The 72,089-nt window shown below is 41.3% G+C and overlaps 2 protein-coding genes across 2 annotated transcripts in view; both read left to right on the top strand.

Annotated features, from left to right (window-relative positions):
- The first annotated feature begins 15,324 nt into the window (after window positions 1-15,324).
- On the top strand, window positions 15,325-17,761 carry lepb (leptin b). Its single transcript, XM_017706396.2, has 3 exons — window positions 15,325-15,477; window positions 15,656-15,803; window positions 16,906-17,761. The coding sequence occupies exons 2-3, from the start codon at window positions 15,657-15,659 to the stop codon at window positions 17,239-17,241; spliced, it is 483 nt and encodes a 160-aa protein (XP_017561885.1). The 5' UTR covers window positions 15,325-15,477; window position 15,656; the 3' UTR covers window positions 17,242-17,761.
- Window positions 17,762-42,393: 24,632 nt separating this feature from the next.
- Window positions 42,394-72,089, top strand: part of LOC108432554 (proline rich transmembrane protein 4) — a 43,797-nt gene continuing 14,101 nt past the window's right edge. Inside the window, exons 1-3 of the mRNA XM_017706461.2 lie at window positions 42,394-42,619; window positions 49,139-50,549; window positions 70,318-70,416. Coding sequence (XP_017561950.1) covers window positions 49,214-50,549; window positions 70,318-70,416 — 1,435 coding nt within the window. The 5' untranslated portion in view covers window positions 42,394-42,619; window positions 49,139-49,213. The remainder of the gene's footprint in view (window positions 42,620-49,138; window positions 50,550-70,317; window positions 70,417-72,089) is intronic.

Raw genomic sequence — 72,089 nt, forward strand, 5'->3', positions numbered from 1 at the left:
TGATAGAATACCTTATTCCTGTTATACCCAAGCCTACTAAAGTATGCTCCTGAGCCAAAACACAAAATATAATGATAATTTTCAGATTTGAACTCTATGCAGAATATTTTTTTATTCTCATATTAAACACAAACTAGCTAAGCAGTGTTTTTCAGCTGTTTGTTGCCCATCAGTGCTACGTGGAAAAATACCGACTCTTCTTTCTGTAAAAGGTTGTCTGCTAGTTCAACATTTGAAGAGATAAAAGGGAAAAAACATCCCATACTAAGTTACTTTTTATTTCTTTATTGACTTGTTAAGACCATTAAAAGCGTCATGTTTAGTCATCTTGGGCTCGGCCCTCTTTTTTGCCCAAGAGTGTCTTCTTCTTCTTTCGGCTGCTCCCTTTAGGGGTCGCCACAGCGGCTCATCTGCCTCCATCTTGCTCTATCATCTATCAACCATCTCCATGTCCACCTTCACTACATCCATAAACCTTCTCTGAGGTCCACCTCTTCTCCTTCTACCCGGCAGCTCCATCTCCAACATTCTTTGCCCAATATATCCACTATTCCTCCTCAACACATGTCCAAACCATCTCAACCTGGCCTCTCTGGCTTTATCTCCAAACTGCTCCACCTTCACCGTTCCTCTGATCTGCTCATTTCTAATCTTGTCCAGCCTTGTCACTCCCAACGAAAATCTCAGCATCTTCATCTCCGCCACCACCCAAGAGTTCCCAAGAGTGTACAGTCTTAAAAAATAAAGACGCCAACTGGGTTCTTTAGAGAAATATTATAGAAGAACTATTTTTGGTTTCTTAAACAAACCGCCGATGGATGCCATCCTCCACGTAACGTTATCAAGACTGTACATTGAATTGTACAGGGAGGGAAACCCAACTCTGAATGTTTTGGGGATTCACAACGAAGGGAAACTCAAGCTGTCTCATACCAAGCACTCGAAACAGACTACACCTCACTAATGACATACAGTACTGCAAAAATGAGGAAAGTGCACAGAATATCATTACACAATAGCATGTTTTTCACTATTTAGGGTGTCCATTCCTTTATTACAGCTTGCGTTCTTCTTTGGGAGATTTCAGTTTTCAAAGAAATCAGCGGGGATATCTTTCCACACCTCCAATGTTCAGTCTTAGAAGTTGGTTGCACATGTGTAACCCAAACACATTCAATGATGTTCCGGACTCTGGGGCGACCAGTCCACTGCTCTTGGTTTGATTTGCAAATTTTCTTCTTTTTTATCTGCTTCCTTTCTCGATAAGAGCGTCTTGACAGCTACACATCCTTTCAGACTCATAGTGTTGAGCTGTCTGACAGAAGGAGGCAGGAGTGGAGCTTAATTTTCTCCTCTCTCTCTCTCAAAGACGAAAGTGAAGTCTGAGTACTGTTTTAAAGGATAGCGGCAGTTTTGGTGCTGTACCAGATCTTGAAAAGTTCTTAAGGAGTCCCATTCCTCCACACTTTTTAAAGTTTTTTTGAACTCTAGTTTTGAAAAATGCTGTTTTTTCCCTCATTTTCATTTCACTTTTCCTTTCCTCATGCAAGTGGATTGTCTTATATTTAATCTCCTGAGAAAAATCTCATGAAAGATAAAAACTTGTACTTTACGGACGTTTTGACCAGCAATTAAATAAATGAAAACAGGCTCTGACTTTTACACAGTATTGCATCTCCAGCCCATTAAATGCTTGTAGCTTATAAATTGGAATCAAGCAAAACAACGTGAAAGTTCACGTCATCATGTATTAGATTCAGGTTGCACTAATTACTTGTGCCTCTCATGTTTCTGTATACAGTAATGGAGAATTCAAGTGTGTAATGGATGCAAGCAGCCGGTATTTCCATGAGAAGCACATTGCTTGTAGTTTTGCCTTGTTTAATTCCCCTGGGAACCCAAATACACATTAAGTAGGTTAATCGATTTCTTGCAACACACAATATACAAGAACAAAGCATGGCCTGTGAATAACTACCCAATGCCCAATAAATGGCTGATGTATTTTGCCAACAGTGTTGGTTGTCCCACCATTTAAAAAACGTGTTCCAACTGTCTCCTTGTCTCTATTCAAGTAAGAGGAACCTACTGGAAAAAGATAATGAAAATCAAAAGCTAACCTAGCAAGCATAACTGAGTTTGATCGGTCAGCTGGCCATGGCAGCATTCCCTGGCTGTACATTCCACTGAACAGTGAATAAGAACTGTATAGTATTCTTTAAAACTTTGCCATATACACCCACCGGCCACTTTATTAGGTACACCTTTCTAGTAAAACGCTGGACCCCCTTTTGCCTTCAGAACTGTCTTAATTCTTTGTGGCAGACTTTCAACAAGGTGTTGGAAACGTTCCTCAGAGATTCTGGTTGGTTATTTGAGTTCCTGTTGTCTTTCTATCATCTGGAACCAGTCTGCCCATTCTCCTCTGACCTCTCACATCAACAAGGCATTTCCGTCCACACAACTGACCGCTCACTGGATGTTTCCTCTTTTTCGGACCGTTCTCTGTAAACCCTAGAGATGCTTGAGCGTGAAAATCCCAGCAGATCAGCAGTTTCTGAAATACTCAGACCAGCCCGTCTGGCACCAACAACCACGCCACGTTCAAAGCCCCTTAAATCCCCTTTCTTCCCCGTTCTGATGCTCGGTCTGCACTTCAGCAAGTTGTCTTGACCACCTCTACATGCCTAAATGCACTGAGCTGCGGCCGTGAGATTGGCTGATCAGCTATTTGTGTTAATAAGCAACTGAACAGGTGTACCTAATAAAGTGGCTGGTGAGTGTAAAAGCTGGATAATGTTCTCAGAAAGCCACGGACACAGAGGGACTAGTCTACAAGACAACCTGCATATCATCGCTGTTGATAGAAAAGCAAGTATCTGTGAAATGCTTCTGTAACTTTAAAGGATAAGGCAAAACATTTTCTTCATGAGTCAGTAAGTGATTTTGAAGCACTTCTACTGGATCGCACATCATGACATTTTAACAATGTTGTGTTAAAGTTGTAGCTCCTGGGCTCAAATTATGTCAAAAAATTAAATTCCAAAAAGTGACAATATGTACAGTCCATTTCACTCATTTCTCCAGACTCAAGCATATGTATCTACTTCTACTTCGGTGACGTAGCAGCCTGGGAGCCATGGAATGAAGGTTGTCAGAATATTAGGACCACGCCAAAAACAGTTTTCAGACAGGTCTGACTTTTAAGCCACGTTTTATTATATTTGCCTTGATTTTACATTCAAATTTTGCTTAACATAATTTTTTAGTATCATACAAACTAGAGTTTAACAGTAACCCCTCGAAATGTTTAGGACAAATTCTCAGAAAGCGCTGCTGAATCTTTTTTAAACTCGTCTCTATAAATCAACACATATAACACTCAAGCTTGAAATCAAACACATTGCACTTTCAACAGCACAGTCAGTTCACACCTGTAACACTGTTGATAACATTAGCAATATAACATCAGATCATGTGCGAACCCTGGGTTTCAAAACTTTGAATCAGATCAGATTGATCAGCAACTGATCAATTTTGGTTGAACGTTTCGAATGAGTTGGAATGACCATCACTACTTGTAACCATTTCAGATTAAATGTGTGTTTCCGTCCGATTTTCTTACAATATTGAACGACTTAAGAGATTAATTAACCTCTGTTTGTTACATTTGTCAAGTATGTCAATTGATTCTACATCAGCGGAAGTATAGAGAAAAACAGACAGCAAGTTCAGTGTTTAATATAAATGAGAGGTGCAACAGTTCATTACTTTGAGGTGAAGATTTGATTCAATCTTTGATATTCATGATTCTATAGAGCTTTAACTGTATACCGCACAGACTGTTCTCAAACAGGGCTTGTTCAATGCCTGCTGCAACGTCTTCTTACACAAGCCTCAACAATCACAACCCAATGGATTTATAAGCTCTTCAACGAAAAACTCCAGTCTTGCACAGCTTAAGTCGCTCCATCTTCCCTTCCACGTTACCCTGATCCACACCTCTGACCTCAATAGGGCCCTAAGTAAAAGATTTGGGGCCCTCCTACCTGACCCGTCCTGACCCGTGAGCCATGTAAACAATATGCAACTGCCACACGGTCACACCTGACAGCCCAGTGCTCCCACTACAGTCCTCCCTCCCTTAAAACAGTTCGCTCCATCTGTCGGTCTAATCATAAGGGGACCTATAACACTATCACTCATTTCATCAGCTGCTTCAGGCCCTCAAAAACTGGGTCTCCCAGATTTTCTTTCCTACATTTTCAAATATAAAGTATTATTTATGATATGGCTTGGCTGAAAACTTGATGGTTATTATTTATTTAGAGATGTTCATCCATATTGCCCAGGATGCACAGTTAATTAACAATTTAAATAAAAGATTTAATCAATAGTCCATGTAAATCTATTGTTATCCGTTTTACATTAGTCCAGAGTTGTAGCTACACCTTGACTGAGCGTAAGTAAGTAAGTCATACTTTATTAATCTGACAAACAGGGAAATTCCACCTCCGCATTTAACCCAACCGTGAAGTGAAACACCACATACACACTAGTGAATAGACACACACACACACACACACACACACTAGGGGTCAGTGAGCACACTTGCCCAGAGCGGAGGGCAGCACAATCCACGGTGCCCGGGGAGCAGTTGGGGTTAGGTGTCTTGCTCAAGGACACCTCAGTCTGGAGATTGAACCAGCAACCTTCCGGTCACAGGGCCAGTGCCCTAACCTTCAGCCCACGACTGCCCCCCAAATAGAGAACATCAGCTTCTTTTCCACTGTCGACCCAAAATGGTACTGTGCTGCTCCGTGCTGGTCTGGACTCGTGAGACTGGTTGTGGTTTCTTTTTCCATCTGTTGCGTCGCTGAATCAGAATCAGAATCAGAATCAGAATCAGAATCAGAATCAGAATTAGGAAATACTGAAGCAAAATACACAAGCGAGTGGCTAACCGCTAACAGACTAATCACTACTCACACCACCTACCACAAAACACTTCTGATTCCCTCTATCACTCCAAAGCCAGTCTCTCGGCATGCCCTCGGATTCTTTATCCATTTGAGCCTGTTACTGAAACTGAGCCTGTATTCCGGTGGGTTTCACCTACAATGCTACATTAGCATTAGCGTTGCCCAGCATGGTACCGCTTAAACAAACACAGAACAACGCTAATGGTTTATCTTTGCCATGCTGTTATAAGTTTTTATCTTCTATACTTGTGACAGCAGAGCACCAGTTAGTCGAATCAAACCCTTACTGGGATGTATGGCTCTCTTTATCTTCAGCTTAGAGGCTCCAGCTCCAGACACCACAGAACTGGTTTTATTTAGTTTTTTGCCCTGCTAACATGAGCCGCTCAACGTGCTTCCTCATATTAAGTCATTATCATCTACGTTTGTGTCAGTAAAGCTTAGTCTGTACTTAGTCATACCTGTTGACAGGTAAGCAGAGCTGGTAACATGCCAGCTCAGCTAATGTTATCCAGTTACTCTCTCCTGGTTAAAATTAAAACATTTTGAAATTGGTGTTAGATTGAAGCTCAGATTTAAATACATGCATCGCTTTTATTTATGTGGCGTCCATGTGAGCGAAGTGAACTGAACATTTGCTGGTTTTAAATAATGTAGCAGGACGAGGTGGAACAATACCAACATAAACATAAAACCAGTCGCCAAATAACTACGTTGTTATATAATAAGATAAGATAAGATAAGATAAGATAAGATAAGATAAGGCTTTATTGTCATTCGCATCACATGTGGTACAACCCCAATTCCAATGAAGTTGGGACGTTGTGTAAAACATAAATAAAAACAGAAAACGATGATTTGCAAATCCTTTTCAACCGATATTCAACTGAATACACTACAAAGACGAGATATTTAATGTTCAAACAGATAAACTTTATTGTTTTTTGCAAATATTCACTCATTTTGAATTTGATGCCTGCAACACGTTCCAAAGAAGTTGGGACAGGGGCAACAAAAGACTGGGAAAGTTGAGGAATGCTCAAAAAACACCTGTTTGGAACATTCCACAGGTGAACAGGTTAACTGGAAACAGATGAGTGTCATGATTGGGTATAAAGGGAGCAGCCCTGAAAGGCTCAGTCGTTCACAAGCAGGGACGGGCGAGGTTCACCACCTTGTGAACAACTGCGTGAGCAAATAGTCCAACAGTTTAAGAACAACGTTTCTCAATGTCTAATTGCGAGGAATATAGGGATTTCATCATCTACTGTCCATAATATCATCAAAAGATTCAGAGAATCTGGAGAAATCTCTGCAGGTAAGCGGCAAGGCAGAAAACCAACACTGAATGCCCGTGACCTTCGATCCCTCAGGCGGCACTGCATTAAAAACCCACATCATTCTGTAACGGATATTCCCACATGGGCTCAGGAACACTTCGGAAAACCACTGTCAGTGAACTCAGTTCGTCGCTCCGTCTACAAGTGCAAGTTAAAAGTCTGCCATGCAAAGCGAAGCCACATATCAACACCACCCAGAAACGCCGCCGGCTTCTCTGGGCCGAGCTCATCTGAGATGGACTGACGCAGAGATTGTTTTCAGCGCAAAGTTCAAAAGCCAGCATCTCTGATGGTGTGGGGGGCTGTTAGTGCCCATGGCAGGGGTAACTTGCACATCTGTGAAGGCACCATTAATGCTGGAAGGTACATACAGGTTTTGGAGCAACATCTGCTGCCATCCAAGCAGCGTCTTTTTCAGGGACGTCCTGCTTATTTCAGCAAGACGATGCCGAGCCACATTCTGCACGTGTTACAACAGCGTGGCGTCGTAGTAAAAGAGTGCGGGTACTAGACTGACCTGCCTGCAGTCCAGACCGGTCTCCTGTGTGGCGCATTATGAAGCTCAAAATACGACGACGGAGACCCCGGACTGCTGAGCAACTGAAGCTGTACATCAAGCAGGAATGGGAAAGAATTCCACCTACAAAGCTTCAACAATCAGTGTCCTCAGTTCCCAAACGCTTATTGAGTGTTAAAGGAAAGGTGATGTAACACAGTGGTAAACACGCCCCTGTCCCAACTTCTTTGGAACGTGTTGCAGGCATCAAATTCAAAATGAGTGAATATTTGCAAATCTGTTTGAACATTAGATATCTTGTCTTTGTACTGTGTTCAATTGAATATAGGTTGAAAAGGATTTGCAAATCATCGCGGGCGGCATGGTGGTGTGGTGGGTGGCGCTGTCGCCTCACAGCGAGGAGGGCCTGTGTTCGATTCCCCAGCCGGGCGACCAGGGTCCTCTCTGTGTGGAGCTTGCATGTTCTCCCCATTTCTGCGTGGGTTTCCTCCAGGTTCCTCCCACAGTCCAAAGACATGCAGTCAGGCCAATTGGGTGTGCTAAATTGCCCCTGGGTGTGAGTGACTGTCTGTGTGTGTCTTTCTGCCCTGCGATGGACTGGCGACCTCTCCAGGGTGTATCCTGCCTTCTGCCCAAAGACTGCTGGGATAGGCTCCAGCAGCCCCCGCCCCCCCCCCCCTCCCTGACGGAGAAGCGGCTTAGAAAATGGATGGATGCAAATCATTGCATTCTGTTTTTATTTATGTTTTACACAACGTCCCAACTTCATTGGAATCGGGGTTGTACATAAGGTGGAACGAAACATTGTACTCACGGTCCAGTTAACTAAGTAACCGAGCTCAGTTTTTATTATCCCATGTCAAACCGTGTCCGTGTGGAAAAGCCACTGAAACTGTTGTCCTCCACGTTCAGAAATGTTTAGCCCTGCAGTAGAAAAGAAGCCACTGTCCTGTTTTAAAGTGATGTGCACCTACAAGGTGCAGTCTTTTCGTAGGCGCTTGCACATAATTAACATGTTGTTTTTTACTTTTTTCACGATTGGCAGTTTCTCTTCATCCTCTCATCGAAGTCGTAAACAATAAGTAGCTTTGGCACAAGGTGGAGAAAGGGCCCTTGTGTAATTTGAGGGGTCCTATTCAACATGCGTGGTAAGCATATAGGGCCAATCGGCTCTTGTCTTGATCACAGACAGCGGTTTCCACAAAAGACAAAAAACAAAGACCCTTGGAAGAAAACGTTCTCACAGCCGAAGTTCGTATAAAAAGATTTTGGGTCATTTCAATGAGCCCATTGATAATTTTCACACAAAATACAAGGGCTGCTGGTGTTTACAAGTTATGCCAGAAAACAACAATAACAAAAACGAAGATGTGAGATTTTGTCCCAGCTGCAACAATATGAGTGTAATCTACTGACTACTGCTGTCCATGACAGACGTCCACATGAACTCTGACAAATGATTTTTTTTTTTAGGAAGACTTTAATAATAAACAGTGATTTTCACTTTGTTAAAACTAAATATCACCCCATTTAGGAGGGTTACAGTGTAGACCTGAGGAGAAACGTCATTATCAAAAGAATGGATAAAGAATGAAGAAAATGACCTCAAAAAAAATGAGAAAAGTCTAGAACCGTTCTAAAAGGAAAAAAAATATGTCCAAAAGTCTTTCACGTGGTTTGAACACTAGGCAACCATAATGCTAACATGCATAATTACTTTTCCTTCAGTGATGCCGAACCATGTGCTGTGCAGACACACATGCCTTCCCCACCCGTAACCTGGGCCCTATTGGAATGCCTATTTAACATTAAAGCAGGTCAAATGTCAGGCTGAAAGTTTAGAGATCACAGGCAGCTGTAGCTACAGGCTTTGGTGGAAATCTACTGGCAGCCTGTTGTTCCTGTCTACTGCTTAACCATTCCCAGATGAGGAGTAATACCTTTATGAATGTCCAACTCATAAAACAGCTCCTCGTCCGAGCTGACTGTGCAGAATTAGAATGCCATGGCAACTTTCACTTTTCCAAAAGTGAAAGCCAGTGAGAACGAAGCCCAACAGCTGGACAAAGTAAAGTCATACGAATGATATGATGTTCGTTTTGTGTGAGCTGTTAAATTTGAGTAGGAACAGTGGTGTGAAAATGCTACACAGTAAAAAAGTGAGATATCGACCATGGCGGCTTTTACGTGAACTCTTCACACTCTTCCCATAACATCTCCAGTGGGGGATTTACATTTCTTAGCTATGATGTGAGCGTCTCTCCAAAATCATCCAATAAACACACGTCTAATAGGCTGTTAAAAACAGGAAATTGCTGCTACTCTCTTCATTTTTTTTGGCAAATACACTAGCTGGTTAAAAGTCAGGTAATGATGGCCAACGGCATCCTTGAGAAATGAATAACATATTTGATCTCTTGTGAATGACCACACTAATCCCTGTAGATTCCACGTTTGGTAGTCATCCCGATTGAGGCGGTTTAAGCTGGACTTTGAAAATGGAAGCTGGGCAGGAAGCGAGTGTGTACAGCACTGAAGAAAAAAAAAATATTAAAGCTGGGGCTCTATGAAGTATCAGCTTACGAGAAAAGCTTGAGACATGATTACCATCAGTGATGTAGCGCGTCAGCAGTCAGCCAGCCAGGCGTGTGCACGTGCTTGTGCACACACACACACACAACTATGCGTATATGTGTGAATGTGAGCTGTACGGACCCATATGTTTTGGTCTGAATTCAGATTTGGACAATTGCGACATGCGCATGCTAAATTTTGACCATGCACAATCACAGACTCACTCCTTTATTGGCCCTCTGTACTGAGTACAAAACAAGTGACTAAAGCTGAGACAGCTGCCTCGTGTGAATGTCATGTTGGCCAACGATTCTTACACGTAACTAGGTCTCAACGAGGCATGAATCCATGCGAGGAAACACCATGCCAGCTCGACTTACGGTAAGAGGACGTGAAGGGTCAGCGCTGACTCCCTCATTAACACGGAGAATAATATTAACAGTCCTAAAAACATCACCCAGAGAACGGAAAACGGAATGGGCATGTGGGCTGGCATCAGTTAGATAAATAACTCATCCAGCTCATCCATTTAGTGCTGTCTGTGTGCACACGTACGTTCACATGCACATGGCTCAGCAGAACCCCACAACTAAGGGATATAATGTCCCCATCCAGGCCAAAACAAACAAATCCCAAGGCCCCAAAAAATCTCTCTAGCTTATAGTTAGTCTGATGCCTGACTGAACTTTGACAAAAGCAGTGCTGACGTAAGAGATTGCTCCTTCCAGTAAGTGTCCTGGTGACTAAACATTTTTCTGGCCTAAAAAGTACAGAGTCATTGTTCTTTATTAGGGACAACAGTGAATGACACTCATTTCTAATAACTGAACCCTTCATTTGGTCAAGGACAATCAGTCCCAGGATGGTAATGGCTAATGGCTGTTGACACAATAGGCTGTTTTGTTTAATGTACGTACACCATCAAAAGTCTACAACGTAATTTGCATTTGATGAGCGATTTGTCTGGCATAATAATATTTTTTATAATGCAGGTATTAAGAAATTGGGTTGAAAAAAGTAAACCCTGGTCTTCGTTCATTTATTCATTTATTCAGTCTTCACTAACTGTAGGGAGGCTTTTTATGGCAGGATTTCAATGACCTAATTCTTCCTGGACTAAACCACAAAAATGCAGCTATAATTGGTGTAATTGGGTCTGATGTAGTCCCACAGTGCGCAACACGTTTTATGTTTTACATCATCCAAATTGCTGAATGTAGATGCTGTGAAAGCTCCACAGAACCTGACCGCAACATTTCAGACTTTTTAGAAGTCTACAAATCTTATATCTTATAATCTTATAGCAGAGCAAACTTTTTTTTGTCGTTTTGCTTTCTCCCTATGATGCACTCTGGACTGTCTATGGGGTGAATTTCACATGTAATTATGCTATCACTATCATCATCACAATTACTACTCTGTTGGAATAACAAACTAAATATTATTCGGTTAGTATTCAATATTTGATTGGAAATTCATATATCTGATCAAAAACACTTGCATAGTTAACACCAATTTTACAAAATGTCTGCATAATTAAATCTTTTCGGTAAAAACAAACATTGTAGAGAAACTTACTCCCAATGTCTTTACAATGCTGGTGATAAGATCCAAGGGTCACAATATCTACAACATGAACACTTTCGGGCAGAAGACACTGAAATAGTACTGATGGGAGAATGCTGAATACACTGTCCTGACATAGCATAACATATTCAGTATACATTTAAAATACATACTGATACGGCTCATGGGGAGAAACTCTATAGCTGTCATTTTTATTTAGCTCACACTGCTGCTTGCTGTTACCGCTCTTCTTTGTGTTATTTTCGTGTTAATATTTTTCATGAAAAATTCACTTATTTAAACAGAGTTACAAAATGTTCTTTTGCTCTATCGCCTGCTTCAGTCCACGATTGCTCTCACAATTCCTCTGACATTTTGTAAGCTAAGCAGGAAATTTGCCATATTCCAACAACAAAGCTGACTATAAATTGGGCAAATAAATTAATTTGACTATAAAATGGGCAGCTATGTTCTTCTTTAGAGTATGGGTTTAAACACTGGATGCTAATTTTTGCTACCATTTCTTTTATATATATATATATATATATATATAAAAATATTCAGTCACCCGTCGCTCTCAGGAGCTCAGTGAATTCCAGTATGGTACTTTGATGGGATGCCACAAGTCCACTCATGAAATTTCCTCACTACTAAATATTCCACTGTCAACTTTCAGTGGTGTAAAGCGCCGCCACTGGACTCTAGAGCAGTGGAGACGTGTTCTCTGGAGTGACGAATCACGCTTCTCCGTCTGGCCATCTGATGGACGAGTCTGGGTTTGGTGGTTGCCAGGAGACGGTACTTGTCTGACTGTATTGTGCCGAGTGTAAAGTTTGGTGGAGGGGGGATCATGGTGTGGGGCTGTTTTTCAGGAGTTGGGATCGGCCCCTTAGTTCCAGTGAAAGGAATTCTTAAAGCTTCAGCACCAAGAGATTTTGGACAATTTCATGCTCCCAACTTTGTGGGAACAGTTTGGGGACGGCCCCTTCCTGTTCCAACATGACTGACCACCAGTGCACAAAGCAGGTCCATAAAGACGTGGATGAGCCAGTTTGGTGTGGAAGAACTTGACTGGCCTGCACAGAGTCCTGACCTCAACCTGATAGAACACCTTTGGGATGAATTAGAGCGGAGACTGTGATCCAGGCCTTCTCATCCAACATCAGTGCCTGACCTCACAAATGTGCTTCTGGAAGAATGGTCAGAAATTCCCATAAACACTCCTAACCCTTGTGGAAAGCCTTCCCAGAAGAGCTGAAGCTGTTATAGCTGCAAAGGGTGGGCCGACATAATTAAACCCTATGGATTAAGAATGGGATGTCACTCAAGTTCGTATGTGTGTGAAGGCAGATGAGTGAATACTTTTGGCAATATAGTGTGTGTGTATATATATATATATATATATATATATATATAATTTTGGGGCATTTCATCGGTCCAATCATCATGAAATTTTCATACAGTGTAAAGGGCAGCTGCTGGGCTTCAATTATGCAGAAAAGTCTAATTAAAACACACACACACACACACACACACACACACACACACACACACACACACACACACACATACACATGTTGACAATGGTGCTAAATCTGAAACTTGAAGATATTAAATAAAACATTTTGCCCTACCACACCCCACATGCACCATTTTACCCATTTAAAAATGTAGATATTTTAGGCCAAAATCTTCTCAGAACTATTGAACACAATGTAAATCATCTGTGTCTGTATCATAATCAACGTCTTACACATCGAGCTACACGTTTCATGTAATACATTTACGCGAGGTAGCTTTAAGAGGTGTTAAACCCTTCAGATGTCTGGTTCACCACTGTGAGCTATTCTGACTTGGCAAGATTTTCTAGAGTTGAACATTTGACGAGGAAACACCCGGAAGGATTTTGTTTACATCTTAACCATTTAATTATGCAGATTTTTTAATCATTGGAATTCCCATTTAACAGTTTAACAACATAAAGGATGCTTATAAACAGCTAGTCAGCATTAGTCACAACAGCGCTCTCCCAACACCATCTAATCACACAGGCACAAAAATTAGAGCCAAGAAACTTCATGTACTCCGTGCGCGTCTGCTTTCTTCATCAGCGCTAGAGCGTCATTCTGTGCTCCATCAGCACAAAGAGTTACCTTTCAGACGCAGTCAGAGGAAACCCAACACATCTTACACAGGAAACTAATGTCACATGTACGCTTTGTCATACAGCAATGGGCAACCAAGTACTCAGCCTGACCCTAAACATGGAAAATGTGAGCGACACCAAATGTAAAAATCACCTATTTATTAAAAACACATCTGAGCAATATTCCAAAGAATTTAAGTCACGCAAAACCTTTCAATAATTTCAAAGACGAATTCTTTCAAGAGCTGCTCTAACCCCCCCCCCACACCCCCCATACATCAAAGCCGCTCTGTTCCAGTTTCTGCCTGCTGCTGCCTTCACATTCATATTTCTCCACAAAACCCTTTTCTATGCTAAACTTGTCTCACTTTCCTACCGAAATACGCAGAACCGTCGCTCTAAATCACAGTCTTAAAAGAAAAAACTCACGTTGCGCAAATCCAGTGAATCACTAAACACTACATCATCTGTATCGCGTACAACGATGAGGAATCACATAGCACACATTCGACGAAGAGGAGGAAAAGAGAAAAGAGCGACACGGTCAAGCACAACGCTGAGGGATCGCACCGGCCATGAACAACAAGTATGAGCTAAAAAAATGAATAATAGTGTGTTAGGAATGTATACAGCATTACACACAGCTAAAACATTCTTTTACAGTGCTTTACAGCATTTATGATTTTATTCAATGTGCACTAGAGCAGCTGGGACAAGGCCCCATATGAAAACTAATACTTACAAGGATGGTGCTATTTTTTTTGCTTTCCATGTCCATTTGCACCAGGTTATCACACTTTACATTACATGGCAAAGGAGGCTGAAATTAATTCACAGCAACAATAAAACAAATAAAACAATTAAACTATTTAAACTATCCTACAGTTAAAAAAAATCAAAGTATGCGATTATCTTGCATGTCAGCCACCATCTCTACTGCACATATACCAAAAACCATATAACCATACATTTTCCCTGTAGATTTAGATTAATCTCTATACACCTCTATAACAACTCTATAAATTATACTAATGACTAATGATCGTTTGTGTTCTAACCTCAGTCACGACTAAACTGGAAAGCATAAATAAAGTGAACATAACTGCAAAGTATATCAATCACAGTAAATCACAGTGATGAAATCATTTCGATTGAATTTCCTTCATCATTAAATGTGTTTCAGGACTGATACACATGATGAAGACTGCACTGTCTTTGATGCATTTCAAACCTAATTCCTTCATGGAGACAAAGGAGAAAATAAAAGAGTAAAATAAGCATTTTGTGCATATCGTCTTCATTATGAACTGAACATGAAAACACGTATTCGTTTCAAACGGTACTCTTTAAATCCTGCACATAGGCCTACATTTCTTCATGCATACCTACTAGACACCATAGTCGTTTCATAGTGCGTAGTACTGGGCTTACTTTTGCCATTTGAATTTTCTCAATGGTGTTTTTCAGTGAAGCAAGAGTAAAGCAAAGGTTCTGATAAAGTTTTCAAGTGTTAAACTAGCATTAGAAGTACATTTTGAAACGCTCTAGGCACAACGGTGATTTAAACGGCTGATAGGTTTGAGTGCTGATTAGTGCGGACATCATAACAAGGGGAAAAATGTGTGGGATTCGGCATTTTCCCTACAGAATACCGTCATACGTACTGTCTCAAATATTGGCGTCTTTCACTGAAATAAAATGATCAGTCTTAAAATAATACATAAGTGAACCAAACATGATTTGTCTCTATTACAACAAGCTAACAAAGAAAAGAGGCACACTTGAAGACTTTTTGAATGAGCAGTGTAAATGAAGTGAATGTACAGAGAAGGTTGATTCACTCTTTATCTTACTAGTGTAAACCCTTTAAACTGTAGAGTGTAATCAGGCTGGTGTGATTCCTACGCTGCAAATGCGCAGTAAATATCAAAAAGCAAAAAAAACAAAGGAAATTCAGAAATGTATAAATTCATTCAAGACATCATTTATGGTTCAAAAAGATACCCCGAAAAAAAAAAGCCAAAAAATGTCAAACAACTTTTTTTTTTAGTGTAAATAAAACTATTTTACCTCTTCTCCATCCTAGTTCGGGTGGGAGTTTACCTGTACATTCAAGGAATGGCTTTGGAGGAGTGTATGTGTTGGAGAGGGTTTGGGGGGTGGGCATCATGGTGATTCCAAAAGGCCTCTCTTGGTGCAGGGGGTGATTCACTCGGGCGATGAGTCAATCACGGGGCTATAAAAGAAAGCAAGCCTGAAGTTTAGTTTCTCAATGTCCTGCTCCACACAGGGGTAAGCCACCTCTCACTTACAAGACTGTCAGACCACACAGACCTGAGCGCCGAAATTTCTGTAAGTTGAATGTTTTTTTCAGTGTTTTTTTCCCCTCATGCTGCTTTTGATTTGCTTTGTTTTATGAATTTTTAAAAAAAGGTCTCAAATTTTTCAATTTGTTGACATTTTAGAAATTTAATACAGGCACAACGGCAGAGTAAAACATGCATTCTCAGTGATATTTACTTCATTGCAGAATGCAGGTGTATTCTTCTCTGGCTCTTCTCTGTACCTTAATGGCAGCTGGAGTGGCACTAGCAGCCTGCTATCCTGCAATCACCGCCGACACGGTCCGGATCATGGCCAGAACTGCTGTGGGCAGAATCAAAAAGATCAAAGATGAGGTAAACCGGAAAAACATGAAGAGTTCTACTGATTCGAGAGCCACACATTTTATTATAGCATATCATATCTCCAGTTTAACTTTACTCCGTTAATATTTTAACACTGATATTTGACCTTCAGGAGTTTCTGCTTAATTTGTTTTTTTTTGCTGTTGTTGTTGTTTATGTCACTTCATCAGTGGTACTTTATGTCTTATGTGTGCAATCTTGGTAAGCATTCCTTTGCTCTCCTTTTCCGATCTATGCGTGCTGGTTGCCAGTCAATCGGCATAAAGGATGGAAGTTGATTCTTAATAAACAATGACTAACAGCTGAGTCAGAACTTTCAAAGTGGTTGAACACGGTTGAGAACTTGTGTCTGCAGGCTTTAGCTGAGGTATCGATTGTCCGGCACTGCTTTAAGCTACTAATGAGCTTTTCTGTCAAGCTCAAATGAAGAAAATTCGACATCAAGCTCTAAACCGTACAGAATTACATTTATAGATTGTGTGACTGGATCCGGGAAAATCCTGGAAGGTTTGTAAAGCAAAAGCCATACTTTATCTTTATGTACCCTTTTCTGAATAAGCATGTAATTAAGCCTATAGTCTAAGTGGTTGCTTCATATGTCTAAGCAGATGTACATGCAGTATAAAAAAGATTATAAAAGTTTCGATTTAGTACCTAAATTATGCAATAGGTTCGGTATATACCTGACATCTGGTCAGCAAGCTGCCCAGTCAGTATGTAAAAGAGCGAATGGACTAAAACAGTTTCACACAACACCCAACATGCTGCAGTCATCTAATAAAACAACTGAGAACAATAAAACCCCCTCATTAGCTTTATCACAGCTGTTTAGAAGTTTGAGGAAATTTGCGTGGCTGAGATGAGTGTTTCTGGGGTAGTCTTAGCGACTTTTAAGTGATTCATACGAGCAGATTATCTGAGATGTACAATTAAAACCATATGTGCACATAATGCCCCATGGTGATTAATGAATTCACTATCCATTAATAGGGCTGTTCCTAATTTCTGCCCTATTCAGGCAATTATACCTGGAGGAAAAGGGCATTTTACATTATAGCATGGATTTTTTACATTGTGTTTCTCGGCTTCTCAGCACTTCCAGATGTCACCTGAAATTGACTTTGGCCCTGAAACTGACACACCAATCGAGGGATTGACCTCCATTTTGACGCATCTCGGCTACCTGCAGATGAGGCTCCAAGTGCCCCCGGCCCACCACCTGAGGCAGCTCCAGGCAGACCTCGAGACTTTGCTGAATAATCTGGAGAGAATGGCCGTCTCTCAGGGCTGCCCACTGCCCAAGCCTGGAAGTAACCTACACAAAGACGAGACTGCGTTCCCCATTACATCCAACTACTTGTGCCTGCTGGAGCTGCAGCGGTACTTGGAGAAGCTCTGCCTGAACCTGGACAAGTTAAAATCTTGCTGAAAGCCAAAAAGTAGCAGCACACATGTTAAGCTTTGGAAATGCTCAAGGTATGCATAGATACTTGCACACAGCATGAATTCACAAATACACACATGCATACATTTACACACTGTAAACACACACACACACACACACACACACACACACAGACACATACGTACATATACACATGCACACATGCTACAGGATCAGTTCTCTAAATAGTGAGGTTAAAGCGCTTCCATTATACTTCGTTTTTAAATCAAATAAGAATTTGTTTTGCATTGCAAGCCACTTGCCTTATAGATTACTTTCTGAACTGCAGTTTGATATTTTGGCACTGAGTTATGATGTGTATGACTATGTTTACAGATAAACTATTGCTTTATTTTGTAATTTAAGATGTTTTTCGAAGGGGCTTTGAAGGTTTTCTACATCCGTTGAAACTATGGCATAAAATATTTGGTGATTGTTGTAAAGTATTTAATTTTAAAAATGGATTAATATTTTCTAAATATTTGTTGGAACACTTTTCACTGAAGTTTTGTAGTGCTTGATCTCTTATGAATAAAACGTTTATTTCTGACAAAACAAAAAAAAACCTGGAATTGAAAATGATTTATTACGCACCTTGTGTTCAGGGATTTGTGGCGGAATACTGTACCACAGCTGAAACTGTTTACCGTGGCTTCTGGAGAATCTGGCTGAATACTTATATAATTATATACTTATATAATGTCTAATGGGATAATGTCTAATGCAGGACACAGAAGAATAGCAGGGATCAAAAAGAATTCAGCTTTTATTCATCCATACTGGATTTTATCATCATTTATTTCATACTGTTTTCCTACCATTTACTATCACTAATTAATATTGAGTCAATTTTTGCAACAGTTGCGTTCCATTAATGAAAGACATGATAACGATGTTACACTTCTTTCTTTATTACAAACTATTATACCAACTATTATACTATCTCTCTCTCGCGCACTCTGGATCTCTCTTATACACACACACACACACACACACACACACACACACACACACACACACACATATATATATATATATATATATATATATATGTGTGTGTGTGTGTGTGTGTGTGTGTGTGTGTGTATGTATAGACACACGCACAGACACACACACACACACACACCTATATAAATATATATATATATATATATATATATGTGTGTGTGTGTGTGTATATATGTATAGACACATGCACAGACACACACACACACACCTATATATATATATATATATATATATATATATATATATATATATATATATAGATAGATAGATAGATAGATAGATAGATAGATAGATAGATATATAACACAATTTAAACAATATAAATGAATTCTATCTGCCGTAACTTGCCTCATTTTGTAATATTATACAATCACACTATTTTCATATTCATTCAATGCGGCCGTTTCAGAGCTGTGAAAGCGTTGTCCTCTACCCATACGAGGGCAAGTCCCGCCCCTTACCTAAGACTGACCAATAAGAACATTCCTCCTTTTGCGAAACGCCGCTGAGTATGAACTCCTAGCCAATCCCAGCGCAGAAGGCGGGGCTTGTCGGAAATGAGGTGGGGAAAAACGTTACTGAAAGTCCTGTGAACATTATACACACACAGCTGCGTCTCTTTACGGCGTCTCAGCCGAGGCCTGTCCCAGCGTTCACCGCTGTTTAACCGAGCGCAGCAGCCCTGTGCTCCTGAACCGGGAGCGTGAACAGTCCACTGTAACCTGCATGAACACAGACAGTGTTGTGCACGTCCAGCAGACAGACGTTCACCTGCAGACGCGCGCATTACAGTTTCAACTACATTTCGCTGCTGAGTCGCCCTCAGAGGCGAAACGATACTCTTGTGTTGAAGGGCGGCCCGGCTCTCTCGCCTGTCTACAGAGTTTTGCGGCGGTGACGAATGATCAGAGGTGGACGAAGTACACAAACCATGTACTTGAGTTAAAGTAGAGACACCCAAGGTAAAATATCACTCCAGTAAAAGTAGAAGTTCCTCCCTTTAGACCTCCACTGGAGTAAAAGTACAAAAGTATTTACCTTCAAATGTACTTAAGTATAAAGTAAAAGTACTAAAAGAGTAATTCTGGCTCTGATGTCCTGTTATCATTTTTATAACCAGACTGGCTTCATGAACTCATTTCAGGTGAAAGTCCTCCAGCGTCTCTCTTGGTAAACCAGTCTTTTAATAGAACGTCATTAATTAGTGACGCTGACGTCTATTAAAATGATCAGAAGCACAAAACACTGAAGGTAAACAGTTTCCATCAGGGAGAACCGAGTGGCTCTGAAATCACTTTTTACACACAAGCAAAGTTTCAGTTTCAGATTTATTTACAACTTAGTTCCAAGTTTAAGTTGAATAAAAACTGGCTTTAAACTCAGGATCACAGATGAGCTCCTTTACTATGTTGATCTGTAGGCGTCTGTTCATAAACATAAACCAGCCCAAACTCATTTACTATAAAATGAAATGGTGTTTGTAGAAATTCAGAAAAAAGCCGCGTCAGTCTCGACTGCATATGTGGACATATTTCTATATTGAGCTCTATTTACACAAAGTTAGGTTAGTTCATCATTTATGTTGAACAGACTCTCCCAAAGTTTTACGCTGCTGCGCTGACGTTGAACCACGTGCTGCACTGGGTCGGTATGACCAACAGGTCAAAACCAGCTCTAAACAAAGTGACCGCTGGGCCCTGATTGGTGCTCTGGCTTTGCGCTTCTTTCGTTTTGACATGTTACGTTTTTATACACACAGAAACCAAAAGGAACGACAGATTTCTCAAAATGTAGGAGGAAAAAGTCGGATATTAGACTCTGAAATGTAGTGGAGTGAAAGGAGAAAGTCGCCCAGAACGGAGAAACTTCAGTACAGATACACAAAACCTACTTAAGTACAGAAACTAATTACATTTACAGAGTTACTGTCCACCACTGCAAATGAAGAGGCTTTTGAAACTTTTCAGATGGAGGCTGCTCAGTTCCTAACCTGAGCTATAGGCATCAGATATTGTCCGGTGTATACTGCTCATAAAAACACATGATTTCGCTCATAATAATAATCATTCTTCAAAACAGCAGTTCTGAAGCTCTCTCAGTCTAAGGCCCCTATAGTATGGTACACCAAACCAGAGTGGATGGTTTTGTTTACTGCTGGGTGATAAACGTGGTGGGGAGGAAGATATTCAGATGTGACTAAAATCCATCCGTTTATTATTGTCAGTAGGCTGCATTATGCTTGTGAATCTGAACCCAGATACTGTAGAAAAGCAAAGTAGCTCATTAACTCCTTTGTGCCCATTCTGGAGCAGCGCTTAGAGTGAACGTTACCATGACAGCGAACATCACGTGAGGTCCAGTCAGCGTGAGATGAGCAGCAGTGAGCAGTGCTTGTGTTTTTAATTGCTTTAAAATGATGTCAGGCTCAGGAAAACATCGTTCAAGTTACTGAAGCAATAAAACAATTAAATCTTAAGAAATGTCCAGGTAAAGACGGCCTTCCAGCAGAATTTTATAGTAAAAATATGTGTGATTTGAGCAATTTATTAACACGGGTGTATAATGAGGGAATTGAACAGGGTTTTATGTACAACAGTTTTTATGAAGGTGTGCTCTCACTGCTGTATAAAACAGGGGATAAAAGGGACATTAATAACTGGAGGCATCTGACTCTGATGAACTTGGACTATAAAATCTTTGCTAAAATCATTATGAACAGACTACATGAGGTTCTGGATGACGTCATCACAGAAGAACAGACGTGCTCCGTTAAAGGAAGACGGATGTGGGACAATTTGAGCACTTTAAGAGAACTTGTGTGTGATAAAAACAAACAGTCCTTTTATGTTGTAGCTCTGGATCAAAGAAAAGCTTTTGATTATGTGTCGAGAGAATATTTATGGGCAGTTCTGGAAATGTATGGTTTCCCTTTAAATTTTATTAATATGATCAAATGTTTATACTCCGACTCGAAGGTGCAGGTTAATGTCAATGGGAGTTTGACAGACCAGTTTAAAATCTGTAGAGGAGTAAAACAGGGATGTCCTCTTAGTGCAGCTCTTTACATCTTAGCCATTAACCCTTTGATTCTAAAAATAAAACAAGACTTGAGATTAAAAGGAGTTAATATTGGAGATAAAAACATAATTATAACAGCGTACGCAGATGATGTTACTGTATTTATTAAATCACAAATTGAACTTGACATAATAAGAAATCATTTTAAAGAATATGAACAAGTGTCTGGAGCACAATTAAATATAGAGAAATCAGAGTGTGTATGGATTGGAGATGAAAGTAAAAAATTCCCAATTAATGTTTTAGAAAAAGAAAATATGAAAGTCTTAGGAATATTTTTGAATAATAAAGGATGTGTCGATTTTAACTGGGAACAAAAAGAAAAAGAAATAAAAGATGAAATAGGTAAGTTTAAAAATCATAATTTTAGCTACCAAACCCGAATAAATGTTATTAAAACGTATATAATATCTAAAATAATGTTCTTAGCTTCTATATTTCCTCCTACAGATAAATGGACCAAAAAACTAAATAAAATCTGTTGTAATTTTATATGGAACACCACAAGAGAAGTGACCAAAAGAAATATTTTATTTAAAAGCACTGAGTTCGGAGGTCTAGGAGCAATAGACCTAGCAATCAAAACTAAAATTGCAGCCTGCAAAGTTATTGCTGGGGGCATTCACAGACAAGCAGCCTGGGTAGGAAAATTAACAAACTGGAAAGAAAAAAGAGGAGGCCAAAGATCCAAGTTCCCATATTTTAAATTACTGTATTCAGATTTTATTGCAAAACATAAACATCTCAATATAAACTGGATAAATGATCATAGTAAAGAAATATATAAACTAATATGTAACTTTATTTATAGGGATATGATTATTTACAAAGATTTACAACCAAATGAATATAAAGACGCATGTGATAATATTAACAATAAACTTCTATCAGGAAATCTGAGAGATGTATCGTGGCTAATCTCTGTTAGGAGACTACCTGTAAGAACTGTAGTCAGGTGGAGCTGCTATGTAAAGACTATAAAATGTCCCATGCCAAACTGCGACGCTGAAGAAACTTTAGAACACTTTTTATTTGATTGTTATAGATCTAAAGAAACATGGAATAAATTACAAAGCTTAAATATAAATATACAAATGAATATGAAGACAATAGCATATGGATTATTTGGAAACTCTCTCCCAAAACAACAAAAGGAATTATTATGGCTAATCATTTGCATTGTAAAAAGTCAACTGTGGAAAACAAGAACGAGAATGACGATAGATCAAGCTTTTGTGTCCAGTGATGTTGTTTTTAGTCAAATTATACGGGAACTGAAAAGAAGAAGGACTATCGATACAAAAAAACAGGAAGGTAAGAAATGGGATTTTCTGACCTTTTAAAATATAAAGTCTGTAACTGTTTTGATGTTTTGTATGTAATGATGATGTTTGTTTGTTAATTGTAAACTGTTATATTTTTGTTAAAATAAAGTTTCTTTAAAAAAAAAAAAAAGAAAACATCGTTCACTAGCACTTAAAAAGGAAGACGTCGTGCTCTGAGACACATAAGCTGGCCATCTGTCTCCCCGCCGTCTTTTAAAGCTCAGAGTTTCTGCTCCGCCGTGTTGAACGGTACAAACCTTTCACTATGACGTGCCGCGCATGCGTAGAATGTTCTTACACCTTCTGATTGGAGTGTAATCGGATTCAGGCGTTAACACGGCTATTATTCTTCTATTTAACAGATTATTTAGAGGTTTACCCACCTCGTTCAATCGGATAGAAATTGTATTCCGAATTAGTCTATTCCGATTGAGATGTTTACATGGACGTATTCTATTCCGATTGAGCTATTAGTCGGATTATTAACGGATTATCAGGCTGCCTCTAAACGTGGCATTCCACACTAATTTTCCCTAAATCTGTAAATTTCCTCCTCACATTTGTATTCTTTCACATGTGAATGTGTAAATGGTTTGTGACACTTCACTGTTAAAAACACTCACAGGGGGACCGCCTGGAAGCGTGTTCCCTCCTCTTAAAAAGAGCTGCAAGTGTGTGTGTGTGGTGTGTGTCTGTGTGTGTGTGTGTATGTGTGTGTCTGTGTGTGTGTGTGTGTGTCTGTGTGGTGTGTGTGTCTGTGTGTGTGTCTGTGTGGTGTGTGTGTCTGTGTGTGTGTGGTGTGTGTGTGTGTGTGTGTGTGAGGGAGAGATGTGTGTGTTGGGGGGGTCATTTAAATGAACTGTCACTCTGTTATTATGCAGCTCTTAGTGGAGAAGCCTTGTTTGAGTCCAATTTGCACCCTCTGAACAAACAGTCATAACTCGGGAAATGTTTACTCTATCGCTTAACCGGATACATGGTGTGAGAGAAGACTCCTTGAGGATTATTTTGGCGTAGTGTTGTGTGTATTGAGAAGAAAATGTCTGAGTTATGACGAGTTAAACACAGCGAAAATCCTGAAATAAGCAGATTCTGATTTTGAGAAATTTACATGGGAGTGAATGGGGCAGTTTTCTGGGCCTAGTGCCAAACAAACGCTCATAACTCTGAAGCTAATTGATAAAATGATGAGATATTCTGAGGTTTCAGAAAGGACAAGTTTCTCTACCTTTTAAAACTGAAACTGAGTTTCTGGGTGAAAGTTCAAGGATTTTAAAGCAGATCAGTTGTGTTAGATGTGTGATCGGCTGTGAGACTGAGTGGCCTGCTGTGACGTCATTGATGTCAGTTAGAATCTGAAGTTCTGAACATCCTGCCGTTCATTCTTATGGGAGGTTTTTCATTTTTATACTTAATTTTATTAAAAACTATCAATCCAATCGACTCCAACAATACAGAGCATAAGTCACAGCGTCGAGACCTTCGAAACGCAGTTTGAACGGAGTCTGTACGTTAAGCGGTTCGGGCTGTATTAATCGCAGAAAAGTGTGGAAGAAGAAGAATAAGAAGAAGTATGAGATAACAATAGCGATAACAGTAGAGATAACAATAGAGATAACAATAGAGCACTTCTTCAAGCTCCTCTAATAATTCCAGTTAGTGAACATTACACTTGCGGTTCGGTTTAGTCTCTCTCTCTCTCTCTCTCTCTCTCTCTCTCTCTCGTACTTACGTGGAAGTGGGGTGATTCTGCTAGCTGAGATTCCGTCTGAATACTGTTTTTAACAATCTCTCGTTTCCCTAACGAAGAAAAAACAAATCTTTGGGGACTCACAACGTCCTCTCAGTATTTATCTGCTCTGAATGCATTTCAAAAATGTATACATTTTAGGCCAAAAGCCTAATACTGAATTATAATAAAACAATGTCTCTCACATCAGGCAGTCTATTTCTAACAATTTTATGCAATAACTTTTTGTAAGGGAGCTTTTAGAGGCATCAGATGCTTCAGACTACGACCAGTTCTTTAGGTGGATTTCCTGCGGAGCCAGGGGGCAAAACTGCTTTGGTAACAAGATATTCAACGTAGGTTTCGCTTTGTTTGTAAATTCTTGTCAACTCAAATATAAAATGCAGTTTCTGAGTTGAATCTATTTGTTTGTCTTATTATTTATATTATTTAGTTTAGCGATCATTGATATGAATCACACAGAGGGCTAACTTACTCATCAGCTATCTAACTAGTTAATGTTGTCAAATAGAAACATACAGGTGTTCTGACGAATTGTGAGACCTTGTTGAAATATCTGACTTTAACACATATTAACAGGTAGACATAAAACTGTAGGTAGGATATGTTGATAGGATAATCCACACAAAGCTGAAGTCAGCTTCTTGCTCACCAGCTTCTTCTTTGAATTTTCCCCTTCAGCAGTTGCATTATGATGCCTCAGTCCGCTGCCCAGCCAGGCACCATTTAAGGTGGAAAGGGAAAATTCAAACAAGAAGCTGATGAACAGGATGTTGACTTCAGGCTTCTTTAATTCACCATGTCAGAAAATGCTACCGGTAATAAAACTACAGTTCAGATGTGTTGATAGCCAGTCACCCCATCAAAAAAAGGTCCATAATGTTCTACAGGGATGTGATCCTATGAGGATATTAAACATTCTCCAACCACCTTCTCTGTGGTTGGTGGAGTTCACTGCGCAGCAACTCCTTGTCGTGGGAGCTGTACGCCATGTAGGGGGCTTTCTACCCCACAGTTGCGCTTATCTCTGTGACAGCGTTACACGGAAACCCATCTATGGCTCTATAGTTGTCTAGCAGAGCTGTCCTACATAGCCTGTAGGCTACTGTCCCTGAGTCGTAAACTATTGATCAGTTCTTTATGGAGCAAGGTAAACATGAAACAGTTCAGTGAGGTACAGCACTAAAATTTGGACATATGTTCTAGCTTTCTCCCTCCCGACCTTGGAACTCTTGTTCTTCTGATGACAAAAACACATGTGGTACAGGTTTTCTTACACAACATTTATGGCCTGTCTTTATTGCATAGCAAGATGAACTACATTCTGTAGTCAGCAGAGGGTGCAGTAGCCCATTGTAACATTCACAGAAAGCAGAGGACCTTCTTGGAAAGCAGACTTGATTTTCTGGTTGGCAAGCTTTCTCTATTAAATATGAATTTAAGGACTTTGCATGCAGTTTACGTAGCCACTAAGCCAAAATAGTGGTTCACTGTTACATTCGTAAATGTGTCATTTATAATTATGCCAAGGTTAAGCGTGACAATAACAGTTAGATAAAAAGGAGCTTGTCTACACTGCAGGCAATAAGGGAAAACCACACACTAGACTACATGTTTTTTGTAATTCCTGCTCTTCACACATGTTTTCAGTTCTTGTACATTGGATGGGAGAAAAACACACTCCATTACGCAATATTTCAGCAATGCAGCATTTGAAGCAACAACAGTCATGTGACACATCTTCACTTTTTCCATAATAATTCAATACCAGAAATGTTGTTTTCTTTTCTCAGCTCTGTTTATGATTAATGATAGTTTGCTGGAAGACTGAGAGAATGTCTGGCCAGTGGAACCGTAGACAGCTCGGGGGGAGGTAGTGGTGGGGAGGGATCTGCCTCAGTGGTCTGACAGGGACTGTATCAGATGGTAACACTGGGACGGCACATAGTATGAAGAACAGTAAAAGATGTTCTGAGGTGATTTAAAAAGTTAGTTTAGAGGTTTAAAGAGATTCATAAACTGATGCCTTTTCCTGGCAGATTGAGTTAGTGATGTGATTGATTGAAGGGCTATTTTTATTAGAACGTTAACATTTTAATGATCAAATTCAACTTTAAAGTTTAAAATGATTATTATTATTATTATTATTATCCATCCATCCATCCATCCATCCATCCATCCATCCATCCATCATCTTCCGCTTCTCCGGGGTTCAGGTCACGGGGGCAGCATTTTAAGCAATGAGGCCCAGACCTCCCTTTCCCAAGCCACTTCCACTAGCTCTCGGGGGGCAAATTCTGAGGCGCTCTCAGGCCAGCTGGGCAATATAGTCAAGCCAGCGTGTCCTGGGTCTTCCCTGGGGTCTCCTCCCTGGTGGACTTGCCTGTGACACCTCACGAGGGAGGCATCCAGGAGGCATCCTAACCAGATGCCCGAACCACCTCAGCTGGCTCCTCTCAACTTGAAGAAGCAGCGGCTCTACTCCAAGTCCCGCCCGGATGACTGAACTTCTCACCCTATCTCTAAGGGAGAGTCCAGACATCCAACCCTAACCCAGACATCTATCCATAAAAATTATGAATAGAATCAGTGACAAAGGGCAGCCCTAATGGAGTCCAACTCTCACTGGGAACGAGTCTGACTTACTGCCGGCCATGCAAACCAAACTCCTGCTTTGTTTGTACAGGGCCTGAATGGCTCGTAGCAAAGAGCCATGTACCCCGTACTCCCGAAGCACTTCCCACAGAATACCCCGGGGAACACAGTCGAATGCCTTCTCCAGATCCACAAAGCACATGTGGACTGGTTGGGCAAACTCCCATGAGCACTCTAGGATCCTGGAGAGGGTGAAGAGTTGGTCTAGTGTTCCACAACCCGGGTGGAACCCGCACTGCTCCTCCTGAATCCAAGATTCGACTATAAGCCGGACTCTCCCCGATGTCCATGCAATGTTGAAAAGGCGTGTCAGCCAAAACAGCCCCACAACATCTAGATCCTTGAGGGACTCGGGACGGATCTCATCCAATCCTGGAGCCTTGCCACCAAGGAGCTTTTTAACTACCTTAATGACTTCGGCCTCAGTAATGGATGAGCCTATTCCCGTGTCCCCAGACTCAGCCTCCTCACTGAAGAACGTGTCGGTGGGATTGAGAAGGTCCTCAAAGTATTCCTTCCACCGCCCAATGACGTCTTCAGTCGAAGTCAGCAGCACACCATCTCCACTATATACAGTGCTAGTAGCACACTGCTTTCCCCTCCTGAGTCGCCTGACAGTTTGCCAGAATTTTTTTTTGGAGCCGACTTAAAGTCACTTTCCAAGGCCTCACCAAACTCCTCCTACACCCGGGGTTTTGCCTTGGCGACGACTGAAGTCGCAGATCGCTTGGCCTGTCAATACCTGCCAGCTGCCTCTGGTGTCCCACAGGCCAACCATGGTAGGACTCCTTCTTCAGCTTGACGGCGTCTCTCACCTGGGGTGTCCACCTCCGGGTTCGAGGATTACCGCCCCGACAGGCACCAACTACCTTGCGGCCACAACTACAGTCAGCCGCTTCAACAATGGAGGAGCGGAACATGATCAAATTCTGAGTCGATGTCCCCCACCTCCCCCGATATCTGGTCAAAGTTCTGATGGAGGAGTTGAAGATCAATCTGACAGGTACTTCTGCCAGACATTCCCAGCAAATACTCACTATACGTTTGGGTTTGCCCGGTCTGACCGGCATCTTCCCCCACCACCTGATCCAACTCACCACCAGATGGTGATCAGTTGACAGGTCAGCTCCTCTCTTTACCCGAGTGTCCAAAACACATGGCCACAAGTCAGATGACATGACTACAAAGTCAATCATTGAACTGCGGCCTAGGGTGTCCTGGCGCCATGTGCACTTATGGACATCCTTGTGTTCAAACATGGTGTTCGTGATGGACAAACTGTGGTTTGCAGTCCAAAAATTGAACACCACTCGGGTTCAGATCAGAGAGGCCATTCCTCCCAATCACACCCCTCCAGGTCTCACTGTCATTACCCACGTGAGCGTTGAAGTCCCCCAGTAGGACAATAGAGTCTCCAGGAGGAGCACTTTCAAGCATCCTTCCCAAGGACTCTAAGAAGGCTGGGTACTCTGAACTGCTGTTCGGTGCATAAGCACAGACAACAGTCAGGACCCGTTCCCCAACCCGAAGGCATAGGGAAGCTACCCTCTCGTCCACCGGAGAAAACCCCAACATACAGGCTCCGAGTCGAGGGGCTATGAGAAAGCCCACACCTGCCCGCCACCTCTCACCATGGGCAACCCCAGAAAAGAAAAAAGTCCAGCCCCTCTCAAGGAGATTGGGCACCAACCTCGTGCACCAACTCAGGCTCCTTCCCCGCCAGTGAGGTAACATTCCAAGTTCTAAAAGCCAGTTTCAGCAACTGAGGATCAGAACGCCAAGGCCCATTATTATTAATATTATTATTATTATTATTATTATTATTATTTTATCTTAACATTTCATTTCTGTACATTCTGCCTTTTAGTTCTTTTGTGATGGTGCCAGTACACTAGACATACACAAACACTTTGCCAAGGCTGAGGAACACAATGTCCTGTCATATTTGTATCAACATGTTTGCCACTAATAAAGTAGGGCAGTTCAAGGTTGATCATTGTGAATGCAACCATTCTTTAAACACATGCTCGTATCTGAAACAGCATCTGTTCCCAACAAAATAAACTTTAAGGTTTTAAAGGCCAAAACTGAATACATGTTTCAAGTGTTTTACCTTCTTGATCTTGAGATTGATTTCTTTGTCACGCATACACCCTGCCCACCCTGCTAATGCCATACAGTCCGACCGACATTGTATGTTAGCAGGAACAGCGAGAACTTGGTGGGAATGTAATGCATACTGGACCCGAAGGGGAAAGTGCCAACACACTTATTATGTCATCATATATTATAATCATCATAGTCTGCAATTACCCTGCATTGGAGGGTGAAAACCAAGAGTAAGAATGCATTAGTGACAACTTCATTCTCTTAAAGTCAACCTGAAATCAAATTTATAACTTTTGCCTGCCTTTAAAATTTCCTTTCATTTTTGACTGCATCATCATGCACCAGCAGGCAGGGAAAAGGTAATATTAAAGCTGCACTATGTCAGATTTGTTTTGTTCAAAATGAAAGAAGTAGCATTATTGTCGCGGTTTCCCCTTGTTCTTGGGTCTGTTTCTTGCTCTGTGTTGTAGCCATGTTGTCACGATTGGCCGCTCCCAGTCCTGCCCATGTGTTCTTGTTGTGATTTGATCTTCCATGTGCATTTGTTTTGGTTTCCTAGTCCGGCCCCTTGTTTTGGTGACTCCTCCCCTGATTATTCGCACCTGTGTTTCCACCTGTGTCTTGTGAACCCTCGTTAGCCCTCTTGTATTTAAACCCTGTGTTTTCATTAATCTAGTGCTGGTTTTTGTTTGTGTGAACTGTTATCTGCTGTGTTGGATGTTCTGTTTGGTCTGGTTTGTCTGTCATATCTGCCCCCCAATCTATCCGCGTTGGCCATCTGACTTTGGACCGTTATGACCCTGATTTTGGATTTGCCCTTAATAAATCTCGCTTATCTCAGCACATGCGTCCACCTCCTCGCTCCATGTTGCACATATGCTTTCTGCCATGTGCTTGTTTGTTTTTGGTTCTTTTGCCCCCCCACATCTTTAGTGTCTTCATGTTGTCTGCTCTATTCGTCACTCATCACCTTCTCTTTTTTTTGTTTAAGCCCTGTAGTTTGTTACTTTTGTTTTTTAAGATTAAGTGACCCTTATTAGTCCCACAACAGGGAAATTTCACCTCTGCATTTAACCCATCCGTGAAGTGAAACACCACTTACTAGTGAGTGCACACACACACACACACACACACACACACACACACACACACACACACACACACACACACACACACACCATGGGGCAGTGAGCACACTTGCCCGGAGCGGTGGGCAGCCCAATCCGCAGCGCCCAGGGAGCAGTTGGGGGTTAGTTGTCTTGCGCAAGGACACCTCAGTCATGTGCTGTCGGCTCTGGGGATTGAACCGGCAACCTTCCAGTCACAAGACTGGTTCCCCAACCTCCACCCCACATCTGCCCCATCACTGTTTTTGTTATTAAAGTCTGCTTGCACTTAAATTCAGCCTCCCTGCGCATACCATCCATGACAATTATGTTGTCAGAGGGGAAAAAAACATGCATGATGCTGGACAGAAGTTGTTGGCTAAGACCTCAGAGCTGTCAGTTAGCACCCTCCTCCAAGCGTGCCTAGCTGTCCAGTGATGCTGTGCTAGCAGAAGTTGAAAATATGTGGTGGCTGGCTTTTTGTGTGCTAGCCTTTACCCTCCAGGCACTGGTTGTATTGTGCATTGTGATGGGAGAGCTAGCAAGTGGTATTGGGACAAGACTAAATTACATAAAAATACACTAAAATATGGTTTGTGCTGCCTGTAAAGCTTGAAACAGTGATTTAAAAGTCAGAGGTGTTGGGTTAGAATTTAGAGTTTTTCAGACCACATCTTGCGCCGTTACATATTAGCATCACACACGCAGACTCAAAAAGAAGGCATGGCTTGATGTTTAGGTCCCAAATGCGAAATCAATATTATGTGGCTGCAGATGTGATTACAGTAGGAGCAGTGAGCACACAGAGTGAGTTAGTTATGCTATGCACCTTGTCGCCCCCTACAGTTCTAGAAATGAATTACACACGAAAAAAAAACAAGTGATCATGCATTCAAGAGTAACAACTACTAGTAAACATAAGATGCAGAACTCACAGTAAAGAGTCAACCAAATAAGACAAAATTGTCAATTAATTGTGCTCTTATAGCAATGAAGTACACACACAGCTCTGATCATACTCTCAGGTGTAACTAGCAGTAAGTGCCACAGGGTGTCAGTAAAGGTTTACTCCTGCTCCTCCATTACTCTACCGTGACGGAAATGCTGCTGTGGCTGTCCACTGATTGGATTCATGTGCAGCTGTCAGCAAAAGCCACTGTGCTGTCCTCTTCTGATGTATGTATGTTTGTATTTGTGAATGTGGGCACAAGAATCCATTTAGGTGAATTAATGCAGTTCTGCCAGATTCAATGCAGCTTTTGCAGAGGTGCTGCTCCAGCACGGCCCAGCTTTGAGTGGAATCATGTGTGTGTGTGTGTGTGTGTGTGTGTGTGTGTGTGTGTGTGTGTGTGTGTGTGTGTGTGCTGGTTTATGTTGATGTGTATGTGTGTGTGTGTGTGGGGGAGACGTTCTTTAAGAACCACAGCTTTGCTCAGCAGGTTCACTTTGAGAGTTGGTGAGGCAGATTAACAGGCATTTCAGAAACGCAGAGCCCCTCGCTCACATTGTTGACCCTGGGTACCATCGAGCACCCCATGTCAGTTCCTCTGTGCAAAAAACGGCCCACCCTGTGGTCATTGTTCTTCTTTGAGCCTCCATTGTCCAACACTGGGGCCAGAAAATGAGAGTGGGGTCAACCTTCCTTCACAGCTTCCTGCTCTCTCTCTCTCTCTCTCTCACACACACACACACACACACACACACACACATCCCACATAATTTAGTTAATCCATAATAGATAACCTACAAATACTTTAACTGTGATACAAAGTTGTTTTTCAACAAAAGTAGAGGGATTGGTTTATGACTGGTTCCACTGTTGGTGTTGGGTTGATGGTTAAAGGGGCATTTTGACCTAAACCTTGAATTGAATATGTAATTTGTTGTGTTATCCAGTGTTATGCTGCCTTATATCTCTGCCTCATCAGCTTGAGACAATTCATAATTTTGCAATTTTGCAGTGTTCTCTCACTAAAACACCCAGCTTGCATTATATGTAAATACATCATATAGCTATTGCGAATCTCTGTGGTATCAACCAATGCTGACTGCTAGCCTATCCACTGATCTATAGGGTAATAAATACAACCAAGCTGGGATTAGTGTAACTCTTAGCCAGTCATCAGTGAAGAAGACAGTGATTCTATCCTAAGCACAAAAAGTGCACCGGAGAAAAGCAGCCAGGAACCCTGAAAAGCTTTTAGCTTGTTGATTTTCTCATCCATTCCTTTCTTTGTAATGATTTGAAGACAGTTACAGCAGTTATGCAGCTACATAACTGTATTCAGCTTCGTAGCTGTAACCACAATCTTTCTGCATTCACCAGCTTATAGAAAAAGAAAACAAATCAAAACAGCCCGGCTGAAAAAATCCACTTCAAAGCAAGTTTTTCAAAAGTTCTTCTCACTTTTGAGACACATCATCAAAAAAGGCTTTTGCTAGTCTTTAAACTGGAAATTCTCGCTATCGGACGCGAGTAAGCATGTTGACAATAGATTTAACAATGGGTGCATTTTTCATTTTACCATTTCTTCATTTAACATTTTAGGTTCGGCTTAAATTGAGTGTTACATTCAGGAATAGAAAAACTTCATAAGTCAAAAGACAAGCTGAACATGTACACTGCCTCTACAGTAGACGATACAAATGAAGCGAGACCCTCTGTTTGGTAAAGGAGAGGTTCCGCCAAATATGCCACATGTCTAATGAGGAATGGAAGCTAGTGGCTGCTAATTAGCACGATCATCATGGTGCTTATTCCTGGCCATACACTTTCATTCACTATTAGCAACGATAGTATTTTCGACTAAACCGATTCTTTCTCCAATAAAGCTTTTACACACCACAAGGTAAGGTACATATCACAAGTGTGTAGTATGTGAGTGAGTGTGTGTCCAATAATACTTAAAAATAGGTTTACCAAGACAGCACTATTGATAGTCTTTACAGTTTTCAATCTAGGCAAATCAAAAATGAGGGGGGATACTCGAAGTATCTAGTATGTACATTTACAGCGTTTAGCAGATGCTCTTATCCAGAGCGACTTACAAGAAGAGCTGTGTCTATCTAGAGAAAGTATCTTTGCTAGTTACCAGTAGCTTAGAGAAAAAGACAGTCCTGAGCTCATTTACATTTAAGGCATTTGGTTGACGCTCTTATCCAGAGTTTAATCATTTTACACAGGTAGGCGAAGGTGGTGTTAGGAGTCTTGCCCAAGGACTCTTATTGGTGTAGTGTAGGGTGTTTACCCAGGTGGGGGATTGAACCCCAGTCTACAGTATAGAAGGCATAGGGGTGTTAACCACTACACTAACCAACCACACACTCAGATACTGCTAGAAACAAAAGTCAGTGTAGATGCCCAGAGAAAAGGACTAGAGTTGAGCACGGAACTCTGTGCCATGCAGTGCAATACAATAAACTACAATACACAATGCATTCAACAATAAAGTAAACTACAAAACTCAGTGCAATACAATAAAATATGATATTCAAGTGCAGCACAATATATTGCAATCAATACTTAATTCAATGCCCATTTAAGTGCTGTGTAAAGAGACGGTCTTCAGTCTGTGTTTGAAGACAGTGAGAGACTCTGCTGTTCGGACAGCCAGTGGGAGTTCATTCCACCACCTGGGCTCCAGTACAGAGAACATTCTCCACGCTTGTCTTCCATGCATCTTGAAGGATGGCGGGTCAAGCCGAGCCGTACTCGAAGCTCGAAGGGCTCGTGGTCCATTTCGAGATTTCACCATTGCCATCAAGTCAGTAGGGGCTGGTCCATTTCTGGCTTTGTAGGCCAGCATTAGGGTTTAAATCTGATGCAGCTACAGGGAGCCAGTGAAGGGAGCGCAGCAGTGAGGTGACGTGGCTGAACTTGGGCAGATTGAAGACGAGCCGTGCTGCTGCATTCTGGATGAGTTACAGAGGCTTGATGGCCTGCATGGGAAGACCAGCCAAGAGCAAGTTGCAGTAGTCAAGCCTTGAGATGACAAGAGACTGTACGAGCACCCGGGCGGCCTCTCGGGTGAGGAAGGGTCGGATCCTTCGGATGTTGTACAGGATGTATCTGTTCATTGAGAAATATGAAAAATACTGTGTCTACACAGCATTGAATCTGCAAATGTAAAGCCTGACTACAGCTTTAACTAGTGCTCTGCCCTAGTTTGTGCATGTTTCTAATATTGTTTATTGTACAGGAGCCTTGAATGAATTCTAGTGATGCACAAATGGGGCTCGGATTTGCCAATTCAGAACTAAATATCTCTTTATATTCTTAATGCCATTTTAAAATGCCAGCTGCCCTTTACATTGTGAGAGCATTTCATGATAAAGGATAAGTGCAATTTCATGGTCAATTGCAATGGCCCAAACTTACTTAGAATAATTTGTTCAATTAAAGCATAAAACTGCCTTGTTTACCATTTCAGAGATGCGATGATAAGGCTCCCCTGAAATGCTGCTCATCACAAGCTTCCAGTATCTTTATGTTGACCAAATGAAACCAGATTATCCCCTTTTTCACTCCAATCTGGCTCCCAGTTCACCTGCGCTGGGTATTCAGTGTGTTTCTTGGCTTGGTTCAGGTGTTTGGGGAACTTTGTTAGAGACCATCCAATGGGCTCTGAGAACTAGACTGAGAAAATGGGTATAAGTACTGATCTTCTTAAAGAACTGTTCATAACTGCTTAATGTGCCACTGATATGTCCAGACGGCTACAACTTAAAGGGAAGGTGGAAGCTCCGTTGTTTTGCCATGTGTCTAAGGACAGCATTCCAACATGTGTACAGCAAATAGGATGTGAAGGATGAAGCCTTTGCTCTCTACCTAGTGTAAACAAAAGTTCCTCTACAGAGAACACAGTTTTGCTCATTGTACTGCACAATTACTGTTACTGTTCCCAAACCCCAATCCTTAAATTTGAACTTGGTTCGATCCCCAGTGCTGACAGCACATGACTGAGGTGTCCTTGAGCAAGACACCTAACCCCTTAACTGCTCCCTGGGCGCTGCAGATTGGGCTGCTCACTGCCCCCTAGTGTGTGTGTGTGTGTGTGTGTGTGTGTGTGTGTGTGTGTGTGTGTGTGTGTGAGTGTGCTCACTAGTGAGTATGTGGTGTTTCAGTGCACAGATGGGTTAAATGCAGAGGTGAAATTTCCCTGTTGTGGGACTAATAAGGGTCACTTAATCTTATTTTAGCCACACCCCTGCATTTTAGAGCAGGAAGGGAGACTGCATCTTTGTTCTTAGGTAAAAACACTCAAAGAGTACAAAGGTGTGAGCAATTCTGTGGTTTGAGAGCACATCAAGAACAAATTAAAGAAAAACGAAGATAAGGTTGGTAAATGTGTCACGACGTCTGAAACTTAAGAGTTGTCACTATTGAAACATATACTTACATACATACATATACTCCTTGTGTTTTAATACATGTGAATATTATGACTATTGAAACCTGTGTTTGCTAGTCCTGCACTGGCCAGTGTTTTTGAGTATAATGCTCTGATCACCAAAATGTTAACTTCGCAAGAGAAGGAAACATTTTAACTTCAACACATACCTTGTTATGGAAATTAACATAACTCGATTTTTTAAAAGTGAATGGGCCATTTCTATCGGTTATTCTTTCATTCATCATGAAATTTTGACACAAAGCGAAAGGTAAGCGGACTTGGTGGACTTTTTTGAAAATAAAATTGAGATACAGGTTTTCGAGTGACAGCAGCGATCCTTTTTATGATTGAGTTTTCTTTAGGCAGTTTATTGGAATATATTTTGATCACTGCCTTCTCTAAGCATCTTCTTCAACTGCTTTCTTCAAAGAAGTGACATTGTGATATAAATTCAACTTCTTCCTCCTGTCAAATTTACTGCTATTAGGCCAATTCGTCATTCATGTAGGCTTCATTTTAGTGTCGTTCTTTGCGGATTTTGATGCTTTTTCAGTTCATTTTAGTGCTGTTTACAGCAAGTGCAAGACTCCTCTTCATATGCGTCTGTTGTGAGACTGTGAATAGTTTTTCCCCACTAGGACTGCTTGGAGGTGGGCCTCTGTTTTCCAGTCATGCCTCCAGCTAAGAGTGATGATGTGACAATGTATCTGAGAATCACTGGAGAAGCCGGTTATGACCAAAGCTTTGAAGAAACGCTGGTCGTGCTGTGTTCTGACAATCCAGCCCCTGATCACTAAAACTGCATATTGTCTTCGATCTAGTGTGCAATCCTAGCAGATAGCTGCTATACAGCTCTCTGGGGGGTTTCACTTGCATTAATACAACGCTTCTACACGCCTACTCACGGAAAATATACACGCAATCACATGTGAGATCACACAGGTTTTACACTCACCAGCTGGTCGCCCACGTGCACGCTAGTGGATACATATATAATCTCCGGTGACATTCACATGCTGGGGGTAAAGGTCCTCTCACACAAGCAATGCACAACCATCCCTAGAAAAGCTCCCACACATACTTGTACACTCAGCCTCTGCTTCAAAGTGAGCAGGGACCATGCAGAGCCATGGTGGTTATATTTAATATCTCAGCTGAAGTTGGAGGCTTTTCCTCATACTCCATCTGCCGTGAGTGTGCAGAGAGAGAGGGAGAGAGAAAAGAGAGGGTGATGAAAGTGAGAGAAAGAGAACTTGCTCCTAGCTACTGGCTGATGTCCTGTGAGCGCCTTGTTCTTATATCATCAGCTTTCAAAAGCAAAGGAAGAAGCGACGGCGCGTAAATCAGTTGATCTGATCAACACTGATATTGATTCTTACCACAGAACATCATGTTTGTACTATGACAATTTACTGTATGTGAGCATTTCTATTTTTAGCTCTCTCCGAAGTCCTGTAATATTCATCTAAACGGAGATTAGTACAGGCTACACAGCATATTTGTGCGCTTTACTTTACATGATTGCTTCTGTGCTTGTACAGTAATGCGCAAAAGTCAGACACCCCCCCCCCCCCCCTTCATATATTTCATTTCCAGTCAAAATAGCTATTACATAAGGGTTATTCATTTTCAGGAGATATTTCTGAGGAGTTTAGCTCTAAAGTAATCCATTTGTGTAAGGAAGAGGAAGGTCGTAGAGAAGGAAAAGGAGTTCTAAAGATTTTTATGAGATGTTTCCAAAATGGGACCCATTACAACTGTGCAAGATCTGGAAGAACAGCAATACTGTTACCATCAGATAAACGGTCCTTAAAGCTTTTATCCTCGAGACAAAATCAAGCTCCACTCTTGATTAAGATCTGAAAAATCCACAGAAGCTTCTGTCCGTCCTTCCACTGTGAGAAGAACGACTCAACACTATGAGTCTGAAAGGATGTGTAGGTGCCAAGAATCAGTTACTGAGAAAAGGAAATAGACGAAAATGAAAGACTAATAGATATTAAAAGAATACTTCAACTGACAGGCAAGTTTTCAGGCATCTCAGAGGCTTTCAAGTAACATTAGAAGATCATATCCAGTGAAACGAACAGAATGCTGACTAGGCTCTTTTAATATCAGAGCTAGCAGTTTTGGCAATTTCTTAATTAAATATCAGGAGGGAGGCCACCAGGTGCCATTGGAAGGGGCAAGAGGCACAATGACTTTACACTACCATGGGTAAAACGGCATCCACCGCACCCCAAATGCTCCACTAGAACAACAAAAACAGCTGTAAATTCTTCAAGCGCACTTCAGAGCCAATTAATGATCTCAGAATTGTTTAAAGCCCTATAAAAATGACTCAGGCCTTTTTCTTGGTTCTTAAAAATGAAATACTTGTACTTATTGGTCATTTTGAAACAGATACTAACATTGAGCTTCAACAAAGTTCATTTTGAAAATGATATTACATTTACGTGATCATTGGTTGAAGCAACCGAGAACTTGACTGACCACCCCAGAGTCCAGATCCCAACATCCTAACAATGAGTGTGTTTGGGATTACTTGGATTGTGTGAAGCAGAAAATGCAACAAACGTCTAAGACTGAACTGGAAAAACATCCCTGCAGATTTTTTTTTCAAAACACTGACAGCAAGGCTCCTGAAACGTGCGGAAGATGTAATGGATGCAAAGAGTGGACACACTAAATGCACATAAACAATTAGTTATTGAGGCTTCTGTGTAATTTGCGTAAAACAAATGTTTCTGGTCTTTTATTCCTGACACTGAAATATCGAATAACTCGTATATTACGGCATATTAGCATTTTGACTGAAGATTAAATAAGAGAAGAGTGGTCTCTTATATTTGCACAACACTGTAGGCACTTATGCCTACATTGCTTTCCACAATTAGAGTTTTAAGATTTATGCACATGCCCTTTCATTTCATTTCACGCATTAAAGAACAGCCTTTCTGATATCCGTGCTTATGTAAACCGTCAGAGGCCATTGTTCCCTACAAACTATGCCACATAACTTGCCATTGTGCTTTTTCTGAATACAAGAGGCAGATTGGCTTGGTTGGGTAATGAGGACAGAGGCAGCTATGTGTGACCATAATAACTTGCCTTTTACCCAACTGCCTCATGTGATATGCATATTATTTTCAATGCACGTAAATGACAAAACATGCTTCCCACTACTACAGAAGACATGAAAGGTCTGTTGTGAAAAGACAATGCCTGCTTGAAAAAGCTTTTCTCTGTGGAATACGTTCTCAAGCTGTGGACAGTCAAACATCAGGAGTATTACTTAACAATCTGTGACACTGTTAGAAAGACTGTCGGAAATCTCGATGCTGTGGCCCAGTCAGATCAACTACAAATATAAGCGATAATCAAAGCAGCTTCATTGGTACGTTCATGTACGAGCCTCGGTTTGATGTCAGAAAAATGAGGTAAAGCAGGCTTTGTGCTTTCTGATGGGCGTAGGAACAGAACACACTGAAAGGAGCTGGAGATCACGCAGACAGAAAGTAGGCCCCCGTGGGAAATATTCGCATATTCGTCAGAAACAGCAGGGTTTGTGCTGAGCCTCCATTTGCCGAGCTGAGCTTAATGATAAACAATTTTCATCGGCACAGGCGGTCCCTGAGGCGCCATGTGATGTTCCTCAGTAGAGGTTTGTGGAACATGGAGATGTCTGCTCTGGCAGAAAGAGCCTATTGCAGTGGTGTTACCTTTAAATAAAAAATTGAAAGCACTATCAAAAGCAGCGTTTGTCAAAACTGCAGTCCAGGGTACAGCTGGTGTTGTTCTCAGTGAAGAATGATGCAACGTACATCAAAGGGATACTCTGTCCAGGCTCGCAAACCCAGCTCTGATGATGTATCTTGAAGGTGGAGGAACCTTAAAAGTTTTTTTTTCTGCTAGAAAGCTAGAAAACACACTATGTAACTGCTATTTGTGACATGCACGTTACACGTGATACACGTACATGACTTAAGGCATCTCCCACTACTACGAAAGATGTGAAAGTCCAGTTGTGAAAAGATGACACCTGCTTCTCAAGCTGTGGAGAGTCAAACATCATTAGCATTACTCAAAGATCTCGAAGCTAGAGAGCACATTTCAAACAGCCTGCCCCCAAATATCAACCCTAGAGCAGCTGTAGCTTTCAAAAGTTTCTCCCACTTACAAGTAATGTAATCAGAAGGAGGTTTTCCTAGCTGAAGTGTTCCTTTAATAGCCAGTGGACCTGGTAGCTATACTGGTGGCTGTATGGTCTGTGCTTAGCATTCTTCTCTTGAGTCACTATAGTGAGTTCATTTGGGTTAAGGCGGCTCATGTTTGTCTTTCTTGATGCCATGTGATGGCAGGAGCTTTGCGCTGGACACTGCTGACAGCTTTGGAGATTTTAGGTGAATAACTGAAAAATAAATTCAGTACATTAGTTTTAATTTGTGTACCAGTGTGCAATAAAAATAAAGTTAACTCATATTCTCAGACTCAAAAACATACCAGCCACTTCAAAACTCTCTCACACAACGGTCTTATCCTTTCCTGGCATCTAGTCATCCTAGATGAAGATGAAGAGGTAAAAACAGGTGTGTGTGTGTGTGTGTGTGTGTGTGTGTGTGTGTGTGTGTGTGTGTGTGTGTGTGTGTGTGTGTGTGTGTGTGTCAGAGGTCAAACTGACTTTAAGACTCTCAAGCCTCATCCAGTTGGATAGATTTGGTAGGAATTTGTCATGGACGCGACACAGCCAATCAGGAAATTACACTTCCTTGGGCAAGGGTGCTTTGGATTGTTTCTAAATGTGGAGAATTCCGGGGATCACATATTTATGATCCAGAGCCCATTTCTGTGGGAACACAATGGGGAGCTAAATTAGAATGCCTTGAGATGTGGGGGATAGTGTTATTGATGGGGAACTGAAATGTGGCAAAAGTCATGCTAAGAGCACGGCATGTTAGTGTTTGTGGGTAAAAGTGTGTTGCCCATGAGCTATTCAGCTTCGCTGCCTTGAGTCTGCAAATGAGCAATCTGCTCACTGCGGTGTGACCCCGGCTATTGCGAGGGTGAAGCCAACACTAGACTACAGATGCAGGAGCTAACAGGGAAACAGACATACAGAGAGAGGAATAAAGACTGGCTCAAACACATGATAAAAAAATTAGAAAAAATACAAAAACACACACACAATTTACAGCGTGTTAGCTTAAACATAGCAAAACTCTCCTTGAGGAAGTCCAGTTTCTATCCAATGAATCCTGAGGAGTTGATTTTACAGCATTTATGTATATTTGTATTTATTCTAATGCCATATATATTTTCTATACAGGCAAACCCACAGTCCGTGTTGAGATAAACAGCTCTAAACAGTACATTTGCACAGTACTTTACATACAATGATAAGCCAAACATACCTAATACCCGACCTGACTACCCGACTTGTTTTACAAGCACATCTCACAGATGCTCAACTGCATTGAGAGCTGGAGATTTTAGAAGCCAGGACAACACCCTTAACTCTTCATTATGTTCCTCAAACTGTTTATGAACAAGCGTGCCGTGTGGCAGGGCACATGATTCTGCTGAAAGAGGAATATTAGGGAAATATAGTAAAGTAGGTAACGTCCACATGAAGGCCTGGACCCAGGTTTTCCCAGAAGACCATTGCCTAGAGCATCACACTCCCCTCACCAACTTGCCTTCTTCCTACACTGCATCCTGGTTCCATCAATGCACCCAGCCGTCCACATGATGAGAAAGAAAAAGGGACTCACTGGACCAAACAACCTTCTGCAGTTGCTCCAACATCCAACATGTCGACTATGAAAATCAACTGTTCTCTTACTATCTGATATATCCCAGACCTTGGTATGCGCATTTGTTAAATGCTAATCAACATTATTCGCTTCATCTGTGAGTGGTCATAATGCCCCCCCCCCCCTCCCACCCCCCCCATCCTTATATATAGATACATATAGTGTCTCCCATATTCCACTGCAAATGGCATGTAAAACCATTTTACATCGAGTCAGTGATGTCTAATGCTTCTCTTTATAGGATTCTTAAAAGGAAGGAGGGAAAAATAGCTAAAGGAAAAAGATTTAAAAGGATAATTCCATGCATTTCAGGTTGTTTATAGTTGTTTTAGGAAATTTTATCAAATGAAATGAATTCATTCCTTCAGTGAATTTGTGAAATTAACTCCTAGTGGAATAAGACAATTACCCTACATAAAATGACTCAAAACAAAACAGTCTTATTGTATATGTATATATATATATATATATATATATATATATATATATATATATATACTGCCTTTCCCATATTAATGTGCATTAAAAACAAAGAATGTTTTTTTCCTAATTCTATGAACTTACCATTTCATAAAAGTATGTGTGTGTGGGTATGACATACATAGGGAGAAAATTAGAGAGGCACAGTCAGTGTATATATATGTGTGTGTGTGTGTGTGTGGCGGGGAGAGAGAGAGAGAGAGAGAGAGAGAGAGAGAGAGAGAGAGAGAGAGAGAGAGAGAGAGAGACAGAGAGAGAGAGAGAGAGAGAGAGAGAGAGAGAGAGACAGAGAGACAGAGAGAGAGAGAGAGAGAGAGGGGCACAGTCAGTGAGAGTGAGGGAGGGTAGGAGGGAGGGAGAGAGAGGCATGGCTTTTAAGAGAGAGGGAGAGAGAGAGGCACGGCTTTTGCGAAAGAGAGAGTGAGGAAGGCATAGTCAGTGAGAGTGAGGGAGGGAGGAATAGAGAGAGGGGGAGCGAGAGAGAGCGAGCCGGACTGAAGCTCAGTTTCTCTCCCACAGGCACAGGAAGACTGATCTCTCCTGCAGCTGAGCGCCACTGCTGCTACTGCTGCTACTGCTGCTACTGCTGCTTCTAGTGCAGGACTCCATATTTCCTCCTCTATTACTCCTCTCCAGCTTGGAAAGGGTGAGTGACCCACACTGTATCTCTGCTTGTACACTACTAGAGAAGATCTGGCCACTGGGGAGGGCTACACACACAGGGGGGAGTTAAAGGGAGAGAAGAGAAAGACTCAGCACAGCCAGCTAATGTGTATAATGACCAGGTAGGGTTAAATCTGCAGACATGAACATGTACAGTCAGCTGTGAGTAAGCGTGTGTTTGTGCATCTTAACTGCTGCTCAATGACATCTCTTTCAATGTGATGCAGGCTGTAACTCTTGAGACAGAAAAACAGATAAAGATGTTTGTACAGCAGTAAAGGACTCTTTAAGAAGCCATATATATATTTGTATGTGCATTAAGAGCCCCTGTCGGATTCTTTAGCCAGACATACTCAGCCAGTAACCATGGTGAATGCGGCCAGCGGAGCAGGCTGGCTTTGGAAGAGAGCGTTTGAAATAATCAGGTGGTCCAGATGCATCGAGTGAACGCCCAATAAAAACATTAACGTGACAGTTCATCAATCACACTTTCACAGCCAGGCATAATTGAGTCGCTTGCTGTGGTGTGGCGCTGCATGCTTGTGTGTGTGTGTGTGTGTGTGTGTGTGTGTGTGTGTGTGTGTGTGTGTGTGTGTGTTTCAGGATAGAAAACACAACATGTGTGTAGAGGATAGAGGCTCAGCTAAAGGCTGCAAGGATGCGGAATATAAACACAGTCAACCAATCAACAGGTTATACCGTACCACTAATGTATTGATGCTTTAAAGTCAATGGTGGATGTTTGGTATCAGTCTAGCTGTGACCTTCGGGGTCCATCTATGCACTGTGACACTGCAGAGCCCAGCGTGAGATAAACAAGGACAGCCAGCATCAGTCGATGGCTGAGGGCAGTTTGGCACAGTACAATATGTTGCCATCAACAGCATGCATGCAGAAATAGATCTGATATAGACACAATTCATTAAACCCCTTTTCACAGTAGCCATAAAATGCAATGCCTGTTTTTGGACGTCCTTCTGTTTTTGCTTTGTTTTTTTCACTAAGGTTGACGGCATGTGTTCAGACGGAAATGTGTTTGATTTACAAAACCAGATACTATATTTTCATTTTTTTAGGTGAGCAAGCAAGTCAACATGTATAAAAGTGTTGTATTGTGTTTGTTTTATTGTAAACAGGCTTATGAAGGAAGCTTCGTTTGTGCTGTTCAGTTATCTCAGCACAGCTGTCTTTGAGTAGACATATGAATTCTTGTCATAGCAGGGGGTTCTCACCCCTTCCCTGTCGCACCTAGTTGCTCACTAGCAGCTCAACACCGTCACATTTCACACAGAGAGCCAACACTGTCCTAGTTAATCTGATATATATATATTTCATTATTTTAATCCAAAATATTTGAGTCAGTGTCATTTCCAGAATGGCCACTAGGGGGGGCTGAAGAAAGAGGCTTCTAAATAGCATGACTGTTGAGAACTAAAGGGTGCCAAAGTGATGTTGTTAGCAGTATTCAGTCTAATGTTACAATGAAAGAAGTCCTATTGGTAATCTGTTAAATAGGAATTAAACAGGCATGCAGTCGTATGCTAAAGTTTTGGTGCCCCATTCAAATGACATGCTTTCTTGATTTGTTGACAATTAGTTAACACGTCATCTGCAGAGAACATGATTTAGTCACACTTTATTTGAATGGTGTCCTATAGATGATCTACAGATACTTAAATCATTAACAAACTTTCTGGTGATACTCAGTTGATTATCAGTAACATTATGGTTAGATTTAGGAGTAGGTGTAGGTTTTACCTTGCGGTTAGGGTTAGGCTTAGGCTTATGATTATATTTAATAGAATCTTCCATTCTCATAGCTACTAAAGTGGACCATCCAAATAAATGTGTTACCACAGTTCATATTTTGTTTATTTTTTCCAATATATTAAATTATTAAGGCTAGAGCTGTTGCAATATTTTAAGAGACCTTCCCTGTAAAATCATCTCAAAAGATCACCTTCCACTTTCATTGTTTAGGGTCACAAATGCACTCCTGTGTCTGTATTTATGAGCCAGAACCCACACAAGGAGAAAAACTCACAGTCCATAAATCAACGTATTACTGAGAGGAGTAAGCTATTGATTCCAAACGTCTCCATGCACTTATAGGGACGTGTTAGAAGTAAGCGGTGTCATGACAAGTCAATCCATCAACATTTACGACACCCCTCAGTGATAGAAATTCATCGGAAACCCTCCACATAGTGAAGGCCCACGCTCGGATTCTTACCCAATCCTCTATTCCTCTCCTCTAATGATCCTATATCGTATACCTTCCCTTTTTTCTTACTCTAATCATCACTGATTGCCCTAAGCCCATTAACCATTCCCTCAAACCCAATAATCACTGACTGGCCCTCATTGTTGGGCATTTAAAAGGCAATTCAACAAAGATGGTGAAGGGCTGAATATAGCAGCATAGCACTGTAAACTAATACATTATAGTCTATGGCTCTTGCAAAGGGGGAATGAGGGAAACATTACAGAACTGAAAAGAGCTGCTAATCCATATTATAAGGAGATTAGAAGAGAGAAAAGGGAATCCAAGAGATAAAAGAAGAAGAAAATCAAAGGATGCAGACTTTACAGAGCAAGACCCTACTGTCCAATAGAAAGAGGTAGAGAGAGGGATTTACATCAGAGTTCATGAAATTAATTTCAGCAGTCTCTCTCTTTACTTCTCTTTATTCTTTCCCTCCACAGCTGTTAGATTCTTACTTTTCTCTGGCCTCTTCTCCTTCTCCATCACGCTCTTCCACTCAGTCTGTCTTTTTCCACTTGAGTGAACACATCTCATTATGATAGGGCCTGTCTCAGGGCAAGTAAATCACAGTGAAAGAATGAAAAGGCAAAGAGAGAGAGAGAGAGAGAGAGAGAGAGAGAGAGAGAGAGAGAGAGAGAGAAAGAGAGAGAGCTTCAGTAGTAAATATTACTCATTTAGCCTCCATTTCCTCTTCTCCACAGGCAATATCATGTCGCATTCTGACATGTTCTGAAGTGTCCCAGATATTATTCTCACTTTTCCTGAAGTGCATTCCATAAATACTGCACTTTCATAGCTACAGTCGTGGGCTGGAGGTTAGGGAACTGGCCCTGTGACTGGAAGGTTACCGGTTTGATCCCCAGCGCCGACAGTCCATGACTGAGGTGTCCTTGAGCAAGACACCTAACCCCCAACTGCTCCCTGGGTGCCGCGGATAGGGCTGCCCACCGCTCCGGGCAAGTGTGCTCACTGCCCCCTAGTGTGTGTGTATTCACTAGTGTGTATGTAGTGTTTCACTTCATGGATGGGTTAAATGAGGAGGTGGAATTTCCCCGTTTGTGGGATTAAAAAAGTATCACTCAACTTTTTACAGTGAGGAAACGCTCCCAACTGTCCAGCTCCCTGCTATACCGTATGCTTCTGCTTTGAGTATCGATGAGAATCAAACTCTGACTCATTCAGTCTAGCAATGGAGGACTCACACACAGTTTCCCTGCAGACTGCACAATCTTCCAGTAGCCTACAGTTCAGCAGCGCTACATTGGGAGCTCCAAACATACAGCCCAACTAAGAACAGAAAATAACAAGCCACTACATAACCAGTTGAATCTTGTCTTGTTCTTTCACATATAAAAAATTCTTCAAATAAACCTACGCAGAGCAAAAAAATGCAGTTAGGCTTCAGGGCAGCATCACGCATATTGAACCATCCATCCATCCATCCATCCATCCATCCATCCTCAACCAATTATCTGAGTCCAGGCCGCGGGGGCAGCAGCCTAAGCAAAGAGGCCCAGGCCTCCCTCTCCCCCGCCACCTCCTCCAGCTCTTCCGGGAGGGATTCCGAGGCATTCCCAAGACAGTCGAGAGATATAATCCCCCCAAAGTGTCCTGGGTCTTCCCCTGGGGTCTCCTCCCCATTGGACATGTCTGGAACACCTCCCTAGGGAGGCATCCATAGGCCATCCTTACCAGATGCCTGGACCACCTCAACTGGCTTCTCTCAACGTGGAGGAGCAGCGGCTCTACTCCGAGCCTCTCCCTTCTCACCCTTGCATATAGAACCTTAATAATTAATTCAGTCCATAACAAAAAAAAAGCTGACTTATGAAAATCTCATCAAAAATCCAAAAACCTTGAACTGTTCGGTTGAAAAACCCCACGGGAGGCCTAAGTTATGTTCACAATGAAAGCAATTTAGTACGTTCATCTAAATGTGTGCCCACCAGGCTAAAGCTCCTTAGCTTTTTAACCTGTACTGACACCGATATTTCTTCTTTAAAAAACCTCTCATCTTTAACATTAGCTGGTTTTAATTCAAGCACTTTACCTAAAATGAGCATCTAAGAGTGGGCCATCATGCTTTCTGCCCCACAGGAGGAAATGCGCAGCTAACACAACACAGGGTTAATCTGTTGCAGGACTAGGGCTGGATACCAAATTATATACCGACCAAATGAGTTCAATACAGACAAGTATGGAAAAATTTCAATTTAGTACCATGTTTCAGTACCTAAATGCTGGTCTTAGCCTCAGTGACCCAATAGACATGCGTGTTTCGAAATCTAGACTGTCTGACTTACTTTCTGTATGCATGTTATTAATGTCCGACTTCCTTCATGACTCTATGGTCTGTTGTGGTCAGAATATATACCCACCACACACTCATGTCTGGTTTAAACCAGACCCTCTTTGGGGGGGTATCAGGGAAAAGTTTTATTTGGGAATCAGAATCAAAATGACATTAAAACATTAGTATTTATATCAGTATTGGCAGATTGTAACAGTACCCAACCTTATACAGGACTAGATTAGACTGTATTGGCTACATTCTTGTCTCCCCTCCCATCTCGGATCCTGCACAGTCTGCAAATATTGGCCCAAGACTGATATGCCAGCACTTATAACTGCATTTTGTTACTATACATAAATATGATCATTGAAGTTTTGTATTTTATTGGAAATACAATACTTTTCTCCTTTTTTTTAGCCAATCATTTTAGCTCCTGTGCATTTGACATTATTGTGTTTTATGATAACATCCCACCAAATTCATGTCACTGTGAAATAAAGCTGCCTACAACTCTGCTAATTGGTCTTTTTAAAGGGTCAGTATTGATCTTTACGCTGTTAATAAATAAAGACAAACTGTACAAACACTACACAATAAATTCTTCTATTCAATTCTGATCAATTGTAATAAATTCTCATATACAATAACTACAACTAATAAGCACAAAATAGTCCAGCCGTTGGTCCACAGCACCAATAATAGGTGCTTGTATTGTTTATCAATGCACTGATAATTAACAATATCAGTAATGCAGCTTTATGTGCACGAGTATGTGGATAAATAAACATGGATACTTTTTACTTTCAGTATACTTTCACTTAGGATTTTGATACAATACTCATACTTTCACAAGTATAATTTCTCCGCTCTCTTTTCACCCTGAGGCTTTCTATGGTCAACTGAAGGACAGTGGTCAGAAAGTTGAATCTTTAGCCAGACCTTTGAGGAAGGTCATCTCTGAGATGAGGGTGATGAGGAGAGCTACATTATCCATCTACGCCGTAAAGACACTGGAATTAAGCCCAACGGTGCAGGCTGAATTTCTATTAGTGAGGCCACCAAGAGAGTTGGAGAGAGAAAGAGGCAGAAGAAGAGAGGGAATGGGGTGGAGGATAAGTGAGATATAAAATGGCTGCTCCTCTGTTGGCAGACTGAGCACAAACTGATGTTGTTCCCAGCAGGAGGGTTCAGGCAGTTTATCCTGGATTAAAGAAGAAATCAATCTTGTGTGTTGAAGAAAGAGGGAGAAAAGATGAGGGAGAGAGAGGAGAGCGGACGGAAGAGGTCATTTTGGAGAGTTGGAAGCCCAGTTATAGCACCCAGGTTTCTCTCTAGGTTCTGAGAGAAATTCCAGGGGTGCTCCACTCACTTCACTGAGGCAACAGCCCATTGGCTTTGAACCCCTAAATTACCCTGTCACTCCAAAAAGCCCCCAACCCAACCCAACCCCCAAATGCACATAGGAGCCCCCACTCCCCCATTCATACTCTCAAAGAGCTCCCTATAAGTAGAGCTTCAATAGACCACTGAAGCTGCTCTTTTGTAAATAAGAAGTAGTAAAGACGATATGGGGCCAGAAACCTCTAACTGGAAAGCTTAAGATTGTTGATTATAACCTAAAACGAACCCACAGTGAACTGGGCTCTTCATAACATCAACATGAAAGGAGGTATAACTTTCAAATGACAGACCAAATGGTAAATAAACAAGGATAAAAATTTAAATCACATCACTATTCACTCAGCACAGGGAGGCTGGTGGAGCAGTCGGTTTATAACCCAGAGGTAGACCAACTTTCCCTAGACTGTTTAATATGGTGAACAAGTATCAAATTATATTATGTAATTATAAAGGTGACAATCTCAAATTTCAATCTAAGTGACAGTCTTAAAGATCAGGTTGCTGAAAACTGAAGACTTATATTTTCTGAATCTGTCTTTTAGGTCACTTTGAGTCTAGTGGGCTGTTGGACAGAGGACACCATGTGACCTGCAGGACAACAGAAAAAGGCAGGCAGCATGCTTCTTCTGCGGAGGATACTAGTGGTTTGCTTCTTGTTCTTCAGCTCCGCCAGTGGCGGGCTATTTGAAAAAAGCTGGCAGAAGCCCAATACACAGTCAAAAGGTGCCTCAGGCACATGGGGAATACCAGACTTGGGCAAATGGATTCCGGATATGCCTATTCCATCTTTGAAGCTGCCCTTTCCCTTCTTGGCACAGAATGTGAAGGCACCACCTGCCACAACCATGCAAAATCCAACAACAGAAAGTCCACCAAAAAGTTCAGAGATCATCACCACAAGAGATGATACAGTGTCCGTGGAGGCACAGGTTGCCACAACCATACAAAATCCAGCAACGGAAAGTTCAGACATTATCACCACACAAGATCACACACTATCTGTGGAGGCACAGGCTGCCACAACCATACAAAATCCAGTAAATGAAAGTTCAAACATCATCACCAAACAAGATTACACAGTGTCTGTGGAAACACACGTTACCACAACTCTGCAAAGTCCAACAAGTGAAAGGCCAACAACAAGTTCAAATATTATCTCCCAAGGTTACGCAGTGTTGGTGGAAGCTCCAACTAGTCCAACCTACCAGATAATCACACTCCACCCAGAGGAAACTCCAACCAGCCCAGCACAGATAGGCACTCTGCTTCCACACAGGGGAACCAAACCTCCCAAAAATAATCTGCTCAGGGGAAGTCAGCAAACAGACAAGCCTAAGCCCTTGTCCGAGCCTGACCCCAACTTTGACCTTGAGTTCTGGCCTCCCAACAGAGGCAGATACTCAGAAAAAACTCCACAGACAGCACCTCCTCCAGTTTCTACACGAGAAACCAATGGATATGTCACTGGAACATGGCAGGAACCATCAACCTCTTCTACACAGGAAACATCTACCTCCTCTGCACAAGTTATCCAGAGGACCAAGCAGACCACAAAATCTGCTGAATTTCAAAATGCTAAGACAAAAAGCCCTGAAAATGACCAAATTACAAACACTGATTTCCAGTCATTTACAACATTAGAGCCCTGGCTGATGACCTCTCTAACAAAAGTGATTAAGTCAACAACTGCACAGCAACAGCCAGCTGTTTCAACATCACTGCCCACTGAACCCACCACGAAGCTGCAGCTTAGTCTGACCACTGCTCTGGACAGAACACAAATTGTGGAGGAGACTCCTGTGGCCCACCAGACTCCTGAAGTTGAAGCTACTAACGAGCATCCTGATAGACGTCCATGGTTGGTGCTGAGTACAAGCGTGCCACAGGAGGGACACTTGGGCAGCATCCCGAATTTTACTCACACTGCCTTAACCACAGCCTCATCAGCAGGAGGTAAGCCAACATATTGAGATAGAGCCCAAGTGACCGTAAAGTCAATACAGTAATGACCCATGAAATTGTCTCTGGGAGTCTGATGTGAGAATTTATTGAGAATTTATTGATTGCTGATGGCACTGCAAAATGACACTGCTTGGTTATTGTTTGTTAGCAGTGGCTACTTTAAAGAAATACTTGGGTTTTCTTTCAGCCAACATGCATTTTTCCACCTCTTTGAACATCTGTTGAATTGTTTTGACATTAGGGGCTGTTTCATATAGATAAAATAGCAGCATTGCGATTATTTTTACACATGAATATTAGAAATGCATCACTAATGTAACACTTGTGGCATGTCCTCCTTATATCATTCTACCAGATTTCCCTGTCATGTAAGCCAACATTAAGTTCTTCCATGCTATTTCATGATTTGGTCAGGTAGCCTAGAGTACTTGCTGTTATTTATCCTGTTAAACCTAGACTGTATGTCTCAAGTATCCAGAAGCTTGGTCTAATTAGTTAAGTCAACTACTTTAAAGTGCATCTATTGCTGATACTGACTTTCAACTAGTGTGCGCACACATCTTCTATAACCTCCATTGAAAAGCAATGTGTCAATAGTGTTAATAGATTGAATGAGTGAAATTGGTTAGCTATATTAGGTAGGAAATTTGGGTTTACAGTAGAAGCATGTTTCCAAATCTGATTGGATGGCATGTGACACTTGCCTTTAAGCCGTTAATACTACACACATTAAACAATATTGTTCCCACATAGTTGACATCAATGGAAAAAACAGAGTTTGCACACCTACAAGATTCTAATTTAACATCTGGTTAGAGGGCTCATTCCTCTTGTGATATCACTTTCACAAAAGGCAATATCATGATAGCAATTAATGAATGATATATCATGCAGCCCTATTTGATAGGAGTTTTAGTTGTAGCTATCCATCCATTTTCCAAGCCGCTTCTGTCAGGGTCGCGTGGGGGGGTGCTGGAACCTTTCCCAGCAGTCATCGGGCAGAAGGCAGGATACACCCTGGACAGGTCGCCAGTCCATCACAGGGCAGACAGACAGTCACTTACACACAGGGGCAAAGTAGCATATCCAATCAGCCTGACTGCATGTCTTTGGACTGTGGGAGGAAACCGGAGAACCCGGAGGAAACCCAGGCAGACACGGAACATGCAAACTCCAGTATTGTACAGTAAAGTAAAATAGTACAGAGCGTCCTATACACTGTATCGGTTTAATTAGAGAGTGCCACCTCAGTGAAATTATCTGCATTTTAAATTTAAATGAAAAATGTATTTGAAGTAAAAAAAAAAAACAGACACATTTCTTCTATAATTTTGGATGTTAACATATTAAATGTAATTTAACACACAGACAGAACATGCAAACTCCACACAGAGAGGACCCCGGTCACCCGGCCGGGGAATCGAACCCAGGCCCTCCTCGCTGTGAGGCGACAGCGCTACGCACCGCGCTTCTGTGCCGCCCCTGGTTGTAGCTAATTAAACTAAATTTCCATCTAACGTTCCAGCTGAATGGCTGCACTGGCTAGAATTCCACAATCGCTATAGCCTGAGATCATTCGATCAACAGATTTTAAAGTCAATGCATCAAGTATGAATGAAGCAATCCATACAAAATGCATAATTTATGTGATGTTATCTCCCCCACCCGGCTTTGTATATTTATCTGATGTGTGTGTGTGTGTTTAATGAGTGTGAGAGTGCCCCTCCCCCTAAAGGAGGAGAAACAAGCATCACAACATGTTGAAGCAGTTTGTCAGTTATACCTGAGACAGCCTTTCCCGCGGGAGAGGATCACAATGTCCTCAGTGTCTAGCCGACTGTGGCTGAGCATTAAGTGAATAATTTGGCAAAAAAAGGCAAATTTAAACTTTCTTACTCCAAATGCAGTTACATTTACAGCATTTTTGCTGACGCTCTTATCCAGCACGACTTACAATTTGATCGATTTACACAGGGAGGTGAAGGTAGTGTTAGGAGTCTTGCCCAAGGACTCTTATTGGTATAGTGTAGGGTGCTTACCCAGGCAGGGGATTGAACCCCAGTCTACAGTGTAGAAGGCAGAGGTGTTAACAACTACACTATCCAACCAAGCTAATCAGCCAAGACGTTTGCTGTTCAGCATTTGCTTCTTTAGTTCTGCACTGGAAGCACAAGTACCCAACAAGTAGGCTAATAGAAGCTCATATAGTTATATTTGTTTGCTAAGTTTAACATAAAACAGATCATATAAAAAAACTTTTGCACAGGCCACATTTTATGTTGACTTTCCCTCCCCAGGTTGTCAAATTTAACAAATAAACAGCAACAGTCTTAAACTGTGCAGACGTGTGTTCTCTGTAGAGACTGTGTTATTTATTTTCGTGTGTGAATGTGCTTATTCTCACTTAGAAAATCAGCAAACACATATCATCTGACTAGGGGCGCCCAAACTTTTGCATACGACTGTATCTCATCATTAGCATTGCCTCACATCACACACTTTCTTCAAATCATGTTAAAGGAATAAAGGGATTACTCAACATTTCTGATGTAAACAAAGTCATTCAGAGTGGTGTGATGTGAAATACTCCGTTCTAGAGAAACCAAATAAAGACTTTATTTATTTACCACCAGTTTACCGTTATAAACATTACATATAACACAGTAAGTGAGCCAGTCTCTCTACCATTAACCATTTCACATCAAACCACTCTGAATGACTTTGTTTACATCTTAATGATTGATGTTTGCACACATTTAGAAAAAAAAACAGTGGAACTGTCAGTTTAAGTGTTCCCACACAGACTTGTTTCTGATGCTGAATGGTATACTGATGCATACAATAATTGATAAAGATACATTGCATAGCTAAAAACAGCAGGTGCAGTCACACTGAAGCCTAGAATTCATCTGTACTTTTGCCAGTTTTATTAGAGAACATTATGTCACACCAAACATTCGCATGGCATAGGGAGAAAATTTACCAATCTAATCCTGTAATGCTGCTTGATACATAAATTAAGTGATACTTTTTTTTAACCCCACAAACAGGGAATTCCACCTCTGCATTTAACCCGTCCGTGAAGTGAAACACCACATACACACTAGTGGGCATTTTACATTTACAGCATTTGGCTGACGCTCTTATCCAGAGCGACTTACAGTTTGATCATTTTACACAGGTAGGCCAAAGTGGTGTTAGGAGTCTTGCCCAAGGACTCTTATTGGTGTAGTGTAGGGTGTTTGCCCAGGTGGGGATTGAACCCCAGTCTACAGTGTAGAAGGCAGAGGTGTTACCCACTACACTAAGCAACCACTGGCAGTGAGCATACTTGCCCGGAGCGGTGGGCAGCCCTATCCACAGCGCCCGGGGAGCAATTGGGGGTTAGGTGTCTTGCTCAAGGACACCTCAGTCATGGACTGTCTGTGCTGGGGATCGAACCGGCAACCTTCCGGTCACAGGGCCAGCTCCCACAACTGCCCCTAAAAAAAAATATGGAGCGCTTCACAGATTGATCCAATTTTTAGTATATGTGCTGCCGTAGTGAGAACATAGCTTCTAGATGTCTGATTTTCAGTGGCGAACAGGGACTACTAGAGCTAGGTCTTCAATCTGGACCATAAATGTCAGAGCTTGGTCAAAGCATGAGCAAAGACCCCTCTACGATAATGCTACCTTCTGCTAGCACCCCTATGGGATTGTAGTAGCTTCTTAGTGCTCATTTGCCTGAACAGTTTTTGGCCGTAGTCGATTAAGCACAGCCAGTCCAAGCTTCTAAAAGACATGACTTGTCTTAGAGCTTGTGCTGCGCATGTAAGCATATATTGTTGACTTGGGACAGTTTCATAGTGGCTCTTTCAATAGTGAGCTGCTGCTGTTTTCCATTTCTGACAACCCACCAATTAGACTGACCCACATATTCCGTCAGTGACTGGAATGTTTTTTTAACTCATAAAATTAGTCTCAACCACTGGACATCAAAACATGATTAGTTGATTCACCTAAAAATAACCTAATTATGCTGTTAATCTAACACGTTAGGACTTCTACGTAGCTCTGGAAGTCCTATTCCACAAAGAAAAACCATTCCTGATCTGTCAGTTTTCCACTGAAGAATTTAACCATTTTGTTTCCATCCTAAATATAACAGTGGAGCACTGTGGTACGTGCAGGTTTTCAAATGCAAGCATGGCGTTTAGGCTGCAGCACATACATTTTTGTGCGATTGTGCTTGTCTGTCTCTGTGAGTGTATACACTATATGTAGTAATGAGAATGCGCACTGTAAGTGTCGGGTTTGAGCTGAGACTGTGGCAGCTGGCAGCTGAGCTGAAGCTCAGTTGTCCTCTTTTTTTGTGTGCGTATCTGCGCTTTCGAGTGTGGATCTATGGATAGCTCAGCAAAAGGCCTGTTATCAGTATTCAGATGGCAGAGTCAGCCGTACAACAATGAATCCTGGGGGACGATCTGTTTCCCCCCCAGCCTGTTCACACATGCTGAACATGCCGCTCTCGCCATTTAGTCTCTCTCTCTCTCTCCCTCTGATGCTCTCTCGTCCTCGCTCTCTCTCAGTAATATACCCTTCTTGTGATTTAGTTAGTTTCCTTCTTTCCTCGCTGTCTGCTGCCACTCCTGTGCTGTTATTTCCCTTCAAGCTTTGCTAAGCTCCCTTTGAGTTTACAGCCTGTTCTGTTCTTTCTTCAATTTATTTCTTCTGCTCTTTATCACTTCAGTCCTCTCTCTCTCTCTCTCTCTCTCTCTCTCTCTCCAATTCCATTCAATTCTCCGCAAACAATGCACAGGATAAGATTTGTCGGTATGTGTATGTTTAAGATACTGCACTTGGCTGAAGGGGAAAGATTGAAACAGAAGAGCTGCTCTTATCAATGCAATGCACAAACACAGAAAGCAGGCATTCTCATGTTTATGAAGCAAGCCTACCACAGTCATGAAACTCAGCTCCCAATAATTGCCATATAAATGATCATAATTGAAGTTTTAATTGTCTTTTTTGTTCATTGCATGCAACTAGTTCAAGCCTACAGTGGCCAGATTGGCTGATTCTGTCCTGCTTCTCAGCTTAGGTCACTTAGTAGCTAACTTAGGCTGTACTGACATTAAATGACACACTACACTGCTGTGTGTGCACCTAAGTTATTTGGCCTCAAGCAAAGCTACTTTTTTTTTCATGAGAGTAAAAATACAAGCAAAATATTATCATACATGCCAAAACACCGGCCTTTGCTGCATCTACATAGCTCATAACTACACAAATCTTACTCCCACTGTGCTGTAAAATATACACCCCCAAGTTCAAATTTGTCTCAGAATTGTGTTTTCACTAGACAAACGCTGTGTCATAATAAAGTTACATTAATATGTCTTAACCCAAACCAACAAAACTGCTTAAATGCAGAGGTGGACGAAGTACACAAACCATGTACTTGAGTTAAAGTAGAGACCCCCAAGGTAAAATATTCCTCCAGTAAAAGTAGAAGTTCCTCCCTTTAGACCTCAACTTGAGCAAAAGTACTAAAGTATTTGCCTTCAAATGTACTTAAGTATAAAGTAAAAGTACTAAAAGAGTAATTCTGGCTCTGATGTCCTGTTATCATTTTTATAACCAGACTGGCTTCATGAACTCATTTCAGGTGAAAGTCCTCCAGCGTCTCTCTTGGTAAACCAGTCTTTTAATAGAACGTCATTAATTAGTGACGCTGACGTCTATTAAAATGATCAGAAGCACAAAACACTGAAGGTAAACAGTTTCCATCAGGGAGAACCGAGTGGCTCTGAAATCACTTTTTACACACAAGCAAAGTTTCAGTTTCAGATTACTTTATAAATTAGTTACAAGTTTAAGTTGAATAAAAACTGGCTTTAAACTCAGGATCACAGATGAGCTCCTTTACTATGTTGATCTGTAGGCGTCTGTTCATAAACATAAACCAGCCCAAACTCATTTACTATAAAATGAAATGGTGTTTGTAGAAATTCAGAAAAAAGCCGCGTCAGTCTCGACTGCATATGTGGACATATTTCTATATTGAGCTCTATTTACACAAAGTTAGGTTAGTTCATCATTTATGTTGAACAGACTCTCCCAAAGTTTTACGCTGCTGCGCTGACGTTGAACCGCGTGCTGCACTGGGTCGGTATGACCAACAGGTCAAAACCAGCTCTAAACAAAGTGACCGCTGGGCCCTGATTGGTGCTCTGGCTTTGCGCTTCTTTCGTTTTGACATGTTACGTTTTTATACACACAGAAACCAAAAGGAACGACAGATTTCTCAAAATGTAGGAGGAAAAAGTCGGATATTAGACTCTGAAATGTAGTGGAGTGAAAGGAAAAAGTCGCCCAATAATGGAAAAACTTAAGTAAAGTACAGATACACGAATAAACTACTTAAGTACAGAAACTAATTACATTTACTCAGTTACTGTCCACCAATGCTTAAATGACTGCAGTTAGGTGGTTATGTAATAATTGTGACAGGCTGAACTATACGTTCATAAGTTTGTAGACACCTGCTCGTCCAGTGTTTCTTCTGAATTCAAAGTATTAATAGGGAGTTTGTCCCTCTTTACTGCCGTTACAGCCTCTGCTTTTCTGAGACTTTACACCAGATGTTGAAACATTGCTGTGAGGATTGTACTGCTTTCTGACAGAAGAGCATTAGTGAAGTAAGCTACTGATGTTAGGTGATTAGTTCTGGGCCTAAGTCTGAGATCATATCTGCTTTGTTGTCATGGCAACTTCAGGTAAGACTGAAGTTAGGACAGACGCCTTTACAGAACACCAGTTCTTAAGTCTATAATCTTATCTTAGTTAAAACAGTATTACAGAAACATCCTATGTTGCCAAAATGTCCTAGAAGTTAAGTTGTCTTAACTTCTGTTTTAAACGCCTGTGAATGTTGATGAAATCTCATCAGATGAACTATTAGAGACGGTGGGGAATAACGAGGAGACAGAGCTGGACGTGTGTCTGTCTATTAGGAGGAATAACGTCAGCGCGCTTGGCTAAAGCGTTTGATAAACGCTGGATCACAAACTCCACTCCAACTCGTCCCAAAGGCATTAAATGCAGCCCAATTTCTGCTGATTTCTGCATAACGTCTAATGCATGTGTAAGATATTGTTTTATGATAGTTTTGAGATAAGATTTAATGCTGAAATGTGTTTTTATGTATATGCAAGGTGTTGTAAGGCAAAATAGTCCACAAAGAATATATATATATATATATCAAAGACTGAATTATGTAGAAATTTTGAAAAATTGGTGGTTTTTCCTTTTAAGTCTGGTCATTGATTTTACATGGATTCATGCATCTAAATGCTGCTAACCCCAACTTTCACCTCAGGAACCGACAGTAATTTCCTTCACATTTTACATTTTCAACTAAAGCCAAAAACATCAGAAATCAGTCGGGGAACTGAGTTAAACACAGAACTCTGTGCCATGCAATACAATACAATAAACTACAATACACAGTGCAATACAATAAATTATAATGTATAAGTGCAGCACAATATATTGCAATCAATACTTAATTCAATGCCCATTTAAGTGCTGTGTAAAGAGACGGTCTTCAGTCTGTGTTTGAAGACAGTGAGAGACTCTGCTGTTCGGACAGCCAGTGGGAGTTCATTCCACCACCTGGGCTCCAGTACAGAGAACATTCTCCACGCTTGTCTTCCACGCGCCTTGAAGGATGGCGGGTCAAGCCGAGCCGTACTCGAAGCTCGAAGGGCTCGTGGTCCATTTCGAGATTTCACCAAGATTGTGTTCCCCACAAAGAGCTGCATATATGGCTGTGCACAGACACACCTGACCGAGACCATGAACAATAGACAGTATTCGACTGACACCACACTTGTCACCGATGCCATATTGTTGACATCCCACCAATCAACATGGCAATGATAGAGGCACTCATAGAGCCACCGTTTGTACGTGATCGGTTAATAAAGCAGACAAAATACAGCCCTGGTGTGCTGCCATGGTTCATGGTTGTAGTGACAGCATCAAAAAAACAAAACAGTGTAAGCTTTCATCCTGGCTGTTTGACGGCCCAAAGAGCTGAACCAGCGGAGAAAACTTTGGACAGGACACCCAGAAGAAGGTCGGCAGTTGATAAACGATGAATTTTGTAGCTTTGATCATTTTTCAAGTAACATTAAATGACAATTGGACTTATGCAGCCTAGCTACTAATGCATTGTTCTCAAGTCTCACGCTTTGAGCGTGTGACACACGCACCTCAGCGAGTTCACACGCTCACACGCCACACTTTTTTTTTTCTAAAAAAAAAAAAAAATCCAATCAAAAATGAATTCGCCCTGTCTACAAACCAGTCACAGCCACTGGTCACAGCGCTTCTGTGCTCAGAGAAGTTACCCAGTTACCACACCCTATTCAGCCAATCCATCGGTTGCATATTATAAGGTGCTCTCGTTGAGCCAATCAGAATATAGATCGCTCTGTTGTTTGGCAGATCTAGTCAAAGAGGGTGGAGTTTCAGCCAGAGTGTCAGGCGCGAAGAACCGTCCCATTCGATTCTGACTAACACACGTCGGTGAACAAATGAAGGAGAACGGCACCACTGGAGCCTGACGAGGTTTTAAATGTTCGTTTAGTCAGAGATTTTCTGGGGTATTTATAGGGTCTTTCTGGGTATTATAGGGTAGAAGAACTCTTTTTTAGTCACCTTAGAGCTGTCATGAACATGGACACGTTTTAACTGTTTGTTGTTTATTTAGAATGTCAGGGAAGAAACAGAAGAGCCTTATTTCCTTCTGGGAAAAGGCTCAGAAACCAAAGGCAAGGAAGGCAGGTAATGTGACGATGGAAGAGACTGAAATGGCTACTACATCAGGGGAGATAGCAGAGAAGACTTTGGGTATAGTGAAAGAGAGAGAAGAGGAGACCATGGAAGAAGAAGAAAGGGTAGAGGTGAATGCAGCAGAAGGTGGAGGGTCAGAAGAAGAGGGCGCAAGTGAAGATGATGGTGCTGCGCCCCCCCCCCCCCCCCCAAAAAAAAAAATCTCACTCCCACCAAACTTAAAAACTTGAGATCCCTGTACTAATGTCTAGCTCTCTTAAGCTTAGCTACCTTACAGTTAACACTAAACCATTAGCAGGGCTCAAGTTAAGTCAACACTGATTAACCCAAACACAGATAGGTAGCTATCTATGTTTTTTTTGCTATCATGATGATGTTTGATGGTGCAACTGATGGTACAAAAGACAAAATATTGCCCCACACAGAATAACGTTAATTATATGATTTTAGTGATTTGCATGCTTTTAGAGTCTGCGATGTGTTTGCCGACGCAGTATTTACAAGGCAATTATAGATGTCTGGATATGTTATCGAGGGCAATAATGCATAATCTGACCCAGGACTAACTTCTGGTATGGATCACCACCTCAGACTTCTCATACTGTGCTAATGAAATGTCAGCAGTGTGCCCGCTGGACTCTTTTAGGTTTTGCAAATAGTGTCTATGCACTTGCAAAACAAATGTGCTGAAACGGATTCTCTGGAGTGATGCCGTAGAACAGTGGCTCATAACTCGGTCCTCAGGGCCCTCCAAACAATCTACATTTTTTGCTCTGACTCAGCCATCTGGGGGCCCCTGAGAACCTGGGGGCTCACTGGTAACCACTGCCATGGTTTTCCTTTAGCTTCTTTAAAGAACCTTTCAACAGATTGTTCGCTGTTTAGTGGGGGCAGTCATGGGCTGGAGGTTAGGGAACTGGCCCTGTGACTGGAAGGTTGCTGGTTCAATCCCCAGTGCTGACAGTCCATGACTGAGGTGTCCTTGAGCAAGACACCTAACCCCCAATTGCTCCCCGGGCACCGTGGATAGGGCTGTCCACTACTGTGTGTGTGTGTGTGTGTGTGTGTGTGTGTGTGTGTGTGTGTGTGTGTGTGTGTGTGTGTGTGTGTGTGTGTGTGTGTGTGTGTGTGTGTGTATGTTGTGTTTCACTTTACGGATGGGTTAAATCTTAAAGAACCACTTGAGGAGAGATGTGTGAGTATAAACGAACCTCTACATAATATAAGGCCCCATACCAATCCAAGGTTTCTCTTGGAGTCATACATTCAAGCAAAGAACCGTTTAGGAACCTTTAAGAAAAGGAAATTTAATGCTTTAAATGAGCAGCATGTGAAGTGTCCAGCGCAATGTGACACGGAGCTGAAGCACAAGAGCAGCATTACAGTACAGTCAGCAGACTCTGCGTCCCAGACATATTCTCTGTGTGTGCGTGTCTCTGTGTATTTGAAGCAGCAAATTATTGACTGCTGCTTGAGTCACCTTGTTCTTCAGAGGTGTAAGCGGCGGCACATTGCATATCCCCCTCCTCCAAGGCACAGTCTGAGCAAGGTCAATTACCACAGTAGAGGAGAGGGGGAAGGAGCAGGCACGGGCTGAAAGAGCATCGTCTGGAAGAGGAGAGAGATGGAAGACGATAGAAGAGAAGAGGGCCAAGAAGGGGGAGGTGAAAAGATGGAGAGATGAGGAGGGGGAGGAGAGAACGCAGCTGAGTGGCACCCTCTTTCCTGCTGTTTTGAATTCAGAACACTGTTTTGTGCAGAACACTTGCATAGCAAAGATTTAAGAGCCTACAGTGACAGATCAAATTGATATCGTTTTCCCCTTTATTACAAATGCAGTCGATCAGAAAAGACATGATTGTCTGTTTTAACCGTTCAGATGGATGCTATGCACCACACATCTGCCCAATTTTGTAGATAACAGTGTATCCTACAGGATGAGCAAGTCATTTGAAATGAACTTAAAGTCTGATGTGTTTTCAGGCAAGTGTGAGATGATTTAGGGATGTTAGTTTGTGCCATGACCATGAATTCCACGCTGGTCTAAACTGGTTTATGCTGGTCTTGTGCAGGTTTAGCTGGTCACCCAAGCATGGTCATACTGGTTGACCAGCATACCAACATCCAGAACATAGCATATTGCTATTGTCCAAAGGAAAACAAGTATCCCCTTTTTTTTCTCCTCTGTGGCATTTGAGCTGCATTGTATGATCATTTTACAATGAATGGACCAACAGAAATGCCCCAAAATTGCTTGGACAATAGCTAATTTCTTCAAGCATGTGACTGTAAGGCTGTATCTTACACATTTTCACAGTCGTTCTTAGCCACAGAATGATCAAATATCACCTGACCACTTCAAAAACATCAGAACCGAAACTGATACAGTGCATGCATGATGCGTTTGAACTGCGAGGGAATCAGAAGTACAGCTGAGTGGCTGCTGTGATGTTGTCATGACAACACTTATGACAGGGCTGGTAGCCCTGTGTGAGGCTGAAGACAGAGCAGAGCTATGGACACTCACCTTTCCTTCTTTCACTTTCGCTCATGCTAGAGCTGAACAATATGAATAAAAGACCACTGTAATAACATTATTAAATACCTTGAAATAGGTTTAAATAAATCAATAAATGAATGAAAGAAAAATATAGATACAGTATAATGTTAAACATATATTAAACATATGTCTGCAAGATGTGTGAAGTATTTTCTTTGCTGTCAGAAGAAAACCTTGTATCTCAATTTTTGATGTTTTTCAGTTTTTGACAGAAGTTGGAAATGCCTGTTGCTCTTTACATTGTGTGTAAATTTCATGATGAATGGACCAAAGGAAATGACTTAAAATCACTTGGAAAAAATTCTGGTTCCATTGACTTAAATTAAAAGTAAAGTAGGTTTTTTCCTTCTCCTGTAAAGTTACCATCTTGGAAATACGAGGTTTTACAATATGTGTGCTAAATATAATTAATTGTGCCTTTTAGACTACTGAAATATATATATATATATCAGATTAAATATATGCAATGGTGTTTTTTTGTCAAACACATATGGCAATATATTACAAACTTGACACATCTTTTAAAAATATGTGCACAAAGAAACACTGGAACTGAAACTCTGACACAAACAGTACTCAGCAAGTCAAACCGTGATTGGTTAGAGGGCTCATTTGCATCCAGATATCAGTACTGCAAAGGCTAATATCGCGATGCATGTCAAATATTTATGTATGTCAAAACCTTTCTTTAACATCTCCTTAAGGAAGCCCATATAACTTGTAGTTACCGTCAAATACCCGATTTAGCTAATCAGTGCTACATTACATTAAAAGGAAATTCCATATATTTTTTAATGTGCATAATTCAGTATTTTAGATGTAAACACAAGTCATTCAAAGTGGTTTGTTGTGAAATGGTTTGTTGTAGAGAAACATACCAACTCAGATTTCCTCACAGCGGTGGTGATGGGAACCAGGGGTCACAATGTCTATTTTCATTTACATTCATGGCATTTGGCACACGCGCTTATCCAGAGCAACTCACAATTTAATCATTTTACACAGGTAGGCAAAAGTAGTTGTCCCGAGTTTTTAGAGGCATTAAACACTTCAGACGTCTGGTTCCTATCACCACCACTGTGAACTATTCTGACCTGGTAAGTTTCTTTAGAACTGAGTCACATCAAACCACTCTGAATGACTTTATTTACATTTTATTGACTGAATTCAGCAGAACTAGGAAAAAATAAGGACTAAGATGCTTTAAAACATAATGAATAGAGTTAATTCTTCCCAGAGGGTCTATGCTAACAGAATAAGTCAGGAATAGAGGGGTTTGTGTGATTGCCCACAGCTGAAAAGGGAACAGAGTTTCAATAAAGGAAAAAATTCAGTAATTCAGGACCCAGATCAAATTTTAATAAAGTTCAGATTATGAATATCTGTCTCTGTCATCCAGCTGTCCTGGACCACTAACACAGCTTATATCACTCAGTGTTATTGAACTTGGAGGACAGACAGGGTGATTACACGGTGTTTCTCCTGCAGTACAGAGGACGTAATTACACATTCTGATCTAATCCCCACCTTATTAATGAAGAGGAAAGAGAGGACAGGAAAGACAAGAGAGAAAGAGAGAAGGATGGACAAGGGAAAGGCTGATGAAGAGAGTAGATAGGATGGTGAGGAAAGGAAAGGAAGAGAAACAAGAGGAGAGAAATGGGAACGATAAATGAGCTTTCAGAGCACATCCTTCATCATCTAATTACGCTCTGCATGCGTTGCCACATGGCGTAAGATAATGCCTCATAGACTGTCCGCTTTCACCACTCCATTATCAGGAGATATTTCTGAATATGAGATGACCTGAAGTGACCCAGCTTCTAAATGCTGTTACGTGTGGGTTACAGACACAAATTACAGGTTTGTTATTCAGTAATTAACCTTAAGATGTGTTTTTCAGAAAGTACTATTCATTATCCACTAACTACTATTCGTTATTCACTAACTCCTATTCATTATCCACTAACTCCTATTCATCATCCACTAACTACTATTCATTATCCACTAACTACTATTCATTATCCACTAACTACTATTCATCATCCACTAACTACTATTCATTATCCACTAACTACTATTCATAATCCACTAACTCCTATTCATTATTCTCTAACTCCTATTCATTATTCACTAACTACTATTCATTATCCACTAACTACTATTCATTATCCACTAACTACTATTCATTATTCACTAACTCCTATTCATCATCCACTAACTACTATTCATTATCCACTAACTACTATTCATTATCCACTAACTACTATTCATTATCCACTAACTCCTATTCATTATTCACTAACTCCTATTCATTATTCACTAACTACTATTCATCATCCACTAACTACTATTCATTATCCACTAACTCCTATTCATTATCCACTAACTACTATTCATTATCCACTAACTCCTATTCATTATCCACTAACTACTATTCATTATTCACTAACTCCTATTCATTATCCACTAACTACTATTCATTATTCACTAACTACTATTCATTATCCACTAACTCCTATTCATTATTCTCTAACTCCTATTCATTATCCACTAACTCCTATTTGTTATCCACTAAGTCCTATTCATTATCCACTAACTCCTATTCATTATCGACTAACTACTATTTGTTATTCACTAACTCCTATTCATTATCCACTAACTCCTATTCATTATCCACTAACTACTATTTGTTATTCACTAACTACTATTTAATCTTTTGCTTTATTTACAAAAAGAAAAACTAAAATCCCAGAAGTATTGGATGGAGCTCCACCACTCCAGAGAACACAGTCCACTGCTCCACTGCCCAATGCTGAGGGGTATTATACTCCTGTACCTGATGTTTGGCACTGGGCATGACGACCTTAGACTCGTGTGCAGTTGCTACAAAGAGTGCCATGTAATGCTTTTGGAAGCAAGTGTCTGGATACTTTTGGACATGTGTGGTACCTGATGCTTTCAAATGGTGAAAGTGATGGGAAGGCGGGGGGCGGGGGGGGGGGGGGGGGGGTCAAAATACACATCAAATCTACCTGATGACCCCTGTCATAGAGTATTTAGGCAGGCTTTGGTATAGTGTCTTCAGTCAGAGCATTTCCTTGAGCCTGAGCTGTCAAATCTGACAGAGCTAAAGGGGTAACGTGATGTTTTCCTCCCAAATACAATTTCTTTGAATATCTGTGCTTTTGTCACTAGCGTGCGCTCACTGCGTGAAGATGAGCTGCTGGTCCGTGTCCTTTTCACTGTCACAGTGGGCCCCATTTAGAGCCTGCCTGAGAAGACCATGCTACACTCAAATGATTCACGTTAGAGAGAAGACCACTGTCAGACAAAGGCACAGATTTTTGTGTGCATGTTCATGAAAAATGCACATAGAATCAATCGTCCACAAATGACTTGAAGGAATGCAGTGGAGGGAACACTTGTCTTGCTTTGTTAACATGCATAATCCTTGGTGTGTGACAGCGCAGTTCAGAATGTGCTTTTAAAGCGCCGTCCAAAAAAGATATTCAGAGGCACTCCAGTCAGCGCTAGGAGCCATAGCCATACAAAAATTAAGCATTAATGCATAATGATGCAAGAAGTGCAGAATACCTCCGTTTTAGTGCCCCCCACCCAAAATCATGCAAAGCAGGCCTCATTAGTGTTAGACACAGTCACACACAGTCACTGCTGCCATCATGTGCACCTACAGCATCAGTGCAGTACAGCATCAGTGGGGCAGTCATGGGCTGGAGGTTAGGGCCAGCCCTGTGACCGGAAGGTTGCTGGCTCGATCCCATTGGCTGACTGAAGTGCCCTTGAGCAAGACACCTAACCCCCAATTGCTCCCTGGGCGCCATGGATAGGGCTGCCCACCGCTCCGGGCAAGCGTGCTCACTGCCCCCTAGTGTGTGCATTAACTAGTGTGCACATATGCGGGTGTTCCACTGCACGGATGGGTTAAATGCAGAGGTCTAATTGCACTGTGTGCAAACACAGAGACAAATGGTTTTTAATTTAATTCATTACCTGTCATCTCATAACAGAATCAGGTGGAGTTCTCTTCAGCTTGATGATGTTTCAGGCAAATCTTGGATTAAGCGTAGTAGATTAAGATTAGTAGCAATGACGGAGGAGCCTGAAAGCTGTGATTTACCTTTTACTCTGGGTTTGTTTTTATGTCAGAGGCACAGACAGCGATTCTGGCTTGTGTTTGGTCAGCAGTTGCTCCATTACTAGCGTTACATTTCCTGCTTGGTTCACTTGGTATCCTAGTGAGAAGGGTAACCAAATTCAGCGCAAGTACTCAGGTATGGTACTTGTAAGTGGAAATAATGGCAAAATGCATGGTGGACTTGCAGACCCTCCAGGAATTCACCCAAATTTAACCAAAGCTCACAATTATATCCAATCACCAAATTATTTTCACACTAAACATGTAAATCTGTGAAGCGCTTTTAAAATGAAGCAGGCTGCTTATGCTACATGCTGGAAAGCCACAGTCACTGACACATAGAGGGGGTGTCTAAAATGGTTGGGATAGTGTAGTGGGTAACATCTCTGCCTTCTATGCTGTAGACTAGGGTTCAATCCCCTGCCTGGACAAGCACCCTACACTATACCAATGAGAGTCCTTGGGCAAGACTCCTAACACCACCTTCACCTCCCTGTGTAAAATGATCAAATTGTAAGTCGCTCTGGATAAGAGTGTCTGCCAATTGTCATAAATGTAAAATCCAACCTAAGCTGCTACTGCAACTGTGATTTGGTGAGTTGAATTCTGAACCTATACGTACGTGTGAATGCTTCTCAGTGTCTTATGGTAACAGTGACCTGCTCTGTGTGCTGTGACTGGGCCTTTTGTAGCCTCAGAGATGCTGGACTGAAAAAAAATGTTTATGAAGTTCACATCATTACATGTTTAAAACATATTCCATAGCTTTATTTGAAGCACTTAGTAGCTATTAAGTGTGATATCCTCGCATGCTGGCCAGCACTTACCAATTAGTTTCCCAGCTGCCCTCACCAGTCTGTTGTTGGTTATTTTGGATGTCAGTCAAACATCCCTTTCCTGTCAAAGTAGATGGTTCGTAATCTTCATATTTTCCTACAGTGCACAGTCAGAGCCTGTAGTTCTTCCTTTTTCCACACACAATGTTTTAATCATCCCAAAACCCTTTATTTAGTGGTCAGTTTCTGACCACAAGATGTTGTTGGTGGAATATTTTTGCTTGGTGGACTATTCTCAGTCTAGCAGTGACACCAAGGTGTTCACTCCAGCAGCACAGCTGTGCCTGATGAACTCATACCAGTGTCAGTGCTGTATTGAGAATGAGCCACTACCCAGTATTTGGTCAGCAGTGGTCCTATAGTGCCCCATTTCCATCAGTATAAAGGGTAGAGTGGGGCTGATAACACATTTATGTACATTTTAATACACAATTGCTGTTTATTTACTGAATTGTACGTATTGACGAAAAAGTGGCCTGTGTAAGAGTTATGCTTTATTTTTTTCTAATATGCTAAAAACAATAATGATATAAATAGAAACTGCAAGCTATTAAAATTTGTAGAATAATTCTATAAGTGCCCTGCGATGGACTGGCGACCTGTCCAGGGTGTATCCTGCCTTCCACCCGATGACCGCTGGGATAAGCTTAGACAATGGACGGATGGAATTCTCTGTAGAGAATGTGAAACTATAATTATGAATTATTACTTAGAAAGACAACAGAACATAACAGAGGTGTTTGGACTAATGCATACAACTGTGTATATAATAATCAATCAATCAATCAATCAATCAATCAATCAACCTTTATTTTGACTCGGAAGTACATTTTCAATGTAGCCGAGCGTTTACAAAAACAGGGATTGGCATGACAAAGAAAATAATAACTACATTTAATCATTTTAAATTAAAAGAAAATTTTAAATAACAGTGAATAAAAGATAAAAATAGATAAAAATAAAACTTGAGGTTTAAATGATAAGAGAATCAGATCAAAAGAAGATAAGAGATTAATGAAATAATAATACAATAATACAAATTAAAAAGTAATGATACAAACTATTCAAAATAAAATGAGAGAAAAAAATAAGTGTCCATTTTTCCATTTTTCCTGATCTCCTGTTAAATGTAAACATATTGTGATACATTCTCACGGTTTTTAGTGCACAGAGTGAGAGAGAGAGAGAGAGCAAGAGAGAGAGAGAGAAAGAGAGAGAGAGAGAGAGACAGAGAGAGAGAGAGAGAGAGAGACAGAGAGAGAGAGAGAGAGATACAGAGAGACAGAGAGAGAGAGAGAGACAGAGAGACAGAGAGAGAGAGAGAGAGAGAGAGAGAGAGAGAGAGAGAGAGAGAGAGAGAGAGAGAGAGAGAGAGAGAGAGAGAGACAGAGAGAGAGAGAGAGAGAGAGACAGAGAGACAGAGAGAGAGAGAGAGAGAGAGAGACAGAGAGACAGAGAGAGAGAGAGACAGAGAGAGAGAGAGAGAGAGAGAGAGAGAGAGCTTCAAAGTGTTGGAGGTTGTAGCGGTGTTTGACAGTTTAGCTGCTGTAGCATGGAGCTCTGCCAGGAAAGGATGAGCAGAGAAAAGCAGAGAGAGAGACACACACATGCACACACAGACACACACACACACATGTGTACACACACTAACACCTCGTTACCTCCATGCCTGGCTTGGTGCAGAGCTTGTTACTCATGCAAATGAGAGCTAAAGCACAGAGAGGAGCCGCCGCAGAGGCGAAAGCTTCAGAGATCAGACCGAACGCATCAAGCTATTTATAGTTCATATCACAAATATCCATCCACACAGAGAATCCTGCGTGATAGTTCAGATGAATAGGTGTCCATTGGGTTGTGTGTGGTTGTATGTGCGTTGTTCACATTTCTCGGGAACGGGCCAAAACGTCCATAAACTGTGTAATGTGCAACGTTTACTCTTAACATACTGACATTTTTCATAAAAATATACTTCCAAGTGTATATTCTTAACCACCTAGTCTACACAGTCGACTGCTTCTAGACATACAGTGCTGTTCAAAAAACACCCAAAAGTGTGTTTTTGCCAGTAAAAAGTCTATACTATGTAGTCACTGTCGAAAAAAAAGACTTTGTATGTCCATATTTGTTTTTTTTTTATTTTTTACGCAATTGTAAAACACCAGCTCTTCATTAAAATGTGTTAAAATTTTACGAGTGCAGTAATAGAAATGCTCCAAATGATCTTGTTAACTTCCATTCAAAGTGAAGAATCATTTTGGACATGATGGTTTTGTCACGACAGTGTCAATATATACAATATATAATTCAAATAAATGCTTATTTATGAGATTTCTCTTTTCCAGCCCAAGGATTTGATCGATTTCACCTGCTTCTGATTTAATGTAATGAAGGACTGATTGGCTGAAGCAGGTGCTGGATGGCAACACACAGAATAGAATCCTAATGTATTGTTGATTTGTTTATTTGTATTTATTTTATTGTTACTGTTCTTTACAATTAAATGTTAACTGCCCAGATGAATGGCTTTACATATGACTTCCTTAGAAGACTTTTGCACAGCACCGCATGTCGCAGTAGCGTGTCTGTATGTCTGTAAATGACTCAGTACTGCAGTCACTTTGAGAGCCAAATCTGTGGAGGTCAGCGGCCAGCAGGTGGTAACTTATACAATACCGTGTCACGATTGTGTCAGCCTTCTCTTCAGTGTGGGTGAACTCTGTCTTATCACACTCAACCAAGAATGAGCTATCCATGCTGAGGCAACACTTTCAGCTTATTTCATTGGAAACTCGTGTGAAAATGTAACTTCGCTTTTCAAATAACAAATACGCTTCATTCCTAATGTGTAGCCAAGCAGGGAGAAGTTTGACTATTGACTGTGCTTTTCATTATTCTTCCGAAATTCGGTCCAGTTATGAAAGCTGAAGTAAGTTGTCATCCTCAGTGGAACAGAAGGAACAAATGCACAAACACACATCATCCTTCAGACTAACGACCCCAGCATCTCTTCTTGTTCCACTTTACTGCTCTCCATAAATTTGCTATAGTTTACAAACTCTTGTATTGTCAGCAGTTGCAGATACATAATGATGTCCATCTGTAATGCAGAGCCCCACGCACATAAGGAGGGAAAAGGAAAAGGAAAGGTAATTAGACAGTGGGAACGCTCCGGTGCTACGGATGGCTGGATCTGTTTAGGTGCATAAGGGAGGTTCTCCTGACAGAACTGGGTTAGAAAACATCCTATGCTCAGTGCATCTTACAAACTGTCCTGCATGTTGGAAGATCCAGGTCCCTGTGAGAAATCAATTGTCTCAAAGCACCACGTTTTGAGCCACGTGTCCTCTGTTTTCCCCCCAGGTTTAGAAAAGAACAAAGAAAAGCCCACTGAGCTGACAGCAACGGAGAGAGGCAGAGGAAAGAACACACCCACCAGCATGACCACACTGATGACCACAGGTGATTCAGCTTTCCCAGTCTAATAATCGCATCAGAATGATCTGGATTTCTGCACGAATGGCTTCTGAAATGTGATCTTCATCTAAGTTGTGATAGTAAATAAAGACTAAGGATGCAGTGAAGTTGCAGCTGCCAAAACTTTTCAGCAGAAAATGGTCCAAGAGAAATTTTGGCTGAAAAAAGCAAAAGATTAAGTACATCGCCAATGAAGTGTCAAACCCTAATCGGATCGATAGTGAATATGAGAATATGAGTGATTAAAAATGCTTTTTGTTTCCTTCGCTCTCCTGCGCTAGTCAGGACAGATGCATTCAAACAGACTGAGCGGCAGCAGATCAACCGCGAGTCTGCCACAGCTACACTCTATACAGTCTCCAGCTTCAATGCTTTTCAGCGTGTAGTGATTTAATGATATTCTTTATTGGAAATCACGTAAATAATAATCCACTGAATGTCTTTTGGAATTTTTTCACACATCTGTTTGTTAAATCCTGCTGGGCTTCACAGCTGTTTTTCACTAAATGGCAAAGTAAAGCAACTTTGGTGCTAATAGCTCATAGAAGCTCCAGCCTGCTAGATGGGAGTTCCAAAGTCATGCCCATGTCCTTTACAGATTAAAACAAATGACGCCAATTCTCTGATGTTATACTGGAGGTGCTCTGGAATTCAGCTTTAGATAGTTTGGGGAATCCATGAATTTTCCAACTCTACATATTTAATATCATTTAGCAAGGTGTTTCAAATGAAATGATTGCTGTGGGTTTCCAGTTCCTTTTCACAACATTGTCGTCTCTGATGCCCTATCAGCAGCATCACACCGATTCAGAAGCATAAATTAAATGACAAATTATATAGAAAAGAACGCATTCTTTCTGTGCTTCAGCGTGCCCTGAATTTCGGGTCCAGTCAAGAATTTATCCTTTTGGTGCATCATTCATTTACATTCATGGCATTTGGCTGACACTCTTATCCAGAGCAACTTACAATTTGATCATTTTACACAAGTAGGCGAAGGTGGTGTTAGGAGTCTTGCCCAAGGACTCTTATTGGTATAGTGTAGGGGGCTTACCCTGGTGGGGGATTGAACCCCAGTCTACTGTGTAGAAGGCAGAGGTGTTACCCACTACACTACACCAACTATTACTAATGAAAGTCTTGCTTAGCAAACAACTCATCATTTTGCAGTGTTATATGTTTTAACAAGTGGTTTAAACAGTCAAGGTAATTAATCGACAAACTAAAAACGCGTGACAAATTTCGGGCCCTGTACTAGAGGATGGAACGCCTTTATTCCAAAAGATATTTTCATACTGATTCAGTGACCCCTCATGCAATGTGAATGTGGGCATTGCCATCTTAGAGGAGACCACCCTCATCAGAATAGAAATGTTTAATCAAAGGATAAACGTGATCAGATGATGTGTAATCCTTTACTACCCACAGTGGAACGCGGCACTGTGGCATGTGTTTGTTAAACAAGGTCCCGCATGCAGCAACACAGTTGGTCACAACTGGACATGCTTAAAGACGCTTAAAGCTGCATTATGTACGTTTTGGGGATTTGGAGACCTCTCTGCTGGTCTTCTTCCCCAAGCAACTGAATCCTTCGATTGTGATTGTACTAAAAAGTATTCAAAGATAACTCAAAACTGTTTTCTAAGGATGTAAGCGAA

The sequence above is a fragment of the Pygocentrus nattereri genome, chromosome 11, assembly GCF_015220715.1.
Source record: "Pygocentrus nattereri isolate fPygNat1 chromosome 11, fPygNat1.pri, whole genome shotgun sequence".
Lineage (NCBI taxonomy): Eukaryota > Metazoa > Chordata > Actinopteri > Characiformes > Serrasalmidae > Pygocentrus > Pygocentrus nattereri.

Bases quoted from the DNA above. Each gene is read 5' to 3' on its own strand.
- lepb (XM_017706396.2), top strand. From the start codon at position 15,657: ATGCAGGTGTATTCTTCTCTGGCTCTTCTCTGTACCTTAATGGCAGCT. The intron at 15,804-16,905 runs GTAAACCGGAAA...TCGGCTTCTCAG, and splicing joins TCAAAAAGATCAAAGATGAG to CACTTCCAGATGTCACCTGA.